The sequence below is a fragment of the Myodes glareolus genome, chromosome 11 (assembly GCF_982192425.1).
Source record: "Myodes glareolus chromosome 11, mMyoGla1.1, whole genome shotgun sequence".
Taxonomy (NCBI): Eukaryota; Metazoa; Chordata; class Mammalia; order Rodentia; family Cricetidae; genus Myodes; species Myodes glareolus.
The window spans coordinates 40,811,626-40,872,573 of record NC_142036.1 but is presented as its reverse complement, the minus strand read 5'-3'; the positions used below and the strand labels follow the sequence as shown (position 1 = coordinate 40,872,573).

At 47.3% G+C, this 60,948-nt stretch overlaps 3 protein-coding genes across 8 annotated transcripts in view; 1 reads left to right on the top strand and 2 right to left on the bottom strand.

Annotated features, from left to right (window-relative positions):
- Window positions 1–3,157: 3,157 nt before the first annotated feature.
- On the top strand, window positions 3,158–27,248 carry Dlst (dihydrolipoamide S-succinyltransferase). 2 transcript variants are annotated; one of them, XM_048449203.3, is made up of 15 exons: window positions 3,272–3,396; window positions 3,892–3,925; window positions 7,450–7,498; window positions 10,403–10,458; window positions 10,581–10,655; window positions 10,858–10,913; window positions 11,415–11,526; window positions 14,849–15,001; window positions 15,958–16,034; window positions 17,034–17,131; window positions 21,160–21,290; window positions 22,468–22,541; window positions 23,125–23,208; window positions 23,556–23,723; window positions 25,768–27,248. In XM_048449203.3, the coding sequence occupies exons 1-15, from the start codon at window positions 3,334–3,336 to the stop codon at window positions 25,900–25,902; spliced, it is 1,365 nt and encodes a 454-aa protein (XP_048305160.2). In that variant the 5' UTR covers window positions 3,272–3,333; the 3' UTR covers window positions 25,903–27,248. The 2 variants fall into 2 exon arrangements, with proteins under 2 accessions (XP_085553507.1, XP_048305160.2); XM_085697381.2 differs by lacking the exons at window positions 3,892–3,925; window positions 7,450–7,498 and having other exon boundaries at window positions 3,158–3,396.
- Window positions 21,284–45,536, bottom strand: Rps6kl1 (ribosomal protein S6 kinase like 1). Of its 5 annotated transcripts, none has more exons than XM_085697378.2 (11): window positions 45,453–45,536; window positions 43,905–44,189; window positions 42,083–42,207; window positions 41,161–41,253; window positions 33,690–33,737; window positions 33,206–33,338; window positions 31,931–32,536; window positions 31,550–31,726; window positions 31,339–31,421; window positions 29,809–29,904; window positions 21,284–21,795 (listed from the first exon to the last, which is right to left on the bottom strand). In XM_085697378.2, the coding sequence occupies exons 2-11, from the start codon at window positions 44,167–44,169 to the stop codon at window positions 21,589–21,591; spliced, it is 1,833 nt and encodes a 610-aa protein (XP_085553504.1). In that variant the 5' UTR covers window positions 44,170–44,189; window positions 45,453–45,536; the 3' UTR covers window positions 21,284–21,588. The 5 variants fall into 5 exon arrangements, with proteins under 5 accessions (XP_085553504.1, XP_085553505.1, XP_085553506.1 ...); XM_085697379.2 differs by having other exon boundaries at window positions 31,550–31,639; XM_085697380.2 differs by lacking the exon at window positions 21,284–21,795 and adding an exon at window positions 28,801–29,558.
- A 14,863-nt stretch (window positions 45,537–60,399) lies between these two features.
- Window positions 60,400–60,948, bottom strand: part of Pgf (placental growth factor) — a 9,707-nt gene continuing 9,158 nt past the window's right edge. Inside the window, exon 7 of the mRNA XM_048449206.3 lies at window positions 60,400–60,948. This exon is cut by the window's right edge and continues 252 nt beyond it. The gene's annotated coding sequence lies outside the window, so the exon portion shown is untranslated.

Sequence of the window (60,948 nt, the reverse complement as noted above, 5' to 3'; positions counted from 1 at the left end):
AATGAACTAAACCATGTGCATGTATATGCATATTGAGGCTATAATGGAAACTTGCACCCTGCTGCTACTTGCTTTTATGAGCACATGTCCTTACAGTCCAGTGGTTCTCAATCTTTGGATTGGGGCCCTTTGGGGCTTGAACAACTCTCTCACGGGGGTTGCCTAAGGCCATCAGAAAACACAGATATTTACATTATGATTCATGAAAGTATCAAAATTATAGTTATAAAGTAGCAACAAAAATAGTTTTATGGTTGGGGGTCAGCACAGCATGAGGGCCCCAGCATTAGGAGGGTTGAGAACCACTGGCCTAGGCAGTGCTGTTTTTAGAGAGGCTTTGTTAGAAAAATGTTCTAGTTTGTAGGATCATAACTTGTAGACCACAGAAGACAATTTCAATCCCTATTCTCTGGGAAAAGCTTTGCATACGATTGTGTACAAATGTATTCATATACATTAAAAGCACTTTTGGAAGTGCTGAGGATTAAACCTAAGGTATTATGCATGCTAGGATTTGGAAAACAATCTCCCACTGAGCTATATTCCCAGCCTACTCTTCTTTTTGAGAGAGGATCATGCTATATTGCCCAGCTGGCCTTGAATTTATAACCCTCCTAACTCTCTCTCTCTCTCTCTCTCTCTCTCTCATTTGTTTTTTGATTTTTCAAGACAGGGTTTCTGTGTGTAACAGCCCTAGCGAGCCTGGAACTAGCTCTGTAGACCAGGCTGGCCTTGAACTCACAGAGAGTCTCCTGCCTCTGCTTTAAAAGGGCTGGAATTAAAGGCATGTGTCACCAATGCCTGCTCGATCTACTTAATACTTGCATTATAAACATGGGTGAACATGCCCAGCCTAAGACGATTAAAGTTAAAGATGAATTTGGGTGATCACTAAAATTCCAGGATATATGCTTGCCACATCTAAAACTTAGAGAAGGATGTCAAAAATTAATCATAAAAACCACAAAAAACTTATGTAACTATGGGTGGGGAGGCTGAGGCGTAGCTCAGTGACAGAGCACTTAGCACGCATGAAGAGCTAAGGCTTCCACCCTCAGCACAAAACCACAAAGTATTAAGCAGCTATCTAAGAAACATTAGCAGCAGCCTCAGCAGCTACAGACCGACACATCTGGCTATTGGTCTTGTATTGCTCATCAGTGTTGTGCGCGCAGAAGTGTTTGGTCATTTCTCAGTTACTTGTGGCTAGCTACTCACTGTGCTGTGAGCAGACGATTCAGAAAATGCGGGAATGGTCTCTGTTTCCCTTTACTTAGCCAACAAATGGTAAGTTTGTTGGTATTTTTAAAATTTTACTATTTTTGATTATTTGTGTCTGTCCTGGGACTATGCAAATGTCCATGGAGCCTGAGGAGTTGAATCCCCTGGAGTCGGAGACAAAGGTGCCTGTGAGCCACCTGATGTGGGTGCCAGGAACAGAACTCTGGGCCTCTGGAGGAGCAATGGATGCTCTTAACCACTGAGCCGGCTCTCTGGCCCCAAGACAGACTTAAATACGTCAGCATGGTAGAAAGCACTGTAGTGATACAGATACTACACTTTGGAAGATGAAGTACCTGCTCTCTCTGCCAGAGGGGAAAAGGGAAGGATTCCGGAAGAGGTTTAAAGGGGAATTAAAAGGGATAAAAAGGAAGGAGCAGCCTACACAAAGATGTGGCGTGAAATAGTGCCCAGGGTGATGGCCAGCAGGGCATTATGACTAATGTTTGGCATCTGTGAAAACAAGGACAGAGACCAGAACCCAGAAGGCAGATTAGCAGGAGTTCTGGTTAGCTGAGGAGTTCAGATTTATAGGAAGGCAGAAGCAACTGGAAGACTTTAAGCAGGGGAGTGGCAAGATTAACTTCGTACTTTAGAAGGATCTTTTGACAGCGGTGTGAAGGCGGAGTGGAGAAAGTGAAAGTGGAGACTTAAGCCTGTTTAGGAAGCTTTGGAACTAACCAGATGAAGTCCCTTACAGACCCAGTTCTGAGCAGCAGCTGGGAACGGGCGACTTCTCTATTTCTAGGTAGCGATTCTGTCCAGTGCTCCAAGACTGAAGTGGCAGTGTTTCCAGGGTTTGGCAAGTGAAGGTTATGTGAAGGTTTTGAGAACTGGGAAAGATAACGTCAAGTAAAACAAGCAAACAACGGGCAACAGGTGGTTCGTTCATCCGTCCATACATTAGTTTATTCAGCTGCACCTCATGGAATACCTCTTCTGTTAGGAAGTCAGGCTTACAGGCTTATGGCTTTGAGAGCAAGCAGAGAAGGAGGGGGAAGGGATGCCATGGGCTTTCATTGTAAGGCAGTGGGCAGAATGGTATACCCAAAACTGGGGAGTGGGAAGTCTACAAATATTTTATTTTGTATAACTTATGCCAGTGGGATACATCACTGAACTAAACGATATAAGCCCCCCTGAGATTACACCCCCAGAGTTGGGTAACAAATGGCTTACAGAATGCACAGGATGGGTGGGGACGTTAGCTTGGCTGGAGAGTTTGCTTAGGAACCGGAAAAGAGCAGGAGATGAAGTGGAGTGAGGCTAGTTGATGCCTTTCAGCTCCCAAAACAGTGGTTCTCGGCTTTTCTAATGCTGCACCCTTTAATATAGTTCCTCAGGTAGTGCTGATCCCCAACCATAGTGATTTCCGTTGCTACATCATAACTGTAATTTTGTTACTGTTATGATCGTAATGTAAATATCTGAGATGGAGGTTACTGATATGTGCCCCTTCCCCTCTCGCCCCACCCAGGAGTCGCGACCCATAGATTGAGAACCGACGTTATAAAAGAACAAGTGAGAGAGCCCTTCACAGGTTCCTTGGTACCCTAGCCTGTTCGGGGGGACCGAGGAGACGGGGCAATAAAAAGTGTATACATATATATGCTTGAGGAGCTCCAGGCTCAGAGAGGCAGTGCCACCTGCCTAAGTCTGCCCAAGTCCCACATTAGGTTGAGATGCAAGTTCAATAGCCTATGTCCTCAAGCCGTTCTCTTCCTAGAGTGCAGAGGCAGAATAGCCTGGGGCAGCCAAGGGCGCCAAACAGTACTAGCTCTGAGGAAAAGTAGGGAAGGCTTGAACTCGGGGGCGGGCGCTCCGGTGGCCAGATGGCTGTCCAAGTTGGCGGCCTCTTGACAGCACCACATCCCCAGGACCAGGGCAGGTAATGCTCCGGGCCTGGCTCACCTTCTCCTTCCACCTCAACCTGCTAGTGGTTCGCTCCGAACACCCCTCGCTGCACGGCGGGTGCCGCGGCCTGCCTCACTTCCGGTTGTTGCCGGGCCCTATATCCGGTGTCCGCCCGCCCTCCATCCCGCTGCCTCCGCGATGCTGTCCCGGTCTCGCTGCGTGTCCCGGGCGTTCAGTCGCTCGCTTTCTGCCTTCCAGAAGGTACTGTCAGGCGGGGCCGGGGCACCGGCGGGTTCGGAAGCCGGCTGTGGGCAGACGGGCGAGCTGAAGGGCAGGGGCGCTGGCCAGGCCGGCCACCAAGGGCACCGGGACGCGGAGGCAGCCGACGCCCTCGGAGCCGCCCCGCCTCGTGTGCCGAGTCCTGCCACCCTTGGCGTCTCCCTGGCAGCCCGCGCCGGCCGTTTCCTGCTGTCCGGGACCCTTACCTCCGGAGCTGGGAGGCGCACCCTCCGCGACATTGACTCAGAGTTGGCGAGGAGGCACGGCCCCCAACCGGAATCCGCGGCCTGTCTTCCTCAAAACCAGCGCGTGTCAGTCTCGTGGGGAGGTTGACATGGTTGGCCGACTCGGTGTTTTGCATTTACCTTCTGAGTTACGAGATTCACCTGTCAGCAGCTCGTTAAACGTGCACTTAAAAAAATGTTTCTTGCCTCTTTTCATTTTGGGTGACGTCGATAATGTCTTCTTTCTCAACAGGGGAACTGCCCTCTAGGGAGACGTTCCCTGCCTGGTAAGTTCTGCCCTTGTGGTCACCTAAAATGCTCTTCTCGGGGGCAGAGCAGCAGGTCAGGAAATGTGATGTTTCTTCTCATGCTATTTAAAGACAGCGAGTTTAGATAGATGCGAAGCAGTGCTCCTTAAGTATAACGGCTGTCATTTATCCACTCGATACACAGTGACTAAGTTTTGTTCTGCTCTTTCTGGTGCTGGGGATGGAACCTAGGGCATGAGAGGCAAGCACTTTACCACTGAGCTACACCACCGGCCATTGGTTATTGGATTTACACTGCCAGGCACTGAGCTAGCTCTCATTAGAGACACAGCGATTAAACAGTCCCGTCTTCCTGGAGCTTAAGGCTGAAGTTAGAAAGGCCAAGCGTAAATTGCTAACCAAGTGACCAAATTGTTTAAGTGCTTGGAAACGCGAGAGGGGACAGAACAGAGTTCTTTAAGAAGGCGACATTAAAGCTGTGACTTGGAGGATGTGACAGAGCTGGTGAAGTGACCAGTAGGAGAGGGAGAACAGGATAGTATGCATGAAGTCAACGGAGAAGGAAGCAGGTGTGGTAGCCTTTTGAAATTGGAAACAAAGTGACTTGCCAGGAGACTTTAGTCAAAGACAACAGTATCCTAAGGTAAATGATGGTGGAGAGGCTGTTGGAGGTTTAGATTCCCCCACCCCTTGCTCCCGCCCGCTTAAATTTATTTTCTGTGTGTGTGTGTGTACTTGCTTGTCCTTATGTGCCCATGGAGGCCCCAAGAGCTGTCTTTGGTGTAATTGGAGTTACAGGTGGTTGTGAAATGCCTGATGTGGGTACTGGGAACCGAACCTGGGTTCTCTGAAAGAGAAACAGTACAGGTTCTTAACCTCTAAACCATCTCTCCAGCCCCACAAATTTTGATTTTCTTTCTCACTGCTGTGTGCAGGTTCTTGTTGAAGTTGGTTTTGTTGTTGTTGGTAGAGGGGAAGGGGAGAGAAAGTTATTAACAATCTTATGTAGCTGACTTTTTGTCATATGCCTGGCAAACATTTATTTATTTTCCCTCTTTCTCTCTCTTCCCCCCCCCCCCTTTGAGAGACAAGGTCTTGCTGTCTAGCACTGGCTGACTTGGAGCTCATTATGTATACCAGGCTGACGTTGAGCTTCCTCTTAGTCTCCAACCCTGAGAGCTGGGACTACAATCTTGTGCCTACCACATCTGACTCTGACAAATTATTAGTTGATTCAGTCTTACTGTAGGCTTTTCTGTGCCAAACATTGTTCTGAATGCCTTCTGTGCAACTTTGGGCTAATCATAACCAAATGAGATTTAGTGTCTTTATTTTTCAAAAGCATTTTCCAAGGGGTTAGAGTTTTAGGCCAAGGTCACCCCCCCCCCCTTCCTCAGTCCAAACTACTGTACTGAATGAATAAGTGTTGTTCTTCTTTACTGGTGTACTCAACAGAGTATGTCTGTCTGTCTGTCTGTCAGTCTGAATGACAGAATCTGATGTAGGCCAGGCTCAGCTCAAACTGGGTAAGTAGTCCCAGGATGACATTTAACTTCCCAGTGTTGGAGTCACAGAATTGCTCCACCATGCCTGATTTTACACAGTGCTGGGGATCAGAACCGAGGCTTGCTTTGTGCATGCCGGGTAAAACTTTTACCAAACTGCCTTGTTAGCAGACTAGAGCGCTTACTCTGCCAGCTGCTGTGCAGGTGATAGGGGTACGGATGGTCTCTGTCTGCAAGAATCTCATGGGCTAGCTGGGTAGACGGAGCAAATACACATTTATGTACACATTAGGACAAAATAGCATTGTGGTTACAAAGAAATACAGGATGTCGCATGAGGGTAGCATAATAAAACCCAGCTTGGGAAGTTAGTAGAGGGGCGTGTTGGTGAAGGCCTCCCCAGAGAATTGTCATTTAAGATGAGACTTAAAGAATGCATGAGTTAGATAGGGAAATGGTATTTCAGGTAGGGAGTTACTTGTGCAAAGGTTTCCAAGAAGGAAGAGGTTTGCCTGGGTATAGAAGTGGTAAGCTGGAAATACAGAGCAGGCTAGGCGGACGGTAAGGTGCTTGGACTTTAAGCCCATATCAGGAGGACATAAGGCGTTAGTTAGCACAGTTCATAGTGCGTTCTCCTTTTCTTCTGGTTCTTCCTTTTCAACTGGGAGTTCTGAGAGACACCACAAGTATTTTTTCCTTTTTTAATCTGTCAGGAAAAGGAAAAAGCCTTGTGCTTAGGGGTTGGCATCTTGACTCAGGCATTCTGGTTAGGCTGGTCACCAACCTAGTGGTCACCAACCTAGATGTATATAAAATAAGAAGGATGGCAGGTGGCCATACTTCAGGGTGTTGCTGTGAGTAGAAATGAAGAGGTCATTGTATGAAACTTCTTTATAAACTTATGGGATAAACTTTATACTGAGCTCCAGTTTCCAAGCATCTGTGTGACCAGCTGTGCTCTAGCTCCAAGACAGACTGTTTAGAGTGTGCACTGCAGAGATGACCAACCGACCTGGCTCTGGGAATGTTGGCTAGGGAGTATGCATAAGGACCAGCTCTCTTGCAGTTCATACCTCCTGCACCCACAGTGTAGGAAGGGTTGTTAATAGACACAAATACCAGCAAAGAAAACATGAGAAATAGTATCTTCAGAAGAAACAGTTGTGCTTAGTAGATATTGGGGAAATGAATTTACGATAAGGGCAGTTGGTTTGGTGGGTAGACTCTCTCTCTCTCTCTCTCTCTCTCTCTCTCAGATCATTTTGTTAGAATTTGAGAGAAAAACAGCAGGTCAGAAAGCTGTAGATTTGGCAACTTCCATGAAGAGGAAATACCCAGACCTTTTCACTTAGGGTCTAGGAAAGCAGGCGTGTTCAGCCGTGGACGTTGTGTCTTCACAGAGACAGTGGGAAACCCAGAGTGCCAAGGAAAGCAAGCTTGGGTCATTGATCCCTGTCCAGAAAAGAAAGGGGAAGTTATCCTTTTGAATTAGAACTCAAGACTCATCTTTTGTTAGAGTGACCGGGCTGGAAGACTTAGGAGGGAGAGCTGACAAGGAGAGAGAGGATTTGCTCTGTCAGAGACAAGCTGGAGACCCTAGGCCTAAAGTTGCCTAGTCTTTGCTGCTCGGAGTCAGTCAGCAAACATTCTAGCCTAATCCATAAATCCCAGACCAACTCCCCACTTCATGTTAGGTCCTGTGAAGTCACAGGGTAAGCCATTGTGTGTCTTATTTTCAAATTTTAATTGTCTTTGATAACCTGGAGGCTAGAGACATTATGCAAACATAAAGGCAGGTCGATTATACAACTTCTAGGGCTGTCTTCCTCTCCAGATGCATACCTGCTCTTAATCTCCCATACCTATTCTCTGCCAGTGAGACAGTAGAATGTTTAATAAGCATGATTCCATATGATAAAGATTACGTCGTTGCCTGAAGTTGGTCTACTCCGTCTAGAGTAGGCAGGATGAATAGTTCCATTTAATATACTATGTATAGTAAGAGCTCTTGATTAAGAGTTGTTTTGTTTTTTGCAGGGGTCTCCTTATGTCAGGGGCCAGGTTACCCTGACAGCAGGAAGATGGTGTAAGTATCACTGGGTAATATAGACATGTGGCCATGATTGATTTACATAGACACAGATTCTAAATTTAAACATGTCTTCACAGACCTCCAGTCCTATAATTGAAGTCATTATATTGAATCCTTAGACCCAACCTTGATGGTCATGGTCATTTTTATTATAATCTACCTTTGTCATCAGTTCCGTGGTTAGGTGTTAGATCAAGAGTATACCGGAACTTCTTGAATAATTAAATATAATGAGTGTTAACTTGGAACTGTCTTTTTTTTTTTTTAAATGAGAATGGGTGTCAAAGAGAACTAAAAGATTCTAGTTGGATGTAAGATCAGCTGAGGGGCTGGAGGTCACAGTTTTTGTAAAAATTGAGAGCATTCTGTTGGTAGCATAGTTACTCATTTGAAAAATCAGTAAATGCAAAAGACCAGTTAAGCCTAGGACTTTTGACTGGTTTGTAGGAATGCTGTTATTGCATAACGGAGAGTTTGGAGGAGGGCCATCCACGTGTGGTCAAGATTAACTTGTACTTGTGAATGTTGTTTTGAGTTACTTTGCATTCCAAGTGTTTTTAGGGTGCTGAGAGGCTACTTTCTAGTAACCTATTGAAGAACTGTGGAGCTGCCTTGTTTACAGGGTGCATGAAGAGCTGGCCTGAGAACTTTCTCACTATGCATCACAATAAGTTTGCCTTTTATTCCAAAACTGGTTCATTAATGTGCTATTAGAAATATAAAAACTCCTGAAACTTGTGTTTTGCAGACAGGGTTTCTCTGTGTATCTCTGGCTATCTTGAATAGCTTTGTGGACCAGGCTGGCCTCAAACTCAGATCCACCAAGTCCTGGGAGAAATGCTCCACCATGCCCGGCTCTGAAATTACGTTTCTAGGAATCTATACTGAAAAATTTACATACTCAGATCCCTCTCAAAAATGAGAAACAACCAGGGGTTATGCTATAGTATTTTAACATGTTCCCACAATGACATGTTAAATAAGAGAGATTTACAGAATTCCATTTTCTGATTGTTGTGTAATTCCATTATAGAGTTCTTTTTCCTGTTTCTAATATTCTGCAGTGAGCAAGTAATGCTTTTATAATTTAAGAAAGTGACTTAGAGGAAGTTGAACCGTATTACTTGTGTGGTTTAAATAAAATTGGGATAATCAGGAGTAATCATGATTTATGTAATGAATACATCATGTAGCTATTTGAACTTTACTTGTGAAAAATACCTTTCAGTTGAGTCACTCTTAATTATGTCCCCCTAATAATACCTTTGTGTTGCATATTATCTTTCTTCTATGCTTATCTACTTTTTTTATTACACTTATTTGTGTGGTGGGGTGAAGGGAGCACACCATGACACTGATGTGGAGGTCAGGGACCAGCTTGCAGAAGTTGGTTCTCTCTTTCTACTATGCAGGTCCCAGGGGGAACCAAACTCAGCCATCAGGCCTGACGGAACCTTTTCACCTGAGCAATCTCACCTCCTTGGAAAATCATTTAATGTACAACTTTTTACTTTATTTTTTATCTAATAGGCAATTACATGTTTCAAAAGGCAAAAAAAAAAAAATGCTATCGGGTATTTTTTATCCTTGTCTTCTAGCATATTGAACACCTCTTCCAAGAAGTAGCCAGAGTACCAGTGTCCTAGGTGTCTGCCAGAGCAGCCCCTGCCTGTCCACGTCAGCCATTAGTCTTTGCCCATGAACATGTGCTTTTGTTACACAGTTGTGTATTTGTCCAAACTATACTCAGCACTCGGTGTTGTGTACATCACAGTTTTTGTGTTGTTCCCCTTGGTGCTACATATGTACTTTATAAAGTCATCTCGACATCAAAGTAAAAAGGTCAAAAGGCAATTAAGTCCATTTTACTTATGTATTGTAAAGATACCTGTTGGGGTGTAGTAGCACACACCTTTAATTCCAGCACTCCGGAGACAGAGGCAGGTGGATCTCTGATTTGAGACCAGCTTGGTCTACAGAGTGAGTTCCAGAACAGCCAGGCTACATAGTGAGGCCCTATCTCAGAAAAAGAGGGGGAAAAAAAAGGATACTTATTGAGATTGTCCTTCAAATCCTTGTGTAAAAAGCAGAAGTTTCCATCAGTTTAATCATTCTCTCAAAATGTAGAAATAACTGCTGACTGGCAGATAGCCTTAGTAGACATGTGTATCTATGTATCTTTCATTCCCCAGAAGTAACTGTTAATGAGTGTGCACACAAGTGATAGCTCTTCCCAGCTTGTACTACCCCAGGTCTAAAGAGGCCTGGTTGGAAGTTCTTTGCAGTGAGTCCAGGATGGGCAGGTGTGCTGCCTCTTAGCAAGAACATGCTAAAGGAAATGCCATGTAAGTGGGTTTTTGCTTCTGTTTTTTGCCTTCCTTCCTTTCTTTCTCTTTTTTTTAGGTTATTTTTTGTGAGGGAGTTGGTGGTTGCCTAAAAACTTTGCTTGTTTCTGGGTTTATTATCATCTTGCTGCCTTATCTGTTCTAAATCTGTGACCCTGAGGATAGAAACACCTTTGTATCTGGCACACTGGCTGGCACTGCTGAGGACATGCCTTGTATCTTAGGTTTGGGTAAAGAAATCTAGTTAGGAAGGTAAATCATTTGGTTAATTCGCAAAGCACCAAGATTTTTTTTTTTTTAACTTACTAGAACCAGTATGTCTCGCTCTTTTGAGAAGTGACATTTCATTAAAGTACAGAGCACTCTTATGGCTCCTAGGTCATGTCTTTGGGGTCCCACCTGTAGAGTCTCTCCAGGTCTGGCCTGGCGTGTGTGCTTTGACAAGCTCCACTGCATGGGAATCTGGTCAAGATTGATCAGTTTAAAGAGGTGATCTGTGGAGATACTAGTGGTTCACAGTCTGGATGAGCTAACATTTGTGTTTCTCTTGTAGCGTTAACAGCAGTAGTGTCTTCAGTGTCCGCTTCTTCCAAACCACGGCCGTGTGCAGTAAGTACCTGATTTCTCGTGAATGGACTTTTACTGGAAAGAGCAATGACTGACTGAGCTTATTAAACATTAAAAAGACAAAATGGAGCACTCATGATTTTCCCAATTTGTTTTTTTCCTAGAGAATGATGTGATTACAGTTCAAACCCCAGCGTTTGCAGAATCAGTTACGGAGGGAGATGTCAGGTGGGAGAAAGGTACGATTTCGTTCCTTCTGATATGAGTTAAAAACTTCCTAAGGTCTCTCTTACCTGAACCACAGCCAGTGGGACCTGTGACTCCACCCTTTCTTTACCTGCGTGCCTACTTCCTCCCAGTCTTGTAGGAAAGGTCTTTAACTCGTTAGGCTGAAAGAGTGCAGAGGCTCCTGGCTAAGAGGAGATGTCCTTTGTCTTTCAGCTGTTGGAGACGCAGTGGCAGAAGATGAAGTGGTTTGTGAGATTGAAACTGACAAGGTGGGCTTCTTCTACATCAGTTATGTTTTCACATTAGTCTAAGGAAAGAGATAGGAACTCACTGTTCAAAGATCAATTTTAAGTAGCTGTAACCTCACTTGTAAAAATTTCTTGAGGGAATCATGGAAAAAAAAGATTTATTAAAGTTTAGCTTTGATTATTCTGTATGTCCTATGTATAGTATTCTTCATTTGTTTCATTGTTTTCTCTGTGATTCCTGGCCTGCTTTCAGTGTTTTCCTTGTATCACTTGGAAATATACCAACTAACGTTTGTTTTAATGTTTCTAAGAAAGGTCAGACTGGTGAATTGTCACAGTAGCAATGACTTGTCATTCTCTAACGCTGAAAATGTGGCCTTAGGTGTTTCCATGTGCAGAGGAGATGTATAACATCCAGATGGAACACGTTGCAACTCTTATGACTCATCCTGTTAGTGATTACACAATTGATTAATGCTGATACAAATGTAGAATGTGTCTCCATCTCTCTTTCTTTTCCAGACTTCTGTGCAGGTTCCATCACCAGCAAATGGCATCATTGAAGCTCTTTTGGTACCTGATGGGGGCAAAGTTGAAGGAGGAACTCCTCTTTTCACACTCAGGAAAACTGGTGGTAAAGAAGTTCTGGTGGTCAAGGTCTCCAGTATTTTCCCGTGGGATTGGGGCTGAGTACACTGTGGTAGCAACTTCATTGTGGCCCACAGTGGCATCTAGTTCCACTTTTAATTGAGAGAGAGGAGAAATCCTGTTGCTATATGGTGAACTTTAATGTCAAGTTTTAGAACAAGGGTAATATAAAACAATTGCCCATAATATTCTGCTCTTTCCATATTTCTCAGATTGAACTTTTTCTTAACTAACGAAGTGAAGAGTATAAAGATAGTGATTTTCTCCACACTGACCTGAAAAATACAAATGGAAAGGCTTTGAGTGCCAGATATAATAGATGCATTGTTTTTTTTTTGTGTGTGTGTGTGTTCCCCCAAGTGATTCTGATGTATTGTCAACCCTGAGAACCTCTATTTAAAAGTGAAAATTACAGCCAGGCAGTGGTGGTACACGCCTTTATCCCCAACTCTTGGAAGGCAGCAGATCTCTGTGTCTACAGAGTGAGTTCTAGGACAGCTAAGGCTGTTACACAGAGAAACCCTGTCTTGGAAAACAAAACAAACAAACAAAAAATTGAGAATTACTGTTTTCTGTTGTAGACTATTCAGTGTAATTTTCTTTTTCTTCTTTTAATTTTTTTTTTTTTTTGAGTCAGGGTTGCTTTATGAAGCCTTGGTTGTCCTAGAACTAGCTCTGTAGACCAGGCTAACCTTGAACTCACAGAGATCCATCTGTCTCTGCCTCCCAAGTGCTGGGATTAAAGGCGTGTGTGTGTGTGTGTGTGTGTGTGTGTGTGTGTGTGTGTGTGTGTGTGTGTGTGTATCTGTGACAGGGAGTGTACATGCAAAGGCATGCGTGTGGAGGTTGGAGGATAACTTAAGAATCAGTTTTCTCTTCCTGCCATGTGGGCAGTAGGAATCAAACCCAGGTTCTCAGACTTGGTAACAGATGTAGTAAATATTTTTGTAGTTGTAGCATTTAGCTGCTAAAATAGTCAAACAGAAAGATGATGAACTGGACTATTGAGGTTGGTCAGGCCAGGATTAAGTTCAAAGTGAGGAAAAAATGTAAAGTAGTTAGTAAGAATGAATCTGTTAGATTAAGTCCATCCTCCCCCTTGTTTATTTTAATGTGTGCCTCTTTGTGTGTGTGCTCATGTGTGTGAATGCAGGTGTGTGTGTATGTGTTGGTGGGGTCAGAGGACAGTTCTTTCCTTGGTCCTTGCTTTCCAACTTGTTTGAGACAAAGTCTCTTAGTTGTTCTCTGCTTCACAGGCCAGGTTTTCTGGCTGGAGAGTTTCCAAGATTTATCCACCTGTTGTCCTGCCATAGGAGGGCGGGGATTGTAGATGTACCCACTGCACCCAGCTTTACGTTGGTTTTGGGGAATTGAGCGCAGATCCTCACATTAATAGAGCGAGTGCTTTCTTCTGAGCCAGCTCTTCAATCTGAACTATGTCGTGGTTTGTTGTTGTTTTTGGGGGGCGGGGATGAGACGAGGTCTTACTCTGTAGCCCTGTCTGGCCCACAGCTCAATATGTAGATCAGGGTGCCCTCAGTTTCACAGAGATCTGTCTGTGTTTGTCTCCCAAGTGCTGGGATAACAGGTGTTTGCTACCAAACCCAGCTTTATCATTCATTTTTAGTTTTAAAATAAAATTCTTCTAATTTAACTACAAAACTGGATATAATGTCCATATTAAAATTATAGATTTATTACTTGAGCATCTAATTGCTTCCTATTAAGAGTTATTCTGGACGAAATGCTTTGAATTGTCTAATCTTTTATTTAGTATGTGCATGCGTGTGTGTGTGTGCGTGCACACATGTGTGTACATGTGTAGAAGGAGAGAGAGAGAGACTGTGAATGAATGTGCAGATATAAGTGCAGATACCCTCGGAGGCCAGGATTAGGCATTGATCCCTTGGAGCTTGAGTTGCAAGACAGTTGTGACCCATCCCACACGTATGCTGGGAACTAATTCAGGTCCTCCACAAGAGCGATATGTACCATGAACTTCTGAACTATATCTCCAGGCTCCAAAAATAAAACTTTTATCAAATGCCCATTTAAGATTAAAGAGTTCAGAGGTTGGAGGGTTGTCTCAGTAGTTCAGAGTACATACTGCTCTTACAGAGGACCCAAGTTCACTGCCCAGTATTTAAATAGCTGCTCATAGATGTCTGGAACACCAGAGCCGTGGGTTCCGGTGAGCCTCTCTGGGCACGTGCATTTACATGCACAAACCTCATGGGATGCACACATACAAACGGTTAAAAAATAAGTCTAGGTCCGGTGGTGGTGGCGCACGCCTTTAATCCCAGCAATCAGGAAGCAAAGGCAGGTGAATCTCTGTGAATTTGAGTCTGGCCTGGTCTACAAAACAAGTTCTAGGACAACCAGAGCTGATATAGAGAAACACTGTGTCTGTAACTTTTTTTATTTTCAATGGCTAAGAGTATTCCTTCTGTGTGTTATGTTAAAACAAGATGAATATATCATCATTGCTATAATTAGAAGTATGTCACAATTATATGTCCATTTTAACATTTTTCAGTTGCCTAGATTGTGACTTAAAACAGTGGTTTTCAACCTGTGGGTTGTAACCCTTTTTGGGGGGGTGGGGGTCACATGACCTTTTCACAAGGATCACCTAAAAACATTTGCATATCAGTTATTTACATTATGATTCATAAAACTAGCAAAATTGCAGTTATGAAGTAGCAAAAATAATTTTCTGAGCCAGGTGGTGGTGGCACATGCCTTTAATCCCAGCACTAGGTAGGCAGAGGCAGGCCGATCACTGTGAGTTCGAGGCCAGCCTGGTCTACAAGAGCTAGAGCCAGGACAGGCTCCAAAGCTACATAGAGAAACCCTGTCTCGAAAAACCAATAATAATAATAATAATAATAATAATAATAATTTTATGGTTGGGGTCACAACATGAGGAACCGTCTTAAGGGGTCATAGCATTAGGAAGGTTGAGAGACCATTGTCCTAAAAATTTTATTTCTTTGGACTTAGTAGGTGTTTTGAAAGTATTTACAGGATTTGAAAATAGATATTAATATTTGTGAAATCAGGAAGGCAGCTTAATTGATCCAGTAGAACATTTAGGGAAGCCTGAAACTAGAGAGTAGGGGCTTATAATTAGTGTGTATATCTCTTGGTGTTTTGACCATAGCAAACCTAAAGGATTGGAAATAGACTTTAGTCTCTAAGTCCTCCTTAGTGTCTGTGGTTTAGTTGCTTTCCCTTTCAGACAGTCCCAAAGGCATCTCTCTCTCTCTCTCTCTCTCTCTTTTTTTTTTTTTTTTTAAATCTAGCTGCTCCTGCTAAGGCCAAACCAGCGGAAGCTCCTGCTGCAGCCCCAAAAGCAGAGCCGCAAGCACCGGCAGTCTCTCCTCCCTCTGTAGCAGCTATACCTACTCAGATGCCACCAGTGCCCCCACCCTCACAACTTCCTTCTAGCAAACCAGGTAAGACCCTATGTTAGCTAATTATCTCATTGCTGTAACAACCACCTCATGAAAAACAACTTAAGAAAGATTGATTGATTTGGGCTTGTTTTGAGGATGAGAAAGAGTCCATTACGTCAGGGAAGGTATGGTGTAAGTGAGGTGGTCCCATAGCCTTTACAGCCAGGAAGCAAGAAAGATGAATACTGCTCCGTCCACTTACCGAATGTGTTCTTTAAAAAAAATCACTCCCAGACCCCAGCCCAAGTTATAGTGCTATCCACATTCATTCCCACTCTGAGAATGAGAACGTCAGTTTCTCTGGAAACCCGCATAGACACACCCAGGGTTTTATCTGCTGAGTGGTTCTAAGTCCTGCCAAATTGAGTCAAGATTAATCCTCATAGTTTCTATAGGAGAGAGTACCTCTTCTTTTCTTTCCTTTCCTTTCCTTTCCTTTCCTTTCCTTTCCTTCTTTTCTTCTTTTCCTTTCCTTTCCTTTCCTTCTTTTCTTTTCTTTTCTTTTCTTTTTTTTCTCCGAGACAGGGTTTCTCTGTAGCTTTGGAGTTGCCCTAGAACTAGTTCTTATAGACCAGGCTGGCCTCAAACTCACAGAGATCCGCCTGTCTCTGCCTCCCAAGTGCTGGGATTAAAGGTGTGCGCCCCCACCGCCCAGTTGGAGAGTGCCTCTCCTAGTACCGTCTTCCCTTGCAGGTGCAGTCTGAGGCTGTCCATGGCTCTAAACACGCCACGTTGACTCCTTTGTAGAAAGACCTCTAGATTTCTAAGAACTGGGTTTGCCTCTCAGCTTTCTATTTACTAACCATCTGACATTAATCTCAATACTTGAGCAGATTGTTTTATCTGTGAGTTTGGGGTGATGCTGATAACCCCCAGTATCTTGACGGTGGTGATAATGCGCTATGAGAGTATTGCTTTCCAGGTCTAAGGTAGCTGTACCCTCTCTTCATTTTCAGTTTCTGCAATAAAACCCACTGCTGCCCCTCCCCTGGCTGAGCCAGGAGCTGCTAAAGGTGTGCGCTCAGAACATCGGGTAAGCCTCTGAAGACTCCCAGGGAAGTGGTGGAGGGCTGCTGAAAGCGAGTGTGGTGCTCGTCTCTAAAGAGCTGGTGCCTCCTTCCCTCAGCTTTGAGGGTGTGGAAAGTTACTTTTCAAGCTCTCAGAACTGTCAGATGGTATGACTAAAACGTGATGTCTTCTGAACACTTATCCAGTGGGTTCTCTGCCGTGTTGTGCTGTCTGAAATGCTTCCGATGAGTAAAATATCTGTGGAGAACAGTAGCTTTGGAGCACACCTCCTTCCCACAGTGACGTGCACTTCACAGAGGCTGTCTGCTGAGAGCTGTGTTCTTAAACTTCCGGGTGGGGGGCAGTGGGGCCAGATTGTTGCATTGTAACAGTAAGCTGTCAGAGCAGACAAAACCTCAAGGAAGTATGGTCAAAAGTGTGGGCTTTTGCTTGAGAATACTTCCTAAAAATACCATAGCCTCAACAATTTGTTGTTTTTTGAGTTTCCGTTCCCCAAGTAACTATTCTCACGCAAACCTTTATCAACAGAAGTTGCTCTTTCTGTAATGACTCTTAAGCTGGCTGGTCTACACCACAGTCTTCCTTTTATAAATTGGTTTTGGTTTTTAAATCACACTATTTCCTGAGCCTCTGTTCTTGGTCAAATTTCAGGCTCATCTGAGTGAATACTTTGATCTCTGTTTCTGTGTTCTTGATTTGAGGCCATTCAGGAAAAGGGAAGCCTGTAGTTTAAGCAGTAATGATTGGGCCTAGCACAGTGGCATATGCCATTAATCCCAGTACTTCAGTACTTGGGAGGCGGAAGCAGGAGGGTCTCTAGCCACTCTGGTCTCCATAGAGAATTCCCAGCTAGCAAGGATTAAGTAGTGAGACCCATCTCAAAACAAAACATAAAACAAAACTGTGGTGCTTGCCATCCATCTCTGGTGTGCTGAGTTGTTTCACTGCCTGGGGAGTGAGATTGTAGTCAGGTTGTCAACACTTGTTCCACTTTTCCTTTCAGGAAAAAATGAACCGGATGCGGCAGCGCATTGCTCAGCGTCTGAAGGAAGCCCAGAATACGTGTGCAATGCTGACCACCTTTAATGAGGTTGATATGAGGTGGGATCTCTAGACTTCTAGTCTGTGTTTCTATTAGAGTACTCGGACATGCTCCATTCCTTACCCACTGTTGATTACAAAACTAGCCTGGACAGGGAGAAGTATTTTTCAGCTTTGCTTATTGCTGACTTATGCAATATGACCTACTAGTTTCATTTGCTAATTTACTTTTCTGATACTATGTCTCCCTCTTCTGCAACGTAAAAAGCTTCGTCTTTTGAACTTTCATGCCTGAACTATTACGATTTCTGATAAATGAGCCTAAAGTGATTTTTTTTTTATTTAGGTTTTTATTTATTTCTGTGTATGTGTGTGTGGGGGGTTGCCCACAGAGGCCAGAAAAGAGCATTGGATCCCTTAGAACTGGAATTACAGGGGGTTGGGAGCCCCTTGACATGAGTGCCAGAAACTAAGCTTGGGTCTTCTGGAAGAGCAGCATGTGTGTTTACAACTGTTCCAACCCTGTTTTGTTTTTGAGACCAAGTCTCACTTGTAGCCCTGACTGGTCTAGAACTAACTATGTAGACTAGGCTGGCCTTGAACACACAAGAGATTTGCCTGCCTATACCTCCATAATATTGGGATTAAAGATGTGTACCATCATGCTCAACCTGTTTTTATTGTTTGGTTGTTTTTGAGACGGGTTCTCATGTTACCCAGGCTAGGCTTGCACTCTTTGTAACTGAGGATGATGTTCATGGTGCACCATGGCCTACTGCTGTGGTGGCCCACTTCCAGACCTACTACTCCATGGAATGGGAAACCCTTCACATCATGCCCAGAGCCAGGACACCACATTCTGCTTCTTTCTATCAGGGACTGTTTCTTGTGTGTGTTCCCAAACAACTCAGAATCAAGCAGACCAAAGGGCAGACACTACCACCTCTTACTCTTCCCAGTTTTGATCATGGAATTGAAACTAAGTTGGGGAGGGAAGGAATATGAATGTGTGTGGGTATGCATGTGTGCATATAAAAGCCAAATATCAGTTTAGTGTTGTTCCAGGGAGTAATCTGCCTTGTTTATTGAGGCAGGGCTTCTACTCGTTAAGAGTTTGTTAAATAGGCTCAGCTGGTTGGCCAGTGGGCCCCAGGGATCTACACGTTTCCTCCTCCTCAACTCTGGGATTTCAACTCTGGGTGTCACTACACCTAGGTTGGTTGGTTGTATTTTATGTGCATTTTGGAGTTCAAACTCCTCGTGCTTGCCTGGGAACTGAGGTATTCTGCCCAGCCCCCAAATAATATATTTCTAAAATATAAACCTCAGTTCACTACACCCATTCCTGTAGTGAGCTAATTGTTGATTTACTTGTTTGTGCAATACAAAATTTGTTCAAAATTTTGTGGGGAAGAGAAAATAGTTTTATTTTACAATCATTTTAAGTGTTTATCATATGCAGAGTAAAGTGTGACGTTCAGGGGGATTTGCAGATGAGTATACTGAAGTATCTCTGAAGCTTACTGTCTCACTTTGGTGAATAGAAAAAAGCATCAAAAAGATAAAAATGAGTATGAAGTGGAGAAGAGAGTGGGTTTGTTCTTGATAAGGGTAGCATTAGCAAAGATAGGGTCAGGGAAAGTCTCTAGGAGGAAGGAGTTTGAATGAGCTATCAAGAATGACAAGCATTTAAACCAGGTGTAGTGGTGCACTTATGTAATCCTGGTGCTTGGGGGTTGGAGGCAGGAGGATCAGTAGTTCAAGGTTATTCTCAGCTACACAGAGTTCAAAACTAACTTGTACTATATGAGACCCTGTTTCAATAAAAACAAAAAGAAAACCAAAAGCAAAATGCTAAGTAGTGTTATAGAGAAAATCATTCCAGGTAGTTTTAACAGTCTGGATCATGACACAGTCAAGAAAGTACAAGAAACAGAAAAGGTCATTTCTGCCATGAACAGTATATAAAGGATCCATGTTTCACTAGGTTTTGAATGTCAATGTAAGAATTCATTAAATCAAAAGATCATCAAATCTCCTAGGCACCCATCTCCTTTTCTGTATTAAGTCTCTCCCATGTACTTTTCGGTGAGGAAATTTGTTTCCTTGGTTTATTGACGGTGAGGTCTGCTTAATCTCACTAGAGTCATTGTTCTACTAGGAAGCTTTCTGGACACTGCATGTCATTTTCTGGACCATCCACAGTATAGAAGGACTTTCAGTAATGAATCACTAAGGCTGCAGCTTATGTTTCCTGCATTAGGGGCAAATTGTACACAAATTAAATTGGACTTTGAAATTTTACCCAGTTTCTTAAGACAAGCATGTAAATATTTATGTCCCTAAAAGATGTAGTTGGCCCAACATCCGTGATTGCAAGTAAGTTTAATAGCTGGATCTCCTTTCAGTGGCTAATCTAGTGTCACTTAGCAGTGGCCTGAGGCCTCCCTGTGGCCAGTAATTTGGTTTAGATTGAGTGCCCTTTGGGTCTTGTGCCTATCAGCTAAGGGCTTTTCTGAGACTTGCTCCTTCCCCCATTGTCCCAGCTCTGCCTCCAAGGACAGAGCTCTGAAATAGAAACTCCTTAATGACCAGAAAATGGTATTCAGGCAGGTCTGAGAGCAGAGACACTTATCACGCCTCTTGTCCCGCTTTTGCTGCCTTGCATCTTGGGAACCAGTAATGTCTTTAGGGTGGTAATCCTAGCACTAAATGAGGTTAGACTCAGGAAAAAAACATTTAAACCCAATCAGTCCCTCTAGGAAATTTTTCTTTTTTTCAAAAACGAAAGGTCTGAAGTGGGCAGTTAATACTGTGCCACATCTTATCTTTCCTGTTAATGTTGAATTAAGCCATTATAGGGGGAAAGAGAGAACTGAGCATTTGGGCCTGAGATAAAGTTAAATTCAATTTCCATCACAGAATATCATTCCTATAATCATAGAAGTTCCTTTGGGGAAATGATAGGAGAGATGTTTTTTCAGTAACTCCGTAGTGCTTGTGTGGAAAACAAACTAACAAAAAAACAACAACAACAACAAAAAAAAAAACCGAAAAACCCTGCTTGATAGATCAGAGGATGTTCAAATTGCAGTCTTCTGAGAGAAAAGCCCTGCTACTGAATCTGAGAGACAGGCACAGCCCACACGGAGCCACTTTCTAAATACCAAGGAAACCACAGTCAGCCAGACTAATCTTAGGGGCAGGCACTGTGCCTTGTCTTGGTGCCCAGCCAAGCCCTCACATGTGATGGGTCTTAGTAACCATTTCATGAACAAGTAGCTAGAACTGCTAACTCAGGAAATAGCCTGCTGCTGGCTCTGCACAGCCTGAAAGAGGATTGGGTTTACCCTTCCGTGCGTAGTTAAAATTGCTTGGACTTGGGCGGACCATACTTCATGGGTAGCTTTTTTCTTTTTCTGACAATTAGGTAGCAGTATCACAAAATAAGCAGCTTTAGTTTTTGTCTATTTAGTATAATTCTAACAAAAGTAATATTGTTTTTTAAGAGGTTTTTTTTATAAACTGAATTTGAAACTTAATTTGTTTCCAGTGTGGATATGACTTTTTTCATGACTTTAGTGTATCCAGAAATACTTTTTCATCCAGGGAAAGGATGTTGATATTCGGTGTGCTCTTTTGTTCATGTATCTGACTCTGAAATCTGTGACTTCCAGAACAGAAAAGGATCCCCATAAAGATAGATTTGGCACTGATTCTGCTAGTGAATGTTCCAAAACTTGAACTTAGATAGTACAGACTAAGGGAGAAGCTCATCCAGTTGTATACATGGGTAAAAACCTATGAAAGTCCAAAATTGGGCTTTAGCCACCCTGGTAGGTAGTGCAGGCCAGCTCCTCGGATGATTGACTCAGGAGAATTGCATGTTTAAGGCTAGCCTGTGCAATTTCATGACACCAGTCTCAAATGTTAAAAGGGTGAGGGGCATAGCTCAGGAGTACAGCACTTGCCAGTGTGGCTCAGAGATCTTTGACTCAGCCTCTGGCAATATGCACATGTGCACACATGACACACACACACACACACCAGAGCTTCATTGGAAATTGTTTTGTATCATGTATTTACAGTAACATCCAAGAGATGAGAGCTCGGCACAAAGATGCTTTCCTGAAGAAACATAACCTCAAACTTGGCTTCATGTCAGCATTTGTAAAGGCCTCGGCCTTTGCCTTGCAGGAGCAGCCGGTTGTAAATGCAGGTGAGTTTCTTAAGACCAGTGTGGCGGAGGTCTTTAGAGCTGTTTATGAATACAGACCTGCTGTCACATTCAGGGGTCTTGACCAAGGCTTCTTGTTTCACAGTTGTGGAAACATAACTGCCTTCCCTGAGTGAATTTTTCCATTCTCCTTTTCCAAATACTCTCATGATTACTGTCTCCATGCCAAGTGGGCAGAGAGGTTTCCCCTACTGGGTTGCTTGTCAGTCTCTCTGGCAGCAGGCGACTCAGGGTCAGTCCAGCTTTCCAGGCTGCTTGTTATCACGGGGAATCCCAAGTTCTAGCTGCTTCTCACCACCACATGGGTCTTTACTTGAGGCTTAACTTCCACTCTTGGCATAGGCTCACCCTGGAGGGTGACCTTTGATCTCGCATTCGGGGCCTCATTGGGAAGCGCGGCTCGGAACTCGTTTCTTTCCCTTTCACTCTCATCATTGAAGCATTGATCTCGCTCACAGTACTTTCCGGTGGAGATACTTCTGTGTTCCTTGGAAGACAGGAAAGGGGACATTGACACTTTTGGAGTCTTCAGCATAAAATCCCTAGTCTCTCCCCCTTTGAGTGCTGTGCTCTTGCTAAGTTGGAAACTGTCTTTGCTTGCAGGCATCTCAGCATTCTCATCCATTTTCCGTGCATTCTGACAATACAATGTAGACTCTTTGGAAGATTCCCAAGCCCTGATTTTATTAGCTATCTCTTATATAGCTATAATTTTCAGCAGGTGGCTTGCTATTTCACGATGGCATATTTAAAAGCCAAACCACCTCCACATCTACCTGGATCTCTAGAGAGAGGATTCCCTTGTCTTGCTGAGGAAGCGGATTGGGCAGCATCCTCCACCTTCCTTTGCCTTTCTACAGAGCACTCAATAACTATTCTCTGCTCAGAGAAGGCTTGCATAGATAGAAAATGTGCATTCACTGTGGGAACTTTCTGTGAGCTGTGAGAGAGCAGCTGCTGCTAGTGCAGGCTCATTCAGAGCTTGGGCAGTACTGTCATAAGTTGGGATGGGAGCAAGGACAGTGTCAGCTGATGTAATGTGGTAATTTTCCTGTTGATTAGTCAGTCCACACTGTTTTGGCCACTGAAAATTTTCACTCTGTTAACTCATTAGTCTCGGCCAAAAGGGTTGTATGTAACATGTGTTTCTCTTTCATAGTGATTGATGATGCAACCAAAGAAGTGGTGTATAGAGATTATATTGACATCAGTGTTGCTGTTGCTACTCCAAGGGTATGTTGGGGCGAGAATTGGGAGTGCTTGCTTAGATCATGTCTTAGTTCTCTATTGCTATGATAATGGCACGACCAAGGCAACTTAGAGAAGAAAGCGTTCACTGGTTGGGCTTCAGTTTCAGAGGGGTCGGAGTCCACTGCCATCGTGACAGGGGGTGTGGCAGCAGACACGCTGCTGGGGCAGCAGCGGAGAGCTCAGCGTGCGGAGAGAGCTAGGTCACTGGGAACAGCACAGCTTTTGAAATCTCAAAGCCTGCCTGCAGTGACACACCTCCTAATCTTCCTAAACAGTTCCACCAACTTCAGACCAAGTATTCAGATATATGTCCTATGGGATCCATTCTCAAACCACTGCAGGTCTCACGTTACTTATATTAGAGCACAGGGAAGGGGTCATTTCTACAATTCTATAAGGGGGTCATTAGTAAAAGTAATTTTTTTTTTTTACATCATACCACATTCCTTTATCTTCATGTGAGTCTTTTTAATTCTAGTGAGTTTAGGGTATTGTGGTTAGGAAGACCTGTGGATTAAATCAAGGAAATTGTTATTTTGCAACTAAAAACAACTTTTCATTCCAGGGTCTCGTGGTTCCTGTCATTAGGAATGTGGAAACTATGAACTATGCAGATATTGAACGGACCATCAGTGAACTAGGAGAGAAGGTACAGTAGGCAGAGTATGTGGATGAGCTGCTGGGCAGTTGAGGGAACATAGCCTGCGTTATCATTGCTCAGACATCTGGGATCAAAGGATACATAGCCACCTAGAAAAGCCGTGGCCGTGTGAGTCCAGGAGAGGCATCTGCCAGAGCCTTCCATGCAGTCAGATCTGCTGGGAAGAAATGTTGGTTGTAGAATCCCGCTTCTTCTCACAGCCCCCTTAGCTGAATACCTGTCTTGTTGGCCAGAGTTTGTACTACTGAGCTCAGATAAGAGTTTTCTAGGTTTACTTTTTTGGAGTGAAGAAATCTGGTTTGACTTAATGTTTCAGTTATGAAATTTGTTTTTAGGCCCGAAAGAACGAACTTGCCATTGAAGATATGGATGGTGGTACTTTTACCATTAGCAATGGAGGAGTTTTTGGGTCACTGTTTGGAACACCCATTATCAACCCCCCTCAGTCTGCCATTCTGGGCATGCATGGCATCTTTGACAGGCCTGTGGCTGTGGGAGGCAAGGTAAGAACCATTATCTTTGATATATTTTTTTTAATTCTTTAACCAAATCCTTATTATAAAGCATTCACTGTAATTTCAGGCTTAAGTTCCATTTCTTTAATTACTAAATAATAGCTAAGGCACTGCTTCTCAAACTGATCTGTAGATGTCAGCGTCATCTGGGAATTTGTTAAAAAAGCAAGCGCTGGGCTAGAGAGATGAATCAGCAGTTAAGAGCATTTGCTGCTCTTGGCAGAGAACCTGGGTTCAGTTTTCAGCATTAGCCATTAGTAATTCCAGCTCTGAGGGATCAGGCACTCTTTTCTGTCCTCTTCAGGTACCAGACATGCACATGGTACACATGCATGCATGCATGCAGACAAAATGCTCATACACATTAAAATAATTTTTTTTCTTTTTGAAAAAACAAATTAACTACAGAAGCAGACATGTAGACAGTTCTGGTATGTTAAAGTCTGAGAACTCCTGAGCTAACTACTTCCACCCAGGCCTCACCTCTAGGACTTGTTGACATGCTTCATTGTCAGAGTGCCCCAGGGAGTCAGGGATGGATAGACTGGGAGGCCCTGGGAAACCGCGCAGTGCACTGCAGTCTGTGAGCTATAGAATTGTGTGAGAAACTTAGAAGTTTTCTGGGAGGTCAAGGATTGAGGCCAAAGAGCTTGAGTTAGCCATTGGAAGATAAGTTTAAAAATAAAGAGATTTCTGAGACTGCTGTGTCTGGAATGTGTGTGGGTCACAAAGTCCCTTGTACATCCAAAAACCGTGGGTCTTCTTTCTGCAAAACAGTTACACGCCTAACTTTATACATAAGAGATTCTTGTTTTATTTATGGATTTTCAAGACAGGGTTTCTCTGTGTAACCCTATCCATCCTTGAACTCTCCGCATAGACCAGGCTGGCCTTGAATTGAGAGATCTGGCCTCTACCTCCTGAGTGCTGGGGTTAAAGGTATGCGCCACCACACCTGGCAGATAGCAGGAAATTTGAACTCAGAAGATGAATTTTCCCCCTCAGACTATGGATATAAACTAGTGGTAAAGTGTTTGCCTAGCGTGTTCAGAGCCCCTAGTTTGATACACCAGGCGTGATAGTACGTGCTTGTAGTTACGGCATTCGGGAAGTAGAGCCAGAGACCCAAGATTGTAGTGTCATCCTTAATTTTACAGTGAGTTTGAGAACAGCCTGTGCTACATGTGACTATTTGCAAAAAGAACAACAACAAACAAACAAAAAACAGTATACATTTTTCCTCTTTAAATTGTAACTTCAAAAGGTTGGGGATATTTCTCAGTAGTAGGATGCTTGCCTAGCATACTCAAGGCCTAGCGTTGGATCCACATCATTGAAAAAAAAATAATAGTAATAAAGATTGTAATTTCAGCCCGACAATGGTGGCACGTGCCTTTAAATCCTAGCATTCAGGAGGCAGAGGCTATCTCTGAATTCAAGGCCAGCCAGGTCACTGAGGGAGTTCAAGTGGTGGGGGTGGAGATGTACACAGAGAAACCCTGTCTTGAAAAACAAACAATAACAAAGATTGTAACCGCTGGATGCACCCTTTAATCCTAGCACTCATGAGGCAGAGACAGGCGGATCTTGGAGTTCGAGGCCAGCCTGGTCTACAAGAGCTAGTTTGAGGACTAACTCCATAGCTACTGAGAAAGTCTGTCTCGAAAAACAAAAAGCAACAAACAAACAAACAAAAAGAAAAGATTGTAACTTCAGAATATCTCTCTTGACAGCCACACTGAAGAGAATACCTTTCTTTAGGGAGCAGATAGATTAGCCGGTAGAATGTGGCATTGCATATTTTTTTAAGGTGGTTTGAGGGACCTGTTTCCTTGTTTGGATCTTGCTTCTGAATCCCAGAGGTTTGCACTAAAGATTAGCTTGGTCTTCAGAATAAACCCACATTGCCCTGAGGCATCCCTGCAGGAAAGACTTGGAACTGGGAATGCTAGTATGGGCTTTGTTCTCACCCCTCCCCTCAGTGGAGCTTTCTCTGACCTGCTGGATACAAACCTGTTGCTCTCCTCTGTAGGTGGAAGTGCGACCTATGATGTATGTAGCCCTGACCTATGACCACCGGCTGATTGATGGCAGAGAGGCTGTGACTTTCCTCCGAAAAATCAAGGCAGCAGTAGAAGATCCAAGAGTCCTCCTCCTAGACCTTTAGGAGGAAGCCACGCCCCCTACCTATCGATCATGCAGGAACTGAAACAGTCTTCTCCCTGTCCCCTCATCAGTCCCAGAGTTCGCCTGACAACAGGCAGGCACCATACTGTTGGCCTCAAGCAAGGAAGCCAGGGCACTATATAACCAGCTTTCACAGGTCTTTCCTTCGTGCTCCTTCTAGACTCTTCCTCTCTCTGTGTGTGTCCTTCTCTTGAGAGAGAGAGAGTGAGAGCCCTACTGGATGCCCATTGATATCCCGCCTTTCTTCCAGCCCTCTGCAAAGACAGTTTTGTTTCTCCCCAGGAACAGTATGCTACAGGGATGCCACCAGGGACCATGTGACCAAGTTTGTCTTTGGAAAGTGTTCTCCAGAGATGCCTAGGGGGTGCTCCGCCTTCCAGGCGCTAAGCCTCTGTCCCAGCTGTGCATATTCTCAGCTGATGCCGCCTGTGTGGAGGTAATCGGACACAGGCAAAGAGGCGCTGCTTTGCTTCTTAAATGCACCACCATTCTGAGCTGTCAGTGGCTTCATGATGCCTCTCTACCTCTCCAGGAAGCCCGGGGCCTTGGGGATAGGCAACGTGGTGTGAAGTCCCCTGAGGTTACCTTTTATAATCCCAGATGGGAATAGAACCCTGACTTGCCTCACAGGCTTCATTGTAAGCTCACACTGGGAAGATTCATTTTGGCATAATCACATCCAATTATGGTCATACCAACCCTTCCCAGGGTTCTGGGGATCGTCCTAGGACATTGTTCGCATTCAGAGCAGATTTTTAGTACATCATGGCAGTGAGTGAGTGAAGAGCCTGGTGAAGGGACTGGCTCTGACCAGATCAGGTTGGCTAGCGCTCTCAAATTCAAGGTGGTATCAGCATGTGATAGGAAGGGGCTATTCTCTCCCTTTCTGGGTGTGGCTTGTGGGGAGCAAGGTCTTGGCACCCCTAGCAGGAAACAGATACAGGGGAGGATGGATTGAGGTGGGATCCAGTCTCAGGAGTCAGTCCAGAGTGATGGAAGAGCTGATGTCATCTCTAAGACACTGCCCTTTGGCTGCTGGCACAATCACTGGAATTTCTTGAAGCATGGGAAACCGCAAGTGACTAGGTATGAAAGCTCCTAGGCCTTGTGTCCTCTGCACTGAGGCCTGAGGCTGCTGACAGTTGATACGGGGCCACAGTGTTAAATGCCCTTTTTTCTGTCATCCAGGACAAGCTGGGGGAAGGGGGAGAGGCCAGTATTGAGTGCCTGCGGCATCTGCTACTACATCTTCACCATCCAGAACTTGTAACTAAAATATTTAAAGAGGCTGATTTTGAATGAAATTAAAAGGCAAATGTTCTCAAACAGGGTTCTAGCATCTGTGCTCCTTTTGGCCCTTGAGGTACAACCCCTGGTTGGCAGCCACAGTGTCTTTATCATTGAAAAGTACTTCTTGAGTTGCTATCTTGTGGTGTCCTGAGGCCCCCATCTCATACTTAAGACATGTTAGGGCTATGCTAATTTAACTGCCAGCCAGGGGCACCCACAAACCACTTAGTACCCTGGGTTCCTTTCAGGGAGCCCTACAGTTGTGACAAGCCAACTCTTGAAGAGATGTCGTAGCTCCTACCTATGTGAAGCCCTTTAAAACACTGGGGAACAGTTGCCCCTTTGAGGGACTTGTGTTATTTCTGAGATGGAGTGGAGAGACATGAGCACTTCTAATTTCACTTGGACTTAGTTGTCACATGTGTACCAAGATGTTTGTGGTTAGAATAAACAGAGAGGTCGCCTAGGAGCAGTAGTATGTGAGGGGACAGGACAGGGTTGGTCACTTCCTAGGGTGACCATAAGAGATAATGGGTATGATGGAGGGTGGACTTTACCCCTCCCAGCCTTACTTCACACAGAATCCCATCTGTTGATCCTGCCTGCAGTGAGGCCCTCCTGCAGAGACCTGTCGCAGGAAGAGGAAGCTGGTAGGTGGGTTCAGTGAATTGTGTGTCAGGTGTAGTGCTAGACCTGCTACCAGATACAATGTTTCCAGCAACTCTGGAGTAGCTGCTGTCAGAGCTGGGACCTTGGTGATCCAAACTGATGGCTCAGCAGTGTGCCATAAGTAAGCAATGGCAGAAGTTGGCTTGCATGGTCTACCACAGGAGCCTACACTTGTGAGCCAGCTCTAGCGGTTGGTTCTAAGTTAACCTCTCCAGAACCTCTGTTTTCTCAGGAGGATCATCCATGGGCTCACTACGGAGATGAAGGTAGTGTTTTCCTCAGACACCATGGTCTTCTAGGGCGTCTCTTCCCTTTCCTCCTTTTCCTGAGCCTGTTCTGGAAGAGCAGGGGCTGCTTCCTTGCAGACCACTTTGACTGCAATAATGAGGCAAAGATGCCACCAAAAGAGAAGGCTTTATTAGAGTGGACCTGGGGGCTGCTGGGATTCCAGCCATGGAGCAGCTGCGCTTTCCTTGTCCTCTGCTCCAGACTCAGCCAGCACCAGGAATAGTGGGTGTCTCATCATGTCACCCCCACACACGCACACACACGTGTTTGCTGAGTTGCTCGATTGGTGAACTATACCAGATGCTACCTGTGTTGTAACACTGGAGGGATCTGGAGATTGGTCAAGTGAAATTTGTTGCATTTTCCACACCTCAGGGACTGGGTTGCCCTGAGGCAAGTTCTCAAACCTAGGGAAAGGATTGTCTGCAGATACCCACTTACCTAGTTCTTCAGAAACCAGCAATACCGGACTTAAAACATTGGGTAAAATGGGTCCGTATGTTCTGTGGTGGCTCATTCTATAAGCGGACAGTGGATTGAATAAACTCCATATCAAAATGCAGAATGGAACCAACCTGAGGGAAGACTGCGATTGCCTGTGGGGCAGACCTTCTGACACAGGAGAGCCAGCCAAAGAATAAAGCTCTTTATTCTGTTTGCAAACTCAGTCTGAGTGCTAAAAGTGCATTCTTACCCACTCTTAACCCTGCTGACGTCTCTTCCCCTTAGTTGATTCTCCAATGTCAGTGGGCCATACTTCCTCACCTCTCCCCACTTAGCCCTACAGAATAACCTACTTCCGAGTGCCCAACACCCGTGGGAGCAAGCAGCTGGTAGAAGCAGCCTGCGAAAATGGACCCAGGACAGTCTTGGATTGGGTCTACTGAGCCATGGGATCAGTGTCCTGAGGTGTCGTAAGTGGTGTACAATAGGGCAGTGTCACCAAGGTTGTCAGTCGGCTCCGCAGGTGTTGAGACGTTTGGAGCTAGAGCAACAGAAGGCCGCCTTTAACATGAGAGGCCCCAGCCAAGGGTGTGAGTCCAACAGGCATCTGTTGCTGATGGGTGTAGGCTGCTCAGCAAGGCGCACCTCACCGCCTCTCCCAACAGTTACGGGCTGACTTCTTTAGGACAGAAGCAGTCACCAGTCTGAGGCCCAAGCAGGTTCTGAGCAGGTAAAGCGGGCTACTGCCCCACCTTCGGCCCCTGAAGTTCACTGACGAGGGCCAGCCAGGTGGCAGACAATCCAGACAATCTTCTTTTTCTACTTACCCACCCCTTACCCCACTAGTCGGCTCCATTGGATAGTACTGAAAAAGGGGTGGGACTTGAGTTTGCTGGCGCCCCCACCTCCAGCACCTAGGCGCCGCTGGGGATCGAACTGCAGCAGCTGTGGGGAAAGAATCAGGGCATCCTTTCCCGTCATGGAGGTAGGCACCCACCTCCTGGAACTCCTATCACCAACCCTCAGGGTGCTCATTCCCCTGCCCCATGATGCTGGTGGTAGCTGGCACAGGCATGCATGGGCCTTTATTCTCCTATTGCCCTAGTGTTTTCCAGCTTACATTGGACAGGTGGTTCCTCCCATCCCCCAACCCCTCACTCCTGCCCACATACCAATAAGCCAGCCAATACCTTACCTCAGTCAGCAGTGAGGCTGCTGGGCGACTGAGCCACTCAGGCAGCTGAAGTTGGGTGTGGGCCTGGAATCCTGAGGGGTGGCTCTGGGACAGTGCCTGGAGAGGAGGGGGACACAAGGAGAGGCACTGAAGAAGCCACTTTGGGAAGCTTACACCCTAGCGGCAGCCAGGACTTGGCCCACTCCCATGGCACATTACAGGGGTAAGATGATGTTGATAGTTGCCTTTTGCTAGGATCTACTGATGACCCAGACACGGAGCTAGACCCTTGACACTAAAGACAAGAAACTGGTCCAGGAAAGGGGACTTGGGTTAGCATTGGGGTTTGAACCTGCAGCTTGTTGAAAGCATTCTCTCCATTGTCTTTAGGGTGGACACTATTGGGAACAACCTTAGAACTTCTTTCCTTACAGAAAAAATGGTTCCACACAGGAGATGGCAGGCCTGGCCCGCAGCCAGGCAGTAATGTGGAGAGAGGCAGAAGTATGCAAGGTAAGGATGCGTAGCAAGAAGAGAGGCAGGGGAGCCATGTGGGGCCTAGGGGTGTTTGTATAAAGGGTGCTCAGAGCCCCTGAGCATGGGAAACAAGCAAGTCAGGTCTGGCCTCTGGGTCATGCAGTGGTTTGCTGGAGCCATGCAAACTGTTTCCTGCTCAACTGTAGTCTGTCCTCTCCCTTGTTTCCAACCTAACTGGCCCTAGCTGTAGTTCTGGGCCCATTTGAGAGGAGTGAAGAGGGCAAAAAGTCTTATCAAGTGGGTTCTCTCTCTCTCTCTCTCTCTCTCTCTCTCTCTGTCTGTCTCTGTCTTTCTGTCTCTCTGTCTCTCTCTCTGTCTCTCTCTGTTTCTCTCTCTGTTTCTCTCTCTGTTTCTCTCTCTGTTTCTCTCTCTCTCTCTCTCTCTCTCTCTCTCTCTCTGCTGTGTGCAGTGGAGACCAGAGGCTGGATGGAGATGGATGTCTTTCCTCTATTGCTCTCTATCTCACTGGACTCCACTTGACTTTCACATGTTGCTGGGGAACCAAACCCAAGCCTTCATCCTGCAGCAGCAGGCACTTTACCCACGGAACCACCTCCCCAGCCTGCGAGTGGGCTTGCTTGACCAAGCTGGCTTGGATGTGAGAACCTTCTCCCGCCTTCCAGATCTAGGGATCACAGCCTTGGAGGGTGAGTGGGGATGAACAATAGGAGGAGATTTAAGGAGATTTAGGACATGACCCAGAAACCTTCCGGGGAGGGGTTGCGGCTTCTCCAACCCTCAAGCCAGGCATGCTCTTCCCTAAACCTCTAGCTATCCCAGCTCATGTAATTCATAGAAATTGACTGTCTTCCTAACAGTAGTCCCTCGTGTGCTCTGACAGCCTGGTGACTTCCTCTATTGCTGGTGGTCTGGTAGGTAGAAGGACGTCCAGCCCAAAAGTCAGGCATGGAGAACCAGGCGGCCTCTGTTTTGACCCTGGCTGGCTAAGAAGCCTTTGCTCGGCCTTTCCTCTGTGATCCCCATCAGGGCTCTATACCCTGCCCAGCTACTCACCGTTCCCGTGAGCAGTTCATACAGAAGTGACCCATAGCTCCACCAGTCACAGGCTTCAGTCAGCTCAGAAATCCCCCCGACCTCTGCGAGAACAAGAACACGTAAGATGGCCCTTTCTGTTGGCATTCTGGTACCCACTGCCCTTCCCCTGTCTTTAACCCACACGAGAAAGCACCCAAGATCTAGACACCTCCCCCAACTCCCTTCTTGCCTGGAGCACTGTATAGGCCATCTGCAGCCTCCTGGCTGCACCGGGGCTCCACTTCTGACCACTGGCCAAAATATGTGAGTCGGATGTGACCTTGTCCAGGGTGTGTAGGGAGGAATGATGGGGCAAAGGTTGAAAGTAGCATCACTGAGCAGCTGGAATTCCTAAGCGGTCCCAAGGCTTCCCCCAATACAGTCATGTTAGGGGTTGAAGGTCATCCCAAGTGGAGTCTCCCTAAGGGCCTGCAGAGTGTACAACCCCAGACTCGGGTCCTCATAAGGGGCCAGATGATGAACGGGAGTGGGGAGAGACAACATGTAGCCTTAAAACCTCTGGGCTCCCACCCGAGGAGTGGACTTGGAGCAGGGGTGCTAGGGCTCCTACCTGCCTGATCCAGAAGCAGGTTCTGTGGGTTAAGGTCCCGGCACAGCACCCCCTGCTCATGGAGTGCCTCCAACGCCACGAGCATCTCGGCTGCCCACTGCCTCACCTGCTCCTCCCTCGAGCTCCAGACGGCTCGTCCACACCCCAGGTTGGCCCTGTTTGCTGATGGGGGGTTCTGGCCTCTGCCTCGGCCGTAGACCCCTAGCACCCGGTCAGCCCCTTCCCGTACCCAGTGGAGCCTCCGACTGGGTGCAGTGTTCGCACTCTGGCCCGCTCTCCTGACTTGGCTGCGTGAGTGGCCACACGGAGCTTCTGTGAGGTCCGAAAAGCAGAAAGGACCGGTCCTGGCCAAAGGATCACTGTCAGCCTCTTCCTGAGGCTGGAGGGATGGGGTCTCCTTAACTGGGGGAAGGCTCTGAGAAGTCCATGGAGGCTCCGTTGGGATTCTGTCCTGCCCCGAAGTGTGACCTGGTGGGAGCTTTGCTGGGGTCACGAGGCAGAGGCGGGTGTTGAGCTGGACTTTTGACTTCTCCTGAGCAGAGCCAGACTTGAGCCCAGAATATTTAAAGTGGGCCTGGGAGAGTAGATGTGACCACAGCCTGCCTCCTAGGCCAAACAGGGAGGGAGAAGTGTGGACAGTATTTCCAGGCCCAGCCACCCCTATCCCAGCATGCCCCCTGTTTCTCATCTCCCTGCTCTTCACCCGCTCCCCTGCTGTGACCCACTTCCAGGGGGCTCAGCTTCACAGCCCACAAAACCCGATTGCTAGTGAGCTTGGCCTGAGTATAGCGCCAGCTTGAGCACCAGTGTTCAGGCTTTCTCTTTCGTTTTAGGGAGAGCGGTGTCACCAAAGGGTAAAGAGCCAAGCATGGATCTACAGCGACTGCGCCATGACCCGAGATGTGCCGCACATTTTAAAGTCACTAAATATCGGCCACACAGCTCAGTTCCCGCCTTGACAGTTTTCGTTCCCAGCTGCTCTGTGGCCACTGGGGACAGGCAGTGACTGGGAAAGCGCAAAGAGCCAAGACTAAAGGAAAGGGTAACAAGAAGGCAGCTGAATAAATGCCCTTGCCCCCTGCCTCAGCACCACACACAGGTTCGCTACAGCCTGGCCCTGCCCTCAGCCTTCAGAAAGACTGGGTTCCCTGTCTGTGCCATACATCTGGATCAAGCTGCACCCCTCCTCGGGGCTCAGCATCCTTTTCTGGGGTGTGGAAAATAGGAATGCACCCCAATGCTCGGGAGTTGACGGGGCCCCACAGGTCCCCTCACCTTGCACATGCTCCAGGTGCAAGAAGATAGAGTCCTCGCTCACAAAGTAGCGCAGCAGTTTCGTCATGTAGGGGACGCCATGTGGGATGATAGTCAGCCGCTCCCGGCTCACCACGTGGCACCTGGGAAGGCTCTGGAGACGGGACAGGGTATGTCCATGAGCTCACAGCGCCCATGCTCCGGCTTCGGGACACTAGGATATGAATCGGAAGCCAGACAGAGCAACAACTGCTTCTCCCAGTCCCTGGCCCAGCCCTCACCCCACAGCCCCACGGAGTCTAATGTCTGAGGATGAGATAATGTGCACGAATCTCAGCCTTGGAGGCAAAGCCTTGGGCAATGCCCAGAAGAACAAGCAGCCTTGGCTTTAGAGGGAGCATGGGCCTCATCTGTGTGTTCTGGGGAAAGGGTGGGCAGTGGTCTTAAGAGCTCTGTGACAGTTCCAAATGAAGTTGCCATGTGGCAGCAGCTGGGCAACACCTGCCTTCAGAACGAAGGTTCCTCCCGTTGCTGGGTCCTGGACCAACTGCACCTGCCAAAGGAGGCACTGGTCAAGGCATTGTTAATTCTTGGGCTTTCCATGCCCTGAGGCTGACATCCATTCTGTCCTAGTGATCTACCCTTGCTATGTCCAAAGTTTCATAGATCTCTGGTGCTTTTTCCTCCAGCATCTGGGACGCCTACCCTATCTTGAGTGATTTCTGGGGAGCTTTCTCACTTTAGCCCCCTGTTCCCCACCCCGGATGTGAGCTCCACAAGGGCAGGAATCACCTTGTCTAACTCAGGGTCCCCACAGTTCTGCAAAATGGAAGGATGAAGTAGATACTTCATGTATGGTGGCAAGTGGTGTAAGTGTAGTGTGTGCCAGAACCCTCATTAGGACACTCCACCCCCAACTACCCACACTAGTTAGGCCCTGTGTGGCCAAAGGACAGCCAGAGTCAATCCCCCACTGCAGGGTTTGGCCAGAGTCCAGCATCCTGGCAGGGACTGAAGGTGGCATGGCTGAAGGACCTAATGGCTAGTCAGTTCTCCTGAGCTTTGCTTACAAGTGAAGCTAGGCTAGGCATGGTGGTCCATGCCTTTTATCCCAGCAGATACTGAGAAAGGCACAGACGCGCAGATCTCTGTGAATCCAAGGCCAGCCAAGGCTACACAGTGAGCCCTTGCCTCAAACCCAAACCAGTCGGTGGTGGTGGCACCCACCTTTAATCCCAACACTTGGAGGCAGAGGCTGGAGGATCTCTGTAAGTTCGAGGTCAGTCTGGTCTACAGAGAGAATTCTAGGACAGCTAAGGCTACACAGAGAAATCCTGTCTTGAAAAATAAACAAAACCCCAAGCAAGCGAAGGAGCTGAGGCGCTTGAGGATGTAGTTCCAGATCGGGTAGACTGATGGAGGCAGGCGCGACAGACCAGGAGCCTCTCTGCCTTGCTTCCTTTCCTTTAAATAAATAAAGCGTGACTGTGCACACCAACCACCCTTTGGCAGTAGCTGTCTCCTTCTCAGGGTGGCTTTGTTGACAGGCAGTGGTCCACTCATCACTGAGCCTTGTTTGGAGTTGTGCCCTTGAATCATCTCCTGGGCAGGCAAGGGTGGACCCTGCTGCAGGAGAGGGAAGGAGTGGCCCTATGGCTGTGGCAGATCGGGAAGGCAGGATTCTGCCAGGACAAGGACAGCCAGACAGCACTCTGATGTGACTACTTGACCAGACAGGCTGCCCAGAGAGGAAAGCTGGGCCCACACTGCTGGACGGTGGTGGGAGCTGTAGCCTAGGGATGGAGGAGGGGAAAGAACCCTGGATTGTTTCTTTACTGTACTGACTTAGATCCCCTAGCCCAGGGCCCCAGTGTTAGAGGCTGGACAAATAAACTGACTTTCAAATAAACTGATCAGAGAGGAATTATAAACCCACCTTTGCCATATCACTGGTTTATTATCACTGGTCAATGAAAGTGATGAGACTATGACACACTTGCCAAGCCACATGGAGTCTCTGAACCTCATTTTTATGGTGTGTGTGTGTGTGTGTGTGTGTAGGTCAGAGTTGATGATTCTGGGTGTCATCTTTAATTGTTCCCCATCTTGGGCTTTTTTTTCTCTTAAATTTGTTAAGATTTTATTTTATGTACATTGGTGTTTTACCATGGTTGTTGGAACTGGCGTTACAGACAGTTATGAGCTGCCATGTTGGGTGGTAGGACTTGAACTCAAGTCCTCTGGAAGAGCTCTTAACCACTGAGTCATTTCTCCGGGCCCCATCTTGATTTTTATTATTATTATTATTATTATTAATACAGTGTCCTATCTGCATGTGTGCCTACATGCCGGAAGAGGACACCGGATCTCATTATAGATGGTTGTGAACCACAATGTGCTTGCTGGGAATTGAACTTAGGTCCTCTGAAAGAACAGGCAGTGCTCTTAACCTCTGTGCCATCTCTCCAGCCCCTCTCTATCTTATTTTTTGAGGCAGAATCTTTCACTGAGCTTGGAACTCACCGATTCAGCTAGGTTGGCTGACTAGCAAGCTCCAGGGATCTGCCTGTCTACCTTCTCTCTATCGGGGTTACAGACATGTGTCCCACCATGCCCAGCTTTTTTATGTGATTTCTGGGAATCAAACTCAGGTCCTCATGTTTTCACAGAAATTATTCCATCAATTGAGCCATTTCCCTAAGTGCCCCAAAGATGAGATCACAGCAGTTCATACTTTATAGTATCATTGTGCTTGTTGATAAAAGCAGAGAATCCAATTATAAATTCACGGTCATTATCCATGTCATTGGAGAAGAAAGAAGCATTGGCTATAATGCGTTTACTCTGTGCTAAGGACTTTGCATAGCTTATTCAATTGTGCTCTCCTGACCAAGTGGGAGTAAGCCACTTTATTGATGAAATTGGGGTTCTGAGAAGTGAAATGACTCACAACCCTCCTGCTAAGAAGTGGTAGCATCAGAATTTGAATACAATCAGGTTGATTCTAAAATGAGTAAGTGCTTGCCACGCTGGGTCTTAGTTTCTCCATCATTAGTAACGAGAAAGCAGGGGCTGTGTGAACAGCACCACCTCCTTCCTACATCAGGGCAGCAGCATCGCTTTTGACCACAAGAGGTCTCCCTCTCATGACTAGAGACCTCACTCAGGCGGGCCTTGGCTCCCTGACCTAACTTGTGCAATATCTGGAGAGGCAGTAAAAGCTGGGGTCATTTAAGAAACGTTTCCCACAAGTACTGGCACCCCTAATGATTCCCCAAGTGGGATTCCCCACCACCTCCTTCTTAGTCAAGCCCTCTGATTTACAGCCTGAAACCCAGCCAAGGATGGGAGCCAGAAATTAAAGAGTACCCATGTGTCAAAAACCTCCGTATTTAAAACACCTTAAAACCCATTTTACAGAAGGAATTAGACTTAAAAGTTAACAGCAGTTATCTTGAAGTTAGGTGCAGTGGTGAATTATTTCTTTTCCTTCCTCTACCTACTTTCTTTCTTGTTTTGAACTCCCTTCTCTTTCCATGTCTTCCTAGCAGAGCAGGCATTTCCCCATCGATAAAGCCAAACAAATGAAAAAATCCCCTTCCTCTGATTAAGGGGCTTGGGGACAGAATACCCAGCACCTTGTTTCAAAACTTCCTTGAAACAAAACTTTGCTTTGTTTCCTTTAAGATAATTATTAATGACTGGGGATGTTGTTTAGTTGGTAGAGTGCTTGCCCGGCAAACATGAAACCCCGAGTTTGATCCTCAGTGTTGCATAAATTGGGAATAGTGGCGTACACCTGCCATCCCAGTACTTAGGGTACAAAGGCAGGAAAATCAGTTCAAGGTCATCCTTGGCTACATAGCAAGTTTGAGGCCATCCTGGGCTACATGAGACTCTTTCTCAAAAGTGGGGACAAGTACTAAAACACTGCACCACCAAGCAGAGCTTTCTGTGTGCTGGAGTCGTAGAGCTGAGACACAGAGCACTGGATTTTAACTAATCCACAAATGGGATGCTAGCCTTATAACTGGGAAGAAGGAAGGCAATTGTGGTCACTTACACACACACACACATACACACACACTCCCAAGGGGCTAGGGAAATTGCTAAGTGAGCAAGAGCATTTACTATGAAGGTATGAAACCTGGGTTCAGGTCGTCAGCAGCCACGTAAGAAGCAGCACTGTTGGGAAGCATAGACAAAAGATCACTGGGCATGCTGGCTGCCAGCCAGTTCAGTGCGAGACCCCAGGGGAATATAGGAGAGAGGACAGCGGTATCTTGTGTGTGTTCCTGGACACATATACGGGCACACATGCATGCATGCCACATGCAGGAAGAAAAGAAGGAAGGCAGACAGAATTCTGGGGGGGCATGGTGATACAGCATTGCTGAAATATGGTAAGGCCTTTCTTTAAAGACACACAAGGAATCTAAATCTTCGATGTAACCTCTCATGAAGCTAACAGTCCCCAAAGCTTCCAAGGTGATCTTGTTTGTTTTTGAGACAGGGGTCTTTTTAAATATAATTTATTTATTCTTGTTTTTCTTTGCTTTGGTATTTTGTTTGCATGTGTGTCTGTGTGAGGGTGTCAGATCTTGGAGTAACAGACAGTTGTGAGCTGCCATGTGGATGCTGGGAATTGAACCTGGACCTCTGGAAGAGCAATCAGCGCTTTTAACCGCTGAGCCATCTTTCCAGCCCTGAGACAAGGTCTTTCTATTATAAGTCCTGACTGACCTAGAACTTGTTATGTAGACGAGGCTGGCCTCGAAGTCACAGAGGTCCACCTGCTTCTGCCTCTCCCAGGGTTATGATTAAAGATATCATGCCCAGCTCACACAGATTCTTAAACTCAAAGACACTCAAGCAAAGCTAGAACAGAGGGTGGATAAGGCCAGGGCTCTGACGTGGGCAGCTCCTCCCTGGCTCCCTAGTGCTACACGGGAGTGTGAGCCCCACATTTCCAGATCTGATCTTTTTCTCCAGGAGAAGCTTGAAATATGGACGTTTACATAAAATCTACACATTTGAAAATGTTGGTAACAGTTAAAAAATAAAAAAACAATTAAAGGCGCATGCCTTTAATCCCAACACTCAGGAGTCAGAGGCAGGTCTTTGTGAGTTTGAGGCCAACCTGGTCTACAAATAAGTTCCGGGACAGTCAGGGCTGTTACACAGAAAAACCCTGTCTCAAAGAAACCAACTAACCAACCAAACAAACAAACAAGTAAACAAACAAAAACCACCTGTGTCTGAGCCAAATAAAAAAGGAGACACTTCAGGAGACCTTTCTTCCCCATGCCCGGTTCAGAGCATGGCTCTCTGAGGAGGTCCAGAGGAGGTGGGAACAATCCCTGAAGCAAGCCCTGAGCATCCTGGCTGTCCACCTAGTCCCTGACATGCTCACTTCACTGCTCCCTGATTGCCTCCATCCCTTTCACAGCCAGCACCTTTAAGGGACACGGGATTGTCCTTGGCTCTCTTCCTGAGCCCGAGGGCTGCCACCAGCAGGCACTGGCCGGGCTCTGCCCCCTGCATCTGTCTGGGCAGAGCTGTGGAATGGGATCGATGGCCCTCACGCCTTCTCTAATTTGGGGAAATAACTGTCCCTGGCTTGGGCATAGCTCAGGGGAGGAAGAAAGACCCCAGGAGGGAGCTGGCATTCACCACTTGAGTATCTGAAAGAAGCAACCTAAAGATCTGAATGCATATTTCCCCTCCGCACAGGCCTTGGCACTGATGTTTAAAACGCTTTGCCCATGCGATGTCCCCGGGTTGAGCAAATAGGAGTGTTCTGAGACACAGATTCCCTAGGGGACTCCTATCCAGGCGTACCCCAAAGGCTCTGCGAATGCCTAAAATTGAAATCTGAGTGGTGTAACTTCAATTCACTGTTCCCCAAACTTACTTAGTTTGGACCCTGCCTGCATAACTGGCATCTCACTCAGAGAAATGGTGTCAGTCTGTCTATGAGAGCAGCTGTGCTTAGCCAAGGTCAGGCTGTGGCCACTGGGCAGTTCAATGGGAGGGGAGACTTGGACAGATGGGAAAGCGACTGGACCTTCACTGAGCCTGGGGCCTGTTCCAGGGACCCGGGAGAAGCATCTGGAGCAAGGGCCCAGAGATGGGAACTAGGACCTCCCACTCTTGTGGCCTACACTTGGAGCCGTCAACCCTGCACAAATGTCTTAGCAGGCGCCAGGCCTTTCCCAAAAATGGCTTCATTTCCTTCCCAGATCACCCCTTTGGGGTAGAAATCCCCACCCTACTTTACTAATGAGGAAACCAGTTCTCAGGAGCAGAGAGAGGACTTGTCTGCCACTCATTGGCCAAACCCAGGCCCTCCTCCCAGGCAGCACGCGGACCCCTGCATGACAGAGCATCACACAGCACTGCTCCCTTCTCGATGGGCTCCCAGAGACCCCCAAACTTGTCCAGTGTTTTAAACCATACATTCTTGGGTTCAACCCTAGACATTCTGAGTCCATAGGTTTGGGATGAAGTCCTGATTATCGACATGTTTGAGAAACCCACCAGGTGATTCCCATAAAAGGCCAGTTTGGGAAAGAACTGTTTAGAGAGCCCTAGGCTAGAGGCAGAGGGCACTCTGATACAGGCTCAGCCCTTATAGGACCTCTTTGTCCCTCAGATTTCTCCATTTTAGTAGGGGTTGGGCCATCATGTCTTGTCTTCTCATCCACCCTGAATTAAGGGAAAGGAAAAAGGTGCAAGATGGGGTCGGATGAGGGCAGGGGTACCAACCAGAGGAGAAAGGGTGGGACTGCTGAGGCCTCAATACAATACAATACAATACAATACAATACAATACAATACAATACAATACAATACAATACAATACCGGCCACCTCGCAGAAGGTGAACAGGCTGGGAGAGGACCTGTCGGCACAGGGGTGGGTGTCAGGGATACTCAGGGTTACAGTGCCCTGCACAGCGTGAATGTAATGTGGAGGATTGTGGGAAATGGGGGTGATCACGGTGGTGAGGCTGAAGAGGCCCTGGACATAACCCCTCCCATGATCTCTATCTAGAAGGTAGAGAGAAGCAGACTGTTGCCTCTTCTCTTCCTTGTTTTCCTCTCTAGAACCTGCCTAGTGTATTTTGGGAGAGAGGAGAGCCACTGGATTCGGCTGTCGTCCCCTCTGAGCCCGCACACCACTCTCCGGATGCAGACAGTTGCTGCAGATGTCTTCCCGTTGCAGAGTTGTTTTTTTTTTTAATTTTTATTTATTTATTATGTATATAGTGTTCTGTCTGCATGTATGCCTGCAGGTCAGAAGAGGGCACCAGATCTCATTACAGATGGTTGTGAGCCACCATGTGGTTGCTGGGAATTGAACTCAGGGCCTCTGGAAGAGCAGTCAGTGCTCTTAACCTCTGAGCCATCTCTGCAGCCCCGTTGCAGAGTTTCTGTTTACACTGTGTGCAGATGTGTTGCTGCGATTGGTTTAATAAAGACCTGACTGGCCAATAGCTAGGCAGAAGAGAATAGGCGGGACTTCCAGGCAGAGAGGAACTCAGGAGATGAGTCTAGGCATGCATGAGACAATGGCAAGATGCAGAACAAGTTGAACATACAGAATGGAAGAGAGGTTAAAACACACACACACACACACACACACACACACACACACACACACGGCAGAATGTTATAAGAGCTAGTTGGGAACGAGCCTAAGCTAAGGGCAAGCATTCCTAATTAATAAGTCTGTGTCATTATTTGGGAGTGGGCAATCCAAAGATAGTCCAATAAAACATGCTACACTTCTCTCCATCCTACCCCACTCTCCCTCCTACCCCGCCCTCCATCCTACCCCACCCTCCATCCTACCCCGCCCTCCCTCCTACCCCATCCTCCCTCCTACCCTACCCTCTATCATCCTGCCACTCCCTCCCCCACCACTCCTGATGGCACGCATCTTCTTTCCTTCCCACACTCGGTGCTCGCTCACCTTCTCAATGATCCCAACCACCCTGCATCCTCTCAGCTGCTCCAGAGCAGAGCTCAGTGTGCGGATGGGCCGGAGCCTCAGGCTGCTGAAGCCCTGTGGAGGAAGGAGACAAGGCCTCAGCCATGGCTGCCTCAGCTTTGGCTGTGGGCAGACGCATCTGGATGCCAGGAGAGTACTGCATTGGGTAGGACTTGGAGCCCAGGAAGACCCTGCCTCCCAGGGACAGACTGGGCAGAGGAGGGCTCCTGACCTAGAGTTTGGGGGCACACTGGTTCAAGGCACTCAGGCTGACTTTTTGCTCAGCCCCTATCCGGTTACGCTGGGATTGTTTCTTGGGGACATAGACGCTCCTTCTCAGAAGCCTTGTCTACAAAAGGCAGATGCTCTCAGGGTTTGGGGTGGTAACATTCAGGTCTCAGCCTCAAAGTTTAGACAGCTTTTGTGAAAGGACGCAGTGAGCCGAGGAGCGTGCAGGTCTGCAGCCTGGAGAATGCGTTTGGTCAATGAGTTAGTAGCAGAAAGAGCACCAAATGCATAGTTATTCATGTGTGTGTGTGTGTGTGTGTATGTGTGTATGTGTGCGCGTGTGTGTGCATGCGCACACATTCCCAAAACTTATGGTGTGCCTACTCAACAGAAACAGAATCCAGAGGCACTGAGTGTACATGTGGGAATGGCATAGAGTCACATGCAAACTGGGGTGGGCATCTGTGTCATGCATGCCAAGTGCTCTGTGAGGCTGGATGAGGTGCGAGGGTGTGGGAGAGAGAGGAAGGATGGGAGGGCGCCCCTGGCTCACACTTGGATTCACACCCTCCACCACCCACTCTTCCCTAAGCAGGAAGGGAACAGGGGTGGGAAGCGGCTGTTTCTCCCCGGGTCTTCCTTCTCTTCCTTAGGGATCCAGGGAGGGTCTCCTCACCGTGTCGGGACTGGCTCCGCTGCCCAGGGTCCGCTGCAGGTGGCAGTTGAAGATCTCCTCTGCCCTCCGTAGGTACTTGGTAATTTTCAACTTTACAGCTTCACGTCTCTCTTTGTTAGGGTCAACTGTGGGGGGCGGGGTCACCATCTGTGGTCACCAGGACTGCACCCCTGCCCTGTGTCCTGGGCTTTACTGGTGGACTGAGATGCCAGCTCCGGTTAGCGGTCTCTGCCTATCACAGCCAATGGCTCCTATTTCCTAGACAATTTTAGCTGGCTCATCCCCTGGCTCCTTCTCTGGGGCGAGAGCAGCAGCTGCCAATTGCTCTTTACAGCTGGTACCCACCACTTCACTAGCTGTCCTCATATCCTGGGAAGGAACGAGGTGGAGATTTGCATGTCCTTTTCCTTCAGAATAGGAGAGAGAAGCTTCTGGAATACAGTGCTTCCTCTGTTTCTGCCAGTCATGGAAAAGGCCAGGATGGAGACCAGACCAAATGGAAGAGGCATGCACCAGGCACTCCTGCAGCCCAGGCATGGTAGAGTCTCTTCGACAGAGGGTTGGAGTGACCCTGGTTACCATAGCTTGGCCACAAGGCTCTGGCATCTCAAACTGGCCTCAACATGGAAATGCCTCAATCTGCCCTGATCAGCTCTCCCCTCTCCTCCATAAGCCTGGACCCCCTCCCCCTCTTCGGAACACTTGCCAGTCTCTCCACTGGACAACACACATACTGTCCCTCAACAGCCCCATTGGTCCTCACGTCTAGAAAATGTCCCGTGCTAGGCCCATCTGACCTCAGTTTTCCTCTTCCCCTACACGCTGTCCCCATGCAGGACTATAATTACATATCCACTTGACAGTGAGCCCTCTCCTGTCATCTGGAGTGCAAGCTTCCAGAGGGCCACTGCCCAGCCCAGCTCCATGGCCAGCCAAGAACAGTGGGCCAAGGACACAGCCACAGGAGCTGAAACATTCCAACTCTCCATGTGATGTGGGTGGCTCTTCTGTCTGTGTGTTACTTTCATTGATTAAATAAAGAAGCTGCCTTGGCCTTTTGATAGGCCAACCTTTAGGTGGGTGGAGTAGACAGAACAGGATGCTGGGAGAAAGAAAGCAGAGTCACGCGGACGCCATGGCTCTCCTCTCCAAGATGGATGCTGGTTAAACTCATGCCGGTAAGCCACAGTCAAGTGGTGATACAGATTATTAGAAATGGGTTAAAAGAATATGTAAGAGTTAGCCAATAAGAGACTGGAGATAATGGGCCAAGCAGTGTTTAAATGAATACAGTTTCCATGCAATTATTTCGGGTGTAAACTAGCCAGGGAACCTGGCAGTGGGAACGCAGCCTGCTGCTTCTTCTACACCCATGTACCCCTTGGTAGCCGAGGAGCCTGTGTGGACCCTTGAGCAAGCTCTTTGATCACTCTGTGTCTCAATTTCTTCATCTGGAAAATCCTGTATGAAAATTAGTTCTTGCCCAGAGTTGAACACATTGTAGTCTGAGCAGTCAGGAGGCTGAGATAGGTAATAGTGAAAGGCCTGTCTCAGATCATGATGATAGTAATATTTCCTGTATATTTGTAACTACATGCAATTAAAAAGTCTATGAATGTGAAACTCAAATGAGTTACTATAGGTAAATCCTAGTGGGGTCTGCTATGTAGAAATGCCTTAATAAATTCAAGTTCTCATTATTGTCCCTCATGGAGGCCTGGTAGGGTTAGTACAGTGCCCTAAACCCTTAGTATGGACAGACAAAGGACCCTTCACTGGCCCTTCCCTGCCCACCTCTGTCCCCGCGCATTCCCGCCCTCACCATGTACGCCTCGGAGCAGCACGTCCACACCGTTCTGGTAGTGGTTGAAGGCAGCCTCGTAATCCTCGCTGACATCTCGCTCCAGGGCCAGGTGGATCTGAGTGGCTGCATCTACCAGGTAGTCCCGCTTGGTCACGTCAGGAGTCCCAGCAGCTACCCGGTTACGGATCTGTTCCAGGTACAGGCAGGCCTGGGACAGAGCTCGCGAACAGGGCTCTGGCTCCGGACCTGGGCCATGTGGACATTCACAGGCTACCAGGCTCATAGCGGCCCCGCAGCTGTGACCTGCAAGAAGCAAGCAAATGCATTAGGGAGGCGCTTGCTGGGAGTCACACCCCTACCTGGATTCTAGAGTCCTCCACTAAACATCGGAGAGCCTAGTATTCTCATACAGAGGCTGGAAGGAGTCGAGCTAAACGTTGGGAAGGCTCCTTCCTTGAGCCGAGTCCTACCTTAGGGGTGGTCATGATAGAATAACATAGTTGGACCCTTTCATTTCCTTTCCGTTCAGATTCAGCTCCTCAAGTCCTTCCTCAGGATGCTGGGTGGAACACCGAGAGCTGGGGATGCCTGTGGCCCTCAGCCCCCTTCAGGGGGCGTCCACAGAGCAAACTCAGTGTCTTGCACACAGTAAGCATACCAAAGGCACACACTGGCGCAAAGCTCCTCCTCCCGCTGGTCCCCCACTTCACTTCTCCCCCCTACTCCCTGCTTTCCATGTGAAATTTCATCCAGCTTTGGGCTTCAGCTCAGTGGGATCTCTCCCCTAGACAAAACACATTGTCTAGGCTTTTTGTTAGCTTTGCCCCTGAGGTCAGGAGTCGGTGAGCGAGGAGGAGTCCCCTCATCTCCCAAGCACGGAGCAGGGAATGCAGAGCTCATCAAACCCCATGGGCAGATAAGATGACTAAGTGACAGTTAACGTGGAGTTCAGTGACTGCCAGCGTGAGTCGTTGGCTTTTTCCTCCTGACTCTCAGAAGACCAGGAGGCCAGTGCGCCCTCCCAAGGACCTGACACCAACCCCTCCCTAAGCAACGTGTGACACCAGTGGCCCAAGGGATTAGAGTGGCAGCTGCCAGAGGGGAAGGGACAGAGAAAAAGCAGCCAGCAGCAGGGTCTCTGTCCCTCACAGCAGCCCGGCAGCCACCTCCGCTGTCTCAGGTACCTGGAGAATGACTAGGGGGAGTTTTTATCGCACGGGATAAAGGGAGAGGTGGGGAGCAAACACATCTTCAAGCAGCCTGAACCTGTGCCTTGGCCAGGATGAGGACGGGGATGGAGAAAGGCGGCCTTCCTGCTCTGCCAGGCCTAGCGGGACAGATATCTTCGAGGCCTGAGCTCGGGGTGACTAACGCCTGCTGCGCAGGGCTGCGGGTTTCGGGTCCAGCCAGCTCTCCGAGCCGCATGCCTAAGACTACAAGCAAGCACGTCCCGGGCGCACAAGGTGCATCAATCTGGGGAACGTCCAATGAGGTCGGGCTGAGGCAGGGAGGGGAAGGCTCCTCCTTGCCTGGGAGGATGGCTGAAGAGCAGAGCAAACACTGTACCTGTCCGCGTGCCAGCTCCTGGCCTCTGGGCTAATGCTGTCCCTTCACCTCCGCAAGGATCCGTGCCTACCACCCTTCTGCAGGTGCCCGAGGGGAGGGGGTGGGGCGTCTAGCCGGGTGCTTGCTGGCCATTGGCTACGGATGAGCTCATCCTCAACCCGTTAGAATAAACCTCCAATCATCGTCCTCCTCGGCTTCTGACGGCTCTTAAAGCCCTAGAGTTTGCTTGGCCCCAAACTGGGACTGGGGCGGGAGTGAGAGTGGGAATGGGTGGGGAGGGATGGGGAGGAGTGAGTGTAGGATAGAGGGAAGAGGTCTATTGTCACCCAGGGAGACAGGAGGGGCTGCCCCAGACCTCTAGGTGCACCACACCTCTTCTGAGACTTCTCATTCACTACTTCAGTTAGGCAATGTTTCTTGGTTGGGTGTGTCGTCTGTCCCAGGGCCTAGGTAGGGATGCCTTGAGGGCCTCGACAGATATGCCTAGGTCTTTCTGGGCGTTAAGGTCAAGTTTAGGGTACTGAGTTGAGCAGCACAGAAGGCTATGGCCTAACCTGGAGTCAGAAGGGCATTTCCCAAGGAAGCCACATCTGACTCGAGCCCTCTACCTGTCGAAAGCCACACTGCCCTTCGCTATGGCCTGTCTCTTTGATAGCTTTCCGCGACAGTATCTTCTGACTCCTCTTCCACACGCCCTTGCACCCAGAGCTGTCACTTTCCCTGGGGATTGACGTCGCCAGTCTCAAACTGCAAGCACTTTACCCACTGAGCCACCTCACCAGCCCCCAAGTTATCTCCTTATTAATATAATAGGACATCTGCAACCCAACACACAAGAACAAAACTAAAGGACTGAAGAGATGGCTCAGTGGTTAAGAGCGTTGCCTGCTCTTCCAAGGTCCTGAGTTCAATTCCCAGCAACCACATGGTGGCTCACAACCATCTGTAATGGGATCTGGTGCCCTCTTCTGGCCTGCAGACATACACACAGACAGAATATTGTATACATAATAAATAAATAAATAAATAAATAAAATTTTTAAAAAAGAACAAAACTAAAATATAACCTGTAGAATGGGAAGGAATGTTTGAAAATCATGTATAAGGGTCTGGTATCCAGAACACATAAAAGAATTCTTAGCCGGTCAGTGGTGGCGCACGCCTTTAATCCCAGCGCTTGTGAGGCAGAAGCAGGCGGATCTCTGTGAGTTTGAGGCCAGCCTGGTCTATAAGAGCTAGCTCCAGGACAGGCTCCAAAACTACAGCAAACCCTGTCTCGAAAAACCAAACAACAAAACAGCAACAAAAAAGAATCCTTACATTTTGTCTTAGTCACTGTTGTAGTGCTCTGAAGAGACACCATGACCCTGGCAATGTTTATGAAAGAAAACATTTAACTGGTCGCTTGCTTACAGTTTCAGAGGTTTAGTCCATTATCATCATGACAGGGAGTGTGACTGCATACTAGAGGAGAAGGAGAGAGAGAGAGAGAGAGAGAGAGAGAGAGAGAGAGAGAGAGAGAGAGAGAGAGCCTGAGTCTTGAGTGGACTTTTGAAACCTCAACACACACCTCCTCCAGCAAGACCTCCTAGCCCTTCTAATCCTACCGAAGAGTGCCGCTCCGTAAGCATTCAAACACACCAATCTATGGGGGACGTTTTTACTCAAACCACTACACATTTTAACAAAAATCTCAAGTTTTTGTTAAAGTTCAAATATAAAAAGTTCAAAACTGAGCAAAAGATTTTAATAATTTCTTCAAAGAAGAATAAAAACAATTAATCAATAGATGAGAAGATATTCAATATCATTGATCCCTAGGGGAATGCAAACGAAAACAACATACCCCCGACCCCACTGGATGTGCACAACGGAATGATCGCCACAGCAAGGCTTGCCAAGGCTCTGGAGGAACTGGAACCGTGCACTGCCGAGGATGGGTGGTGATGGCTCTGCAGAAACTGAGTTCGCAGCTGCCCCCGAAGTTAAAGGGACAGTTACAAAGGGCGCAGCATTCCACTCCTGGGTATCTATGTGAGACTCACACACACGCTGGTGTGCAAGTTTACACATCTGCTGCTAGCAGCCGCAGGCACAATAGGGGAGACAGAAGTGAATTGTCGGCACACAACTGTAAACCCAGGACTCATGACGTTGATGCAACAGGATCTTGAGCTTGAAGCCAGCTGGGGCTATCAAAAAAAATTTTTTTTTAAAGTAAGCCAGACATGCTAGAAATGCCTGCCATCCCAACACTTGGAAGGCAGAGTCAGGAAGATCAGGTTGAAGGTTATCCTTAGCTACACTGTGAGTTTGCGGCCAACTTGAGTTACAGGAGATCCTTATTCACCACCACCCCGGCCATTTCCTCTCTATTTTTGAAGAGGAAGGGAAGAGGAAGGGAAGGAGTCCCATGTAGCCCAGGCTGGCTAAAAACTCATTATGTAGCTAAAGATGGCGCTGAACTTCTGATCCTTCCACATCCAGAGGGCTGGGATTGCAGGTGCATTTCACCATGCCTGATTTCTCAAAAAAAGAAAGAAAAGAAAAGAAAAAATTAAATAAAGAAAATAGAACAAAGTCAATCAATTCATAGAAAAACTTCCATAGAATGGACTACTATTTGGGTATAAAAGGATGAAATGCTGATACTGCAATATGATGGCCCCTGAAAGAGTGACCAAGTGAAGGACGTCGGACACAAAAGGCTGCATGTCATTTATATAAAGTTCCCAGAACAGGTAAATCTGCAGAAACAGAGAGTAGATGTCAGGGAGGGGAGAATGAATGTTGGGTTTCTTTGGGAGGAGGCTATCCTGTCTCAGACTCTAAGGTAGACAGTGGGAGAAGGCTATCCTATCCACGACTAGAAGGTAGACAGCGGCAATTGTTGCACAAACTTGTAAGGATGATGAAACTCAGTGAACTGCAAATTTTTTTCATCATTTTGGGTTTTAGGCTGTAAATTTTATTTATTTATGTATTTTTAGGTTTTTTGAGACAGGTTTTCTCTTGGTAACAACCCTAACTGTCTCGTAACTCTCTATAGACCAGGCTGGCCTCAAACTCACAGAGATCCACCTGCCTCTGCCTCCTTAGTGCTGGAATCAAAGGCATGTACTACCATGCCTGCTGGTTTTTTCTATAAAGTTTATATATCCCAGATCCAAGCATTTCTTCCACATTTGCAACAATACCTTTGATGTGAACATGTTTATTTGCTATACATTTACTGTGAGAGCATTTTTAACTAATTTTGTTTCTGTTTGGGTTTTTAACGTTTTGTTTTTTATTGTGTGTATTGTGTACACACACGCATGTGCATCCTGACTCATATGGAGCACAGAAGACAGTTATTTCTCTCTTTCTACCACACAAGTCCAGAGATCAAGCAGCTCAGGCCGCCAGCTTTGGCAGTAGCTGACATTCCTACCCAAGCCATCTCACTGTCCCCTGTTTTGGCTTTTAGGACAGGATTCTCCTGTGTTGTCCAAGTTGTTCTCTAGCTCCTGACTACTGAATGTTGAGATGACAAGCATAAGTTACCTTGCCCAGTCTTATTAATTTATTTTTCAAAAACATAAACAAATTGGAGACTAGAGAGATGGCTCAGCGATCAAGAGCGCTTGCTGCTCTTCCAGAGGACTCAGGCTTGGTTCTCCGTTTCCAACACCTACAAGGCAGCTCACAGTGGTCCGTAATTCCAATCCCAGGGGATCTAACATCCTCTCTAGGCTCCGAGGGAACCAGGAACACACGTCATACAGACATAGAAGCAAATAAAACTCCCCTCCACAAGAAATAAACAAGCAACCGTAAAACTCACACACAATAACCAGGCGGTGGTGCACGTCTTCAATCCCAACACTTGGGAGGCAGAGACAGGTGGATCTATGAGTTCGAGGCCAGGCTGGTCTACAGAGCGAGTTCTAGATCAGCCAGGGCTACACAGAGAAACCCTGTCTCCAAAAACAAACACACACACGTACTGCAATGGTAGAGTTCACGAATCCCATTACACACATTTGACTTACTGTTGAAGATTCTTCACCTCACTCTTCTCTTCCTAATCTTGTCCTAAATCAACTGCCACTGCCACCCTGGGTAGCCCCTCAAAACTTCAGTAAGATTCTGCCCCTCCTTGCTCAAACCTTGAGGATTCCCATCTTGCCCCAAGATGTGCTCAAGGACCTCCTGGGACCCCCAAGACCTCCTTCCACTGCCCTTTCTAATTTCTTCTCCCTTACGGACCTCACCCATCCAACTTCAGCTCCTCCACAAAGCAGACATCGCTTACAAAGCAGGTCTTCGCCCTGGAACTGCCTCCTTCTAGAATAGTCTTCATCAGAAATCTGCCTAGTTCCCCATCCCCTAGTTTGAGACAGGCCCCTGGAATGGTCTAGTCTGGCCGTTCTTCCCCATCTGCTCCCCCTCACCTCCCCTAGACTGAGAGCATGGCCTCTAGTCCACTCATGTCATTCTGTGCTCATGAGTTCCTCTCCTACCTCTGGTGTGACCCACATGGGCTTTGGTCTGCTTAGTTCACTGTTGTCCCCAAATGCCAAGAATGGCATATGTCACGTAGTATTGCTCAGGAAATGTTTGTTGAGTGAATGAGTGAGCTCTAAAACCTAAGAAGAAATTAACCAGGGAATGCAATTGAGAAGGGCTGTGGAGAAGGTTCTGGACAGAGACAAAATACGTATAAATGCCCTGGTAAAGTAAGGGCGGGGTGGGGGGAAGGAGGGGTCCACATCTGCCGATCAAACAGAAGGCATGGAGTCATTGGCAGACATCAGCACCACTTCCTGATAGCCAAACACTTCTTCACACACTCTAAGCAAAGCTCGCAGATTTTCTTCTTAACTTGATAATGGGTTATCTTCCAGAAACCGAGCAAACCCCACATGTAACTTAGAAGCGTTCCCACAGTCAGTCATCCTGGCAGAAGGCAGGATGATGCTGCTCCAACCCTTCCCAAGTTAGGCTGAGTCATCAGACTTGCTTTGAAGTGCTCCGGGATGAAGCATGTGGTATTTTAGGGTGGGAGCTTCAAAAGCCAGCGGATAATTCATCTTCCCCTTCCTCCCACCAGAATGATTATGGAAGCAGAGAGCCTTGATCGCTGGGGAAACAAATGCGGCCCTCTCCTCCAACCATGACGTGAGCTGGGTATGAACCGTGAGTGACAGAGAAGTTTTTATTGCATTAAGAACTGGACGGAGAGTTACAGTAGAGGGACGCCTTTGATGTCCAAGGCTGTTGCTGTTTGTTTCAAGCGAGAAATTTCCGCACAAAAAGAGCTAGCTACAAGGACGCTTATCACAGTTTTCTTAATAATAATCACCACTAAAACCCAAATGCCCCAATAGTGCTTCTGTTGACCAAACCGTGGGAATTCCAGATGATGAAAAACAATGCAGGACTTAAAATCATATCATAGGAAAAGAGGTGATGTCATTGGAAACAGTCCATACCAGGTGATTTTGATTTGTATTTTTTTCTTCTTTTCTTTCAGATGATTTTTTTTCAAGACAGGGTTTCTCTGTAGCTTTTGGAACCTGTCCTGGAACTAACTCTTGTAGACCAGCTGGCCTTGAACTCTCAGAGATCGGCCTGCCTCTGCCGATCTGGGATTAAAGGCGTGCACCACCACCACCCGGCTCTTTCAGATGATTTTCAAAAGAAAGATTTTATTTATTTTTATTCTATGTGTATGAGTGTTTTGCCTGCATGTATGTAAGAGCACCACATACATGCCTGGAATCCACAGAGACCAGGAGAGGCATCTGGAGCTACAGATGGTTGTGAGCTGCCATCTGGGTGCTGAGCGGCCAGTGATCTTAACCACTGAGCCATCTCTCCAGATGCCCAGACTAAGTTCTGTTCCGTTTGTTTATTTTTATTTTATATGCACTGGTATTTATTTAGACTGCATGCTTGTCTGTGTGAGAGTGTCGAGTCCCCTAGAACTGGTGTTAGACAGTTGTGAGCCGCCATGTGCATGCTGGGAATTGAACCCAGGTCCTCTGGAAGCGTAGGCAGTGCTCTTAACCACTGTTCCATTCCACCCAGCCCCTGACCAGACTATGAAATAAACAATGGATTTTGGTTACATTTGGGTTAAGCTAAGTAGCCTTGGAATGGCTCTGCATCTCTCCCTTCTTCTTTCATCTTCATCCTGATGATGATGATGGTGTAATAGTGGGGTCTTTTGATATAAAACACCCTCACACAAACTACGACAAGAGGTGTCATCTGTTTTGGCCAAAGAGCAACACATGAGGAGGGTTCACAGACATTCTGCCAGAATTGAGCCGGGTTCTGGTGGAGGGGGCAGAGAAGAAAAAGGTATACTGGGGAAATAATGTCCATCTGCAGCCTAGGCTGGTTTTGTACCAAAGCCTTAAAGCAAATTTATTGCTTGTTCTTTGGATTTTAGGAGAATTTGTGGCCGATTGTAAGAATGAGTTTGTAGGAGAATATTGAAAGAAGATATGGTCACCAATTATGTGAAACAGGAAGCAGTTGCTGCTTGCTTAAGCAAAGGAGAGAGCTGTGTTGGCAGGGCCCAGCATCTCTGAGGAGGGTAGAGAGTCCTATCCAGTAGTCCCCTTTGTCTTAGGGGTAGGGAATGTGCTCCAAGTTCCAGTTGATGCTTGAAAGCCTAGTGCCAAACCCCATATCTAAGCACTGTGACACCGCCGTGGCTGAAATGGAAGCCGGCAGCAGAGAGTTGTCAATGACAAATCGGAGGGCGGCACACACAGTGCGGATGCTGCTTGGCACCCCGTGGGATAGCCCGCGATGGTGAGGGATTGCATCACACCACCACGAATAGCATATGGTTTTAAAATTGCAAATTGTTTATTTCTGGAAGTTTCCCCTTTATGTTTCGCAATTCTAAGTAACTCAGTCTTTGGAAAGTGAAAATATAGATGGCCCGGCAGTGGTGGCCTTCGATCCCAGCACTCAGGAGGCAGAGTGAGTTTGAGGACAGTCTGGTCTACAGACTGAGTTCCAGAACAGGCTCCAAAGCTATGGAGAAACGCTTTGTTGAAAAACCAAAAAGAAAAGAAAGGAAAAAAAGAAAAATATAGATAGACTACTGGAGGGGTTTGGGGCAAGGACAGCGTTCAGGAATGAGCCAACTTTTATTGGCTGTTCCTTGACTCTAGGAGCACCCACAGTGGATTGGCTGTTTTCAGAGGCGTGGGGCTGTTACTGACTGAGTGTGGGGTTCAGGAGCCTGATTACTGGACCAAGTGGCCGTGTAAATCAGGTTTATAATCTGTTCTAAGAGTTACCTGCTGTCATAGATACATAATGCTTAGACTCTCTTAAGAGTATTAGACTTTATATTCTCATGGGGAAGGAAGGTGAGGGTCAGAAAACTCTCCAAACACAAAGATGGAGTCTCAATGAGGCACTGGTGAGTCTTTTTTTTTTCAGACAGAATCTCCCTGTGTGGTCCTGCCTGGCTATTCTCAGAACTCACTTTGTAGACCAGGCTGGTCTCAAACTCACAGACATCCTCCTGCCTCTGTCTCTCTAGGACTGGGATTATAGTTGAGTGCCACCACACCCAGCCTGGCACTGTGTGCCTTTTGTGGAGCTAATCTCCACTGGCCAGGGCTCCTCTCTCAGGAAATAGTCAAAGGGGGGCTGGAGAGATACTGCTCTTCCCAAGGTTCTGACTTCAGTTCCCAGCAACCACATGGAGACTCACAACCATCTATAGTGGGATCTGATGCCCTCTTCTGGCAGATAGAGCATTCATATTTATAAAATAATAAATTGACAAAAAAAGGGGGAGTCAAAGGCACTTCCTAGAGATTCTGACATGAGAGGGACCCCTCATTTTCCTGTGGGCCAAGAGGTTGTATTTCCAGTTTCCTGGGGAGCACTCGTCTAGGAATTATGCAACTCTAGCTGAACCCCCTGCCCGTCACACACACACACACACACACACACACACATGGCCCACAGGCCTGGCCTGAGGCATGGGGGAGGAAGGAAGGCCACTACATGTGATCTTAGCCTGCTGGGCCTGGCTCTGCTCCCTTAGACCACGGCTTCTGTGTCTGTGCGGCAGTCAGCCATGGCCAGCTGTCAGTTTCTGACCCTCCAAGATGCTGGGGAAGGAATTCCTAGGGCTGATCTCACCCCTCGGGGACTTGTTTGGTAAGTGAGAAGAAGACTCCACAGGCTTCATGGGCCTGAGAGAGAATGGTAGCCCTGTAGGTTGAACCTCAGACCCTCCCTGCCCCGTTCCTGGGCCACTTCTCAGCACTGTCACTGTGGATTGGGTGGCCTGAGGTCCCTGTTACTGCAGTGGCCTTAAGGTGCTGGGTGGCCCTGGCTGAGGCAGGGCAGGGCAGGAACACAGAGGAGGGACAGTGCACAGGAGGACAGTGCATGCGTCTCCTGCACCCAACAGCCTTGCAGGGGAGCCAACAGGGTCTTACCTGCCATCCAGGTGACATCCCATAGTCCAGCTATGAGACCGCCTCAGCCCCCTTCCTGCCTGCTGGCCATCTGATGTTTCCATGGGTGCAGGGACCAGAAACACCATATTTTTGGCCTGTAGTCTTTGAGGTGGGGCCTCATCTTCCTCAGTCACAGCCAATGTCATGGGAGGGGGTGCTCAGGCTTCCCTCAGGAAAGGGAGGGATGGGCTTTTCTGAAACAACAGCTGCCCAGCTTTGTTGCTGACAGTGCTGACAGACAGCCATCTTTCCACACCAAGACTCTGGCCTGTCACCGCCCTGTCTGGAGCCTTGATTTCCCACCCGAGTTTGTGGAAGGCCTTTTCTGTGGACCCGCCCAGACACACCTCACAGATGGCTTGGCCAGCTTCTCCAGTGGGGAAGTACAATTCCCTCCTCGTCCCCACTCTGCTCTCCATCCCGTGGAGGAGGCTCCGTGGCCGGGACAGGAAGCATCCGCTTCAGGGCTGGGTTCCATCCCGTGGCAGTCCTTCCTGGCGAATTTGAAAGCTCTGGCTCACTTAATGCACCTGGCTTTTGACAGCCTGGACCTCTATATCTTCATCTGAAGAAGGAAAGGAAAATTTGTAAATTTCTTCTGGTCCGGTACAGTGTTTGTTTAAAAACCAGCAGTGGCTCCCAGCTCGGCAGCCTCAGAACTGCTTGAGAACAAATGCTGTTAATTTTGTTAATTAAGAAACAAATGTTTCTTAATTCCGTCGGCAGTTTGCCTTCACCTGGAGCTAGAAGGTGATTTTCTTTCTCTCTCTCTTTCTCTCTCTCTTTCTCTCTCTCTCTCTCTCTCTCTCTCTCTCTCTCTCTCTCTCTCTTTCATCTCCTCTCCTCTCCTCTCCTCTCCTCTCCTCTCCTCTCCTCTCCTCTCCTCTCCTCTCCTCTCCTCTCCTCTCCTCTCCTCTCCTCTCCCTGTTATTTTATTTGTTGAAACACCAGCTGGCTATGTTGTCCAGGCTAGCCTTGAACTCACCATCCTCCTGCCTCATCTCCCTGAGTGCATATGCCACCACATCTAGTCCATGATGGCCTATTCTTTAAGGAACAACTCAAATGCCACTAACCTCTCCTTCCTTCTAGTTATAATATTAATCCTTTGACTAACTCTTTTTCCTAGTTCTGAGAATTGGACCTAGAACTTTCTACTCCTGAGGTATACCTCTGGCCCTTTTAATAAATATTTATATAAATACAATACTAATATAAATTTAATAAATACTCTTCCAATTTTTTAAATTTAATTTTTATTTTGTGTGTACGAATGGTTGATATGCACATATATATGTGTACCATATGCATTGCTGGTATCCAGGGAAGCCAGAAGAAGGTGATAGATCCCCAGGAGCTGGAGTTAAGGATGGTTGTGAGCCACCATTTAGTGCTGGGAACCAAACCCGAGTCCTTTTAGGAACAAGTACTCTTAACCACTGAGCCAGCTCTTCAACCCCTTTCCACAAAAATTCCAAGGGCAGAGGCAATATCTCACCCAGCTCTGTGTGACCCGCTGGGCTCAGTCTCTGCTTGGTACCTTACTGAATAGACTCTCAAGTAACACTGAAGCCTTAGCACTCGGGGAGCACGGCGCATGCTCCCAATGCCCTTCTTCATGCCCCAAGTTGTTCTCCACCACCAAAGGCTCCTTGGCAAACTCCAAACTCCTTTTCTACTTCCAGCCCCTCCTCATTTACCTTTTCTCTTAAGTAGATTAACGTAGCCTCTCAGCCTTAGCTATGACTGCCCTTAGCTTCCTAAATACTTTAGAATGGAATTTCCTTTAGCACATGGGGAAGTGGGAGTCTGGGACGTTTGCATGCGGATATATTTTGCCCCATCACTACTATCTACAATTACTATGTATCTACTCCAAAATGCCTGGCCCCGAGACTCGGCTGAAGTTTAGGAACCAGCTGGACAGAGCACACGTGGGAACACCCTCAATCTCTTCATCTCTCTGTGCCCTGTCCCTTTTATTAGAACCATCTACCATAATTGCACCTGGATTTGCTACCATCCTATGAAGATTTGTGACCTCTCAACTTCGTGGCCCTAGAGAACATTTTCCAAGTGACCAGTGGTAACTGGGCGGTGATGGTGCACACCTTTAATCCCAGCACGTGGAAGGCAGAGCCAGGTGGGTCTATATGAACTTGAAGCTAGCCTGGTCTACAGAGCGAGTTTCAGAATAACCAGGGCTATGTAGAGAGACCTTGTTGGGGGAGGGGAGGAAAAAGGCATGTGTCATTTTCTTCTAAGGCTTAACACCTTTTGAAGGTTTTCTGCTACATTACACCAAATTTTGATTCTCTACCTGCCTTTAGAGTACAGCCGTTGGCTCCTGGCTCCCTCCCTTTCCCATCAGGCTCCAGTCATACCGGAACCTTCCTAACCCCGTTGTCAGTGTCCTCGTTTGGAGCACTCTCATCTCTGAGTGACCATAAGGTCATAAATGCTGTAAATGTGTGTCCGTGTCTCCCCACCCCCCACGAGGAGGCTTCCTGCAACCTCCCGGTCTACAGCACTCTCTGGAACACTGCCTCTTTCCCTTTCCTAAGTTCCTGTGCCGTTTACTCATTGTTGCAAAGCAAGTCACTCGAAAACATTCTGTCGCTGTGGTGTCTCCTGATCCCTGGTCCCACCGTTAGGAGAGGAAGCAGGACGTGGCGGGAACAGTTTGTCTTTGCTCTGTCAGCAGAGGCCTGCAAACTCCCTTCTAACCTTTATTTTATTTTATTTTTTTTTAACAAAAACTTTAGTTTACTTAATATTCTTCTTTGAGTATTATGTAATATGTTTTTATGTATAATAAAATGCTAGAATCTAACATAAGTATCTGTTTCATTTTGCACAGTTATTGTATATGGTAATCTGGTATATAAATGTTACATAAAGGTATCATCATATCAGAAGGTATCATATATTGAACATACGCCCACTGCTTTTTCTCTTTTTTCATCTGTCCCCTTTACAATAGTGCCTTTTGTTTCTTTACATAATTTAATTTCTACTTTTACATAACCTATACATGATTTTATGTGACTATATAAAATCTTTTTTTTTATTATTTTAAAAAGATTTGTTTAGGGGTGGAAGAGATGGCTTAGCAGTTAAGAACACACTGGCTGCTCTGGCAAAGGACTGGGGTTCAATTCCCAGCACCCACATGGCAGTTCAGAACAGGATCCAACGCCCTCACACAGGCATGTATGAGTATGCAAAACACCAATACACATAAAATAAAGATAAATCACGAAAAATGATTTTTAAGATTTATTTATTTTATTTTCCACGTGTGGATGTTTTGTCTGTATGTTTGCCTGTGTGCCATGTGCATGACTGGTGCCTACAGAGATGAGAAAATGGAACAGAATATGGGTCCTCTACAAGATCAACAAGTGCTCTTCCTGTTGACCCCTCCCTCTTTCCAGCCCCATAATCTTTATTTGTAATTATGTGTCTATGTGTGGGCCTGTGTACTCCGGAGCTGCTCTCTTAGAGGCCAGGGCCTCGTATACTTGTGATCTGGAATTACAGGCAGTTTGTAAGCCACCCAAGCTGGATTTTAGGAACTGAACCTGGGTCCTGGACAGGAGCGGCTTGTGCTCTTAGCCACTCAACTCTCTGTCCATCCCGCCTCCCGAGGCATCAGCTGAGATGACTGTGAGGGCTGGAGCTGGGGGAGCTTCGGTTTGATGGAGCCTCGTCTGAGCTTGCTTCCTACACGGGGACCTCAAGGTGGCTAACACCATCACAGCTCAGCATTCCAAGCGACCAAGGCGAAGCACCAGTGTTCTTGAACGCTGGCGTAAGAACCATTGGCGTAAGAACCATTGGGCAACCAGCCCAACTCAGCCGAAGTGGGGGGGCGGAAGGGTCACCTCCAGCAGAGCAGTGTTGAGGCCATCTCTAATGTTCCACAGCTGCATTTTGGAGAGGCAAAACCCTTCCTTCCTTCCTTCCTGCCTTCTTCCCTCCTTCTTTCCTCCCTTCTGTTTAATTTGTCAGAATCTTATTGTGTAGCTCAGGCTGACCTTGAACTCTTGACCCTCCTGCCTTAGTTTCCAGAGTACAGGAATTACAGATTTCTACCGCCAGCCCACCTCCAACAATAGATTTTTAATTTTTTATTTGTTGTTGTTATTAGTGTGTGTGTATGTGTACATGACGTGTGTACATGTGTGTGTGGCACGTGTCACAACTCACATGTAGAGGTCACAAGACCAACTTGTGGAATTAGTTATTTCTCTCTTTCTACTCTCTTGTGGGGTCCAAGGATTGAACTCAGGCCATAAGTTTTTAAGATAAGCACCTTTATCTGACAAGCTGGCCCCTCTTAAGTATGTCCCCCTCTCTGTTCCTCAGCTCCACCTACCCATCCATCCATCCACCCATCCATCCATCCATGTGCACGAGTGTTTCATCTGTGTATATGTCTGTGTCCCACATGGGTGTCTGGTCCCTGAAAAGACCAGAAGAAGGGTGTCAGATTCCCTGGAACTATAGAACTGATGGTTGTTAGCTGTCATGTGTGGTGCTGGGAATGAAACCCAAGCCCTCTGGGAGAGCAGCCTGTGCTCTTAACCACTGAGCCGACTCACCTCTGCCCTCAAGTTAACTCTTACTGAATTAATTAGGCAAGTGTTCCTGGTCTGGTCTGGCCCCAAAGTTTCTTGTTTTAGAATTTTGGGTGCTCGAGAGCCCCTTTTCCTTAGCTGTGTGTGAGCCCACAACTGAAATGACAGCCTACAGCCTCTAACACACAGCTCTCCGTGGAATGAGAGCCAAGGGCAAAGGGCACGCGTACGCCATTCCCCACAGCACCTCAGAACGTCTGACTGAGTGATATTCCACCCAAGAGTGATGAGCCCGTTACATGGGTCCCTGAGGACCAGATGACTTGAGAGGACCGGCAGCTTGCTCAAACCACCCACCATGATTCCTTTTCTTACTGTTCCTGCAGTGAACAGTCCGGCCAAGGACAAGGGTTTCTTCCTCTAACCCAGGAACTGTCCTGGTCTCTGTCTAGGTTACTACAGAGGTCGCTGGTCTAAGTGGGAGCTGAAAACCTTGGAGATACTACAGGGTGGGGTTGGGGTTCTCGGGGCCCAGCCAGAGGCCTGAGCGAGGGAGGGGTGCTTTCTTCAGAGAACCCAGCCAGCGACAATGTCTTCCAACAGCTGCAGATGAAGAGAGAAGCAAGCCATTTCTTTAGCTGAGTCCCCAGGGGCCAGCCCACACCCTCTCTGATCCCTCGCCAGGAACACATGCTGACCGAACTGCCGGACCATCCTCCAGGGCTCCAAGCTTTTGTGAAGAGACAGAGCCTGCTCGACCCTGCTCACTGTCATGACCTTCAAACAAAGCAGCACTTCTCAACCTGTGGGTCGTGACCACTAAACAACACCTATTTCCCAAGGCCTTAGGAACTGAGACACTGCCCGGTAGCCAAATTACAGATAGGAAGTAGCAACAAAAATAATTGTATGGTTGCGGGGGTGTGTGTGACCATAACATGAGGAACTGGATTAAAAGGGCTTAGTATTAGAAAGTTAAAGAACCAGTGCCCTATAAGCAGGCCCCTTTCTGCCCCCCTGAGCAGCTTCAAGAGACAAAGTAGGGCTCTCCAACAAGCACACACAGCATAAAAAGGTGCTCACACCACACTGCCTCATGCGTCAGGAGCAGCTGGGTGTCTGTTAGAAAGTGGTTTGTACTCGAAGAAATACAATTTTTTCCTCTTTTATTATTATTATTATTATTATTATTATTTTAAGGAGGAAAGTGAAGGAAGTTGGGAGGCAAAAGGAAGAAGTTGGCAGCCGATCCAGGCATCCAGGGCCCAAGTAGCGAGGGGGCATTGTGCTTCAGCAAACCTAGGACCGGGTAGCCCCCCTGAGGTCTGAGGACCCTGGAAGTCCCACTTATAGGCTATCCAGAGTGCAGGCTCCAGGCTGGGTGTAAGGGTGGCCTTGGGATGGAAAAGTGGGGTTTAGAGGAGCCTAGAGCCAAACCTCTCCCCAACTTTTAGAGGTGGAACTGTATGTTTGGGGATGTGCGAGCCCCAGGGGCAGTCCTGAAATAATCTATTTAGGGACAGTCTCTGACGACCATCCAGGGCCATTGAGACAGTAGCAAAGCTCCTTTATCATGTGTCAAAGTCGAGAGGTCCAGCCAAGAGTAAAGGCAGAGAAAGGCAGTATCCCCCGGCAAGTCTGGGATAAGGCTGACCTCTGACTCTCAGCATGATCCATCCTGCCTTCTCAGGCCTCAGTTTCCCCAGCTGTGAAAGGGGACACATATATGATGTCATCCATGGTGACATGCCCCCTCTCAACCCGAGCAGGCTCTCTGAGATGAGTTAGTGAGGCTCGGAGCCACCATGCTTTTCTTTGACTCCCCCACAGCCCTCCCCTCTCTGCTCTGGAAGACGCACAACCTAGACAGGGTGGTTTCAGACGAGAATGCTTTATTCAAGAGAATCTGGCTTGGCCGTTAGACAGTTCCGGCAGAGACACCCGGTGAGCTGCAAGGGCCCTCCAGGAACCTGCTTGCTTTCCGTAGCCGCAACACCAGGGCACACACCCCCGACTCGCAGTGATGAAAGTCTTTGGGCGATTATCCCCCACGCAGCCTGCCCTCTGTCCAGTCCCAGGCCACCCTGCCTACGTCCCAGAGAGCGGGCAGGGTGGGTGCTGGGCAAAGGATGAAGAGTGAACTTCTAGACTGAAAGGCAAAGCCCACAGGCAGGCTCTGTTCTCCAGAGCCGAATTTCTTGTCCTGGTCTCCAGGGTAAACAGTTGATTGCAGCAGCAGGAGGAGGGCACAGCCGGGTCCCCTCTACTGCAGCCATGGTCAGAGCTGCTGTTCGGGTGGAGCTGGGGACCAGGGTAGGTACTGGGCCTTCTCTTTTCTTCTCCACTTCCCTGGAGAGCCTCAGGGGCCTGGCTTGCCCCTTGCAAGGCCACGTCCGTGTCTCACGTCTTCCCAAGCTGAAGCTC

Bases quoted from the DNA above. Each gene is read 5' to 3' on its own strand.
- Dlst (XM_085697381.2), top strand. From the start codon at position 3,173: ATGCTCCGGGCCTGGCTCACCTTCTCCTTCCACCTCAACCTGCTAGTG. The intron at 10,656-10,857 runs GTACGATTTCGT...TTTGTCTTTCAG, and splicing joins AGATGTCAGGTGGGAGAAAG to CTGTTGGAGACGCAGTGGCA. The intron at 23,724-25,767 runs GTAAGAACCATT...TCTCCTCTGTAG, and splicing joins CTGTGGCTGTGGGAGGCAAG to GTGGAAGTGCGACCTATGAT.
- Rps6kl1 (XM_085697378.2), bottom strand. From the start codon at position 44,169: ATGAGCCTGGTAGCCTGTGAATGTCCACATGGCCCAGGTCCGGAGCCA. The intron at 41,254-42,082 runs GTGAGGAGACCC...CTTCCTCCACAG, and splicing joins GCGGAGCCAGTCCCGACACG to GGCTTCAGCAGCCTGAGGCT. The intron at 32,537-33,205 runs GTGAGGGGACCT...TGTTTGGCCTAG, and splicing joins GCACCTGGAGCATGTGCAAG to GAGGCAGGCTGTGGTCACAT.